General features: G+C 42.7%; 2 protein-coding genes across 2 annotated transcripts; both read left to right on the top strand.

The window, feature by feature from the left end:
- The first annotated feature begins 21,982 nt into the window (after window positions 1-21,982).
- On the top strand, window positions 21,983-43,990 carry adgre5b.1 (adhesion G protein-coupled receptor E5b, duplicate 1). The gene is made up of 17 exons (XM_080519560.1): window positions 21,983-22,036; window positions 22,153-22,313; window positions 28,090-28,164; window positions 30,002-30,145; window positions 30,229-30,366; window positions 33,209-33,252; window positions 33,492-33,602; window positions 33,792-33,954; window positions 34,046-34,165; window positions 34,236-34,435; window positions 34,511-34,678; window positions 37,189-37,383; window positions 39,255-39,472; window positions 39,629-39,787; window positions 40,636-40,804; window positions 40,986-41,087; window positions 41,629-43,990. Exons 2-17 carry the CDS (start codon window positions 22,283-22,285, stop codon window positions 41,668-41,670), a joined length of 2,079 nt encoding a protein of 692 aa, XP_080375686.1. The 5' UTR covers window positions 21,983-22,036; window positions 22,153-22,282; the 3' UTR covers window positions 41,671-43,990.
- Window positions 43,991-45,379: 1,389 nt separating this feature from the next.
- LOC308145317 (long-chain fatty acid transport protein 1-like) lies at window positions 45,380-50,676 on the top strand (the record flags this gene model as incomplete). The annotated part of the gene is made up of 13 exons (XM_080516706.1): window positions 45,380-45,543; window positions 45,632-45,770; window positions 46,475-46,730; window positions 46,836-47,003; window positions 47,530-47,599; window positions 48,128-48,219; window positions 48,742-48,851; window positions 48,996-49,205; window positions 49,281-49,407; window positions 49,484-49,621; window positions 50,028-50,192; window positions 50,278-50,424; window positions 50,519-50,676. The coding sequence occupies 13 exons, from the start codon at window positions 45,380-45,382 to the stop codon at window positions 50,674-50,676; spliced, it is 1,944 nt and encodes a 647-aa protein (XP_080372832.1).
- Window positions 50,677-60,948: the final 10,272 nt, after the last annotated feature.

Raw genomic sequence — 60,948 nt, 5'->3', positions numbered from 1 at the left:
TCTTGCCGATTACCCGAATCAAGGTTTGTATCTCATCCCCCTCCCAATCTATCTGTCTTCCCTATCCTCTCCTCTCCTCCATCCCCTCAACCCCATCCGGTCAGCAGAATGCTGCCACCTCTGAGTCTGATTTCTGCAAAGGTTTCTTCCTGTTAGAGGGAGTAGCAAATAAACTTGCTTGCTCATGTAGATTTGTTGGGTTTTTCTCTTTTCTCTGTTAAAAGCACCTAGGAATGGAGACTTCCAGTTTGAGCAGAGCCATGTGAAGACGCACGTTTTTGAGCTCCTCGCTGGTGCCGTGAATTCTGTTTTGTTAGCAACCTCCTATCAACACCCTATTGTTTATTTTTCTAGTTGTGACCGTTCTTTATTCAACCGTCTATCTGCCGCTAAGAAATGATGTCTATCCATCGGAGAAAAGGTGCCCCTACCACGGACCCGAAGGCTAAAGCTAGCTGCTCGGCTAAAGACAGTGAGGTGGAGCTCCCTCCGGCTAGTACAGCGGGAGACGGAGACTCTGTAATCCTGCAGGCCATCCACTCGCTGAGGGACGACCTGGTGAAGAAGATCGACGGTAACACCGACACACATTCAAGGGAAATTAGCCAGCTGAGAGACGAATTGAAGACATCTATTGAACAAGTTGGTGGCCGTATTAAGACCCTCGAGCACCGAGTGGGGGACCTGCATGTAGCCGCTAACGAACACTCTGACAGGATAACTAATCTGGAGCATGATATGCAACTGCTAAAGAGGGACATGAAAACTATATCCGACAAGAACGAGGACCTAGAGGCGAGGTCGAGGAGTTGTAATCTGTGGATCACCGGGATAAAGGAGAAACGGGAGATGGGGAAGAATTCATCTGACTTCATGGCTAAGCTGCTTCAGCAGACGCTAGGTCTGGAGTCGCCCCCCTGCTTGATAGAGCCCACCATGTTCTCCGTGAGTGGCCCCAGGAGGACCAGCCACCCCGCACCTTTGTGGTGAGATGTCACTATTATCGGGAGAAGGAGGCTATTCTCCACAAAGCAGCCACATCTGACGAACTGGTGACACCGCAAGGGGACAATATCAGGATTTTCCCTGACTACACGCAGGCCATTGTGAAGCGGAGAGCAGCTTTCAGGGATGTGAAAAACATGCTTAAGAACTGTGAAGGGGTCAAGTTCGGACTGTGGTATCCCGCGGTCCTTAGAATTACAACCGCAACACAGCTTCTCGGATCCGAACGAGGCCAAAGACTTCGTGAAGAAGACCACTGCGGGGGTTTCATGAAACAACCTGAGGTATTCGGTGGGCCAGCTAATAGGCTATATCCTGTGTGCTAATGTTTATGCTAGCTCGGGTTAGCGACTAAATGTTTCGACCGAGTAAATGTACGTTTTCTTTTTTGTATCTATTAGGTGGGTATATGTTTTAAGGGATTAGGTTACAGTGCGGCCCACTGTGATGTGATTTACTTGGCACATAATTATGAGACTGCTTGACGATGTTGGCGCTAACGTGTACTATGGCCTATTTAGCTGGCTAACGAGCCGCTACTATTTAGCATAATAGCCGCCTCCCACATACAAGGTGGGTAGGCAGGCATGCTTTAGTTCTGTATTACTCATGTTCCTTGTCCGCTTAAACGAAGCGGCGGATGCTCACTTTTCTTTACTTTGGGTGTTTGGTTTTAATAACACTGAATATGGCTTTTTATTTTTGGAGGTTAGCTAATGTTCTTGATAATAATTAGGATAGTGGATTATGTTTAAGGGCACCGGCGAGTCTCAGTCTCAGTCTCGCGAGGAAAGCTGTTTGTTGTAGTGTGTAAGTGTTGTCGGAGGCGGGGTGTAGTCTCTCATTTGTGGAGGGACCGGCGTGTTTTTTTGAATGCTGTTTGGAATGTTATTTCCATAATGTTTTTTTATGTTGCAGTGTTTTTTGAGTTTCTGTCATGTATGTTTTTGTTTAATGTTTAAACTCTTGTTTTGGATGGTTTATTTTTGGTTTGTTTCTAGTTCCCCTTCCCTTCCTCTCCCTCCCTCTCCCTACCTATCTACATGCAGGGCTCTTGGAATGTCTGACCTATACTGTCACAGGTAACAGGGATGCAGAGTACAGCGAGAGCTGCGACCACCTTTGTGAGCTGGAACGTCAGGGGTCTCAATCACCCGGTAAAATGTAGTAAGGTTTTCTCCACTTTACGTAAATTGAAATCAGACATCGTCTATTTACAGGAATAGACCCCCCCCCCCCTTTTCCTTCTTAGTTGCATTTTGTAACCTACTTTGAATTTTATTTTATTTATTTTTGTTTCATTTATATTTATTTATTTATTTTTTGTAAGGGTTGCTTGTTTTGTTAAGGGGGAATTGTCCCCCATTAAGCACATTGCACCACGTTCCTATACGCCCTATGCTGGATGCCTGTGTTCTGTTATGGCCACATAAATGTCTATAATGTGCAATGTGCTGTGTGTGATGCTTATGATGGATGCAAAATTAATAAAAAACAGTTGAAATAAAAGCACCTAGGAATGACTGTGTTGTATCTGGTGCTATATAAATAAAGTTGAATTGAATTGAATTGAATTGACTATTAATGGTTAATGGCCGCCACGAGACGCATCTGAGGTGGTCATTTTCTTTTCCTCTCATGCGCTCCTTCATAGATTGAGCCCTCTGCGACTGCCCACAGCGCTTGTAGCAAAATCCATCATTGTTTATACCAAATTCTCCTGATTCGCCACATTCCTGATGGATCGGTGTGAGAAAGATGATGATATCCAACGGTGCACAGCAGTGAGCAACAGAGTGGAACAATATTGGTGACATGTGCAACGACTCATGAAGATCCACCACTACTTCCTGCTAGTACTTGTAATGCATGCTAACAAGCCACGACTGTCCATGATGGTGGGCGATGCCTTGGCGCGGAATCGTAGAATTCAGGTCAAAATCGTGATAGGCCGCCAGGATTTGAGATTCGTACATTTCGTGACTTGTCCTTGTGTGTAAACACACCTTAAGCCAGGGTACCAAGGCCTCACAGGCTCAACCGGCGTGAAGCCCTCCACTGTGCCGCCTGGCCGCCCCGTCCCTGTTCTTCTCCTCTAAAGTCTATCTGGTCCATGTCTCTTGTCATCATTTCTGCCGGCAGTTCCCCCTCTGTGTGTACAATTCATCTGTCCCGGTCAGTTCATCTATTTCACTCCTGCATCTCCTGTCTGGTCCGCTGTTTAATCTTGAATTCCTGTGGAGCTCCTGCCATGTTCCCCATCCGATTTATCGTAAAGATGGTTGACTCTGGTTTCAGATACAACATTTTACAGTCAGCTTTTTGCTGTCTTCATCGCTGGTTTTCTTTTTGTTTTGGCACTCGAAGAGTCAAACAACAACTTGAGGATATTTGAGATATTTGTTGTGATTCAATTCTGTGGCATCTTTAATCTAATCTATTTGCATTAAGTCACAGCATATGTGCATGTAGGAAATTTATCATGAGATAAATACTAATAAATAGCTGTGTAATTCCAGTCATAGTCAGACTGCCTAGTTTGATTTAAATTACGTTTTTCCAACAACGAAGCTTGGGTTCTAACAGTTTAAGAGACTAAAGTGTGAGTGAAACCTAAAGACAGCCCAGCAGTGGTTGAGATCAAACCTCAGGAAGCTCCGTCACACAAGAGTTAGCTGTTGTTTATGCATGAAGACATACCGTGTCGTGATGTGCTGCAGTCACAGCCTTGGCCTCCTGTTATGTAACAGACCACCTTATCACCCACTGAGCAGCGCAGCTTTTACACCTTGACCTGCTTTCTGCTGTACAGAAATGACTCTCTCCTGAAAGCGTGGCAACATGGAGGCGAGCTGTCTTAGCCACACACCGGCGGAGGTGCATGTCTCTGTGCAGAAGGAAACCAATTGTGGTTTTGAAAAGGTTACCGCGTATTTCTGGTTTCACAAAAAAAAGAAGTACAAAGATTAACACAGTTTGGTACAATGTGTGCAGTATATCACATACTTTATATTTTAAATACTTAATGATAGGATTTAGTTTTATTGGTGAAAAAACCACAACTATTTCACTTACAAAGTATTTTTAATTTAATAAGTAAGCCAAAAATGATGACTCATTAAAACGACTATTTTCTTTGTAATCACTGCTGCTGTACCGTAATGGTTTACTATGACCTTACATTTACAATATAATTTGCCCAAAAGGGTCATTTACGGTACCTTGACAAGAAAAATGAACTGAATGTGATGTCAGTTTCACTTTGAGTTAAAAGCAGTGAAGCTTTTAACCTGATGAGCCTTCTCAACCAATAACCTCTTGGGGATGTAATGTTTTTAGTCATCCTGGTTTCATGAGGGAGTCCTTTGTTTTGTAAAATTGCATCAAACAGCAGCATCCTAAGGTCAAACAAGAGCCAAGCAAAGATAATTGAAGGTTTTACTGCAATTGTGAAGAAGTAACGATAAATTACGTTATGAAAAAGAGAAAAGACGACAGGATTTGAGAGAAAGAGGAACTGAGGTGTTGTGACAGAGGAGAGTTGAACGTTCATCAGTCTTCACAGGAGTGTCGGCTGTCCCCTCGGTGCGTCGCAAAATAAAACAATACCTCCCAAAGTTGACGTGTGTGTATCTGTGAATATAACCAGCAGCTGCTACTCTGTGATTATGACCCATCAACCCTCCTTTCTAAATGGAACGATCCTCCTCTGTGTGTGTGTGTGTGTGTGTGTGTGCATGCGTGCGTGCGTGTGTGTGGGTGTGTATGTGCATGTACGTGTGTGCCAGCGGCTCTGGGCTACTGACTGTTGGCAATATCATTTAAAATTGTTCCACACCAAACTTTCCACCAGGACTCTTGTTATTTCTGGTGGTTATGCAGCAGCCTTTGCACGCAGTGTGTGGCGGTTCTGACGGGCACAGTTTAAACAACAGCACAACTTTTTGAAATACTTTCAAATTGTGTTAAGCCTTAATCCTCTGGCGTTAAAGAGATAGAAGAGAAAATGGCCCAGTGGGGGGTTCAGTGGACAACCACAAACTTCATGTTTCCATGAAAGTGACATTTTGTTTATTAGTTTCCCTGGGCGAAGCAGAGCTTTAGTATCGCTGAGGCAACAGCTGAGAGATTAGCTTTGCACACTGTGAGGGAGGACTGCTGATCTAATGTGACAGATGAGAGATTTTTCTGATCTATCAGCAGGATTTTCTCACAAATGGAAGAGAGTTTCTTCAGACTTTCATTGTTTCGCAAGAGTCACTCTTCAAATCACTCCCATCTTATAAATTACATTTTTTTTAAAACTTTTTTTCCAGTTTTCAACATAGATATCAAATTGAATTTAAACTTTGCACCATGTAATCAAACCTCTTGTCAATAGAGGAAATGGTGGTGATTATTTATTAATTATTATGCTTTGGTTTAATAGTTCTGGTTCATAAGAGATCAAATTGGCTTATATGTGGCTCCTTAACCAACGTCAGTCTAACTCTCCAGCTAATCGTCAAGCTCATCTTCTACTGCTTCATCCAAACGTCATTCTCCATTTGAATAAAAAAAACTTATTGCACAACAAAATGTTCTGTGCTTCTTATCTGTTGACGTTGCCCTAAGAAACCAAACTGAGTTTAAAGTCAACCTGAAGAGGATCATCAAGTTGAATCTGCGTAATCTCAAGAGGTTTTTCTCATGAAACTCACCAGATGACTGCTTCATCTGAGCCTTGTTGATATGACCACAGAGGAAAACCACAGGGTGCATGTGTTTGTCATGGAGACGAGCTTGTTGATATCAGAGTTAAGGCATCGACTAAATAACATATCTAGCACTCTTTCAACATTTTTTATTTCATTGATTGCTACCATAAAAAAGCTTATTATTATTGGTCAACACCAGCAAATAGTATAAGCATGAACTGTTTTAGTTAGTTAGGGTTGAATCTCAAAAGTGTATAAAACACAGCTGGACCGAAGCAGAATGTTTTTTAAGCTTTGGGCTAAAAATTCAAACCTTACAACGAATGTTTTAGATTAAATAATAGGGCGTTAATTTTTCATTATAAAGTTGTATTTATCTTTAGAACTGACAAGATATAAAAGTGGTTTGACCTGAAAATTTAAACTGATCAAAATACAACCCAGTGGTTTGTTGTTTTTGATGCAGTTGCTTCTTGAAAGTTCACACTGCACGTTTTTAATCTGGGCTTTCTCCTGAAAATCTTTAAGTTCCAGCCAAAGAACACTCGAGAGCTTTTGGCCTGAACTAAGACTTTATTCTGCAGCTGCTTCAGAGGCTGAGCTCAAGCTTTCAGAGCAAAATTGATCGAGTGACTCATAAAAAGAGGCACTGGGGTGTTTCTCACTCTTTTTCAATATGTGCCTTTTGCACAATGTTTCTGTTCCACAGTGTTTCTAAAACTTAGTCCATCGAGAGCTAACCCATTTTTTTCTGATCCAAGACTTTTCAATACAATGATATTGTGTTATTTACTGAGCAGCAGTGCTGAGAACTGAATGTTATTGTTTCTATAATGTCAGGCCCATTACTTGTTTCTGTGTTTCATGCAAGTTCTGCTCAGAAACAACTGTTAGCATTCACATTTGCTTAAGTTAACAGTTACAACTTCTATTTCTTTTACAAATTAAAAACATCCCGATATTACATCTTCCTCTAAACAACAGATCAACGACGCTACGATAACACAGCCTTGTGCAGATTATGAGGACAGGCAAAGTGAGAGAAGGCTAAACGCACTTTATCCATTCATCCATCGACGGTAAGCGGACATACCCCGAACAAACTTCCCTCAGGACATACAAAAGGAGGAGCCTTCAAAATGAAAGAAGGGCAGTTTATCAGACTCCTCAGTAGTGTCTTATTAGGGATTTTCAAGATATGTTCAAGCATCCAAATGACCTCTGACCGCAGTCTCTATACAGGCCTGATCTACTGAAGCTTTGCCATATAAAAACTGGCTCAAATGAGATATTGTGTGCACACATGAGTGGAAGAACTGTAGATCTACTGAAGGGGTTGTTATCTGACAGATGCATCAAATAACACAAATGACCAATTTATCTCGTTTGCCTTCATGAAAATGAAATATTGGAACGTGTGCTCCTCTTCAAAATACTGGGAAACAGCAATTATTCTCAAAGCCCTAATGCATGCAAATCCCTCATTTGAATATTGAAGTTTGTCGTGGTGTGACTTATGGTGTTATTCTGAGTGAATCACCTGCAAAATGCACGAGAGTGAAACTTCCTTACCAGTACGTGAGCTTGGTTTACGACTGATCTCAGCAGTTCAGGCTCTCAGTTAGAAAGCATTGCATTACATTACTGCAGCCTCGATCACAAGATGTGCCTCAGAGCAGGTACAGACCATGAGCAGAAAGTTAAGAAAAGTTAAATGAAGTTTATAAAGAGCAGGCTTATCTGAAGGTGTTTTGGGAAATTGGATGGCTGAAATGTGGGCCAAGGAGAGATTCTGCACAATCTCAGTGAAGAGCGTTACGTTGGAGGTCACATCCTGATCAGTTAGAAAACACACTGAGGACAGACTGGAACCATAAAGCTCTCTCACAATTCCTCAGTTATCTCGTCATTCTTCCGTTTGACGAATCACATTTTTCCCACAGTTGGAAATGACTGATGGTCAGCATGGACACCAGACAACATGTGATGTGTCTATTTATCTTTTTGTTTACTCGAGATGCTGAAGAGACATGGACTTGCGCTCTCATCGTCTTCCTGCCTCCACACGAGTGTAATTGGTTCGTTTCCATCCGGCTACTCTTCGTTTCAGGATGTCTGGTCGCCTCGTCTGCAAGACAATGATGAAAAACGATGACAGGGAGTGAAGATGAGACATCAGAAAGCCCAGCCAGAGACACTTAACAGGCCAAAAGAGGTTGCATGAGCCAGTTTGTCTCACTGCAGAGGAACTGAGAACAGGAACACACAAACAGCTTATTGTTGACATTGCCACACATTTAAAAACTGCACACACTAGATCGAGATAACCTCTTATCTGCACCTCTCATGGCTATCACATTCATAATGGTTTGAAACACAGCTTGGCTTTGTGGTGGAGGTTCAGAGAAATCAAGTCAACAGAGGTGTGAAAGCAACACATCTGAATCTGCAACACTTGTGCTCACAGTCTGCTCTCTTCCTCTGTGGGGGTTTCCGCACTCTTTTCTTGCATCAGGAGAAGATCGACATTCAGCTGAAAAGTTGCTGCGCAGTTCTTCCTGGCAGGGATTTTAATTCGGTTTCAGCTATAACTGAGGGGCAATGAAGCTTTTTTTTGTTTTATTTGCCACTGCAGCCTGCGAGAGGCTGTAGCAGGATTGAACATCTAAATGAGTTAGAGCAGTGAAACTACAGCACAGAGGGCAGAGGAATTAAACAAAATATCCCACAAGAGGCTCCAAATATCTACCAATCCTCCACAAAGAAGTGCCGGCTCGCCAAGTCACCAGGTCAGCACAGAAAAAACCTCGACGAAAGTACACATAGTTACCTTTACACTTCTGGACAATACGATGTCATCCCAGCTAGACTGGGTGACACCTGTGTGGTTCTTGTGTGGTGTTTGGGAATCTGGGCATTAGGATTCAGTTTGGTCACTCACTTGTTTAATGAGTAAGCAGATTTGTTTCAGTTTGTTGTTTTGTGTGGCCTTACACCACATTTAGTTTAGTTGGGGGGTAGGGTGGTCCTTCCAGAGGGGTACATTTTCAAATTAATATTTTTTCAGCTCCAACCCCCTAAATGTGTTGGAATAGCTGGGAAAACTCTCCTGGTAAATGTTTTCCCCAATTCCCACAACATGTACCCCTCCCTCAATAAGACTGAAGTTTAGCCTTATTAAGGTATGGAAGTTCCGGAGCCAATTTAAACTCACAGCAAGAGAGGAGAAGGGCCTGCGGCAAATTGCTGTCTTTGTATGTCTGCTGTATGCGAAAGCGTGGACACTGGCACCAGATGCCACCGCCGCCCCAAGACATGACCTTCAGTTGCTGAAGAATTGGATGGCCTCCCCCTATACTCCATCCAGCCTGGACTCAGCTACGGCAGCCCTGAACAAACTCAAAGGGCATCAGTGGTATCTCTCAGAGGAGCTTGTCGCTCGAGCACTTTCTGACCCCCTCGTCACAGTGGAGGACAAGAGGCAAATCCTCACCGCACTTCATGCCACAGTGGGAGAGGAATCACCAGAGAAGCGCCCAACACTCCCAGCCCAAGCTATTTCTGAACTCCAGTTGAAAGACTTGACAACAACCAACACACGACAATTCTTCCACAAGCTGAGTTTGGAAGACGACTTCCTTGAAACTGATCCTGCCCCTTGGCAGCAGCACGAAGACTTCCAAACAGCAGCAGATAGCGGTCATCAACGACCACGCCCAGCACAGTGTCGCCTTAATCCAGGAATACGATCGAAAGCTAACTCAGAATGAGGAGCAACTGCAGTTTCTCCTCCGAGCTGTTTCTCGTCATCGCACAGAATTTCCAGACTCCAGAGAAAAGACGGTAGCTGCTGGTGTGATGCCTGAGCAGAAGACCGAGGAGAACTCAGCAGGGTGCCAATAGAGGGGCTTAGCAGCCTTAAAGGAACAGTAACAGATATTTGGGACAGAGACTGAAAGTTGGATAACGGATATGGAATATGAATATTGCTTTTTATTTAAGTATTTTGTTTTCACACTTAGATGCAAGCATACTTAGTCATATAATGATGTTTTGAACTTTTGAATGTTTACAATTTTCATCACCATTATTTGTCCTTTTTCATACATGTAAAATTAGCGATTAAATTGCTTGATATCAGTTCTGATGTTAAAACTTCAATTTTCATTCCAATTTTAATTGTTATATGTTGTATTTATTCCCAGACGATGAGCGCCCCATGGGGCCCGAGGAAAAATAATTTGTTATTGTTGTTGTGTTATTGTTTTGGTGACAGGGCAACGTTTTGTTTTAATTGTTTTATGGTTTGCAATCACCTGCAACCCTTCCCTAAAATTATGATTCTTTAAAGGAAATTTACTGCCTGTGTTGGGTCCATGCTCCTTCAAGCAGCTAAACACACCCTGTTAACTTGAGAGGTTACAGTTAGAGCAATTAGCATAGACTACAGGAGTGTAAGTCACAGGTTCAGGTCTCACCTGTGCATCAGCAGCAACCTATAGAGTTGTAAGCCACAGGTGTAACCATCACCTGTGCATTAGCAACATTTTGGCACTTTTCAAAACACAGCTATCGCGTGACTCCTACCATGAGTAGTCAGAGACACTGCGTGCTCGGAGCAGAGACTCCTCGGGAGCCACATGACCCAGCCCTGCAGACTGTGGTCCTGGTCTCCTATGCCTCTCCACACAGGAGAGAAGACTCCTCAACAGCTACAGCTTAGAGACCTGTGAAGCAGAGATCAGGCAGCTGTTAAGCTATGTGAGAAACCCGGTTGGTCATCTACAGCTCACCATTTTGGATGTGTTAGGCCACATTGCACTGCTCTACCAGCGCAAGGCTGAGCTGCAAGCTCTAGAAGCTCCAGAGCAGCTCTCCCAGCTGCAACTTTACAGTTCGCAGCTGAGGATTAAGAATGCCCAGCTGAAGCTGGTGAACTCCCGACTGCGACAGGAGATCCAGGCCAGGGATGATCAGGCTCCTTATATGGAACCTATTGGGTTACAGATCCAAACTTCTGAGAAACAAGTTAAAACAGACGCGTCCATCAGAAGATGAGTCAGGTTATGGCTCTCAGCACAATGAGCCAAACCACATTGGGGTAAAACCTGGTGCAGCTCTCAGCAGAGACGCAGCACATCTCCACAGTCTGGAAAATGTCCAGTCAGATGGACAAATTACCCCAGATGTGCGCATTCTTGAAGCTGTCCAGTCAGGTGGACAGCCTCCTCCAGGTCTCTACAGTCCTGAGGTGGTCCAGTCAGGTGGACAGCCTCCTCCAGGTCTCTACAGTCCTGAGGTGGTCCAGTCAGGTGGACAGCCTCTTCCAGGTCTCTCCAATCCTGAGGTGGTCCAGTCAGGTGGACCGCCCACCACAGGTGAGTACAGACTTGACGCTGTCCCGTCAGGGGGACAGATAGCATCAAGCTTCTCCACAGCCATGACGGGGGGGGGGGGGGGTTTGACACACAGCCAGGGGGGCGTGGCACAAGACACCTGCCCAGTGTTGTGGGAATTGACTGTATCCAACTGAACAGACACCCAGTCCCTCCAGCTTTTCACTTTGAAGACCACAGGGTCCCAGTGTGCTATGACACACATCCATCGGTGCTCAGCCACACCACAAGAACCAGGGGGGTCCAGCTCAGATGACTTGGACCATTCTGGTCCCCCAAGGGACCCGCCAACTTCAGTCCCTTGCAGAGGACATAGAGCAATTTGACCAAAACAACCCAGAGGTTAGTATAAAGGACTACCCCCAGGAGTTTGAACGCTGCCTCCTCAACCTGCCTCATCCTTCGTCGCGTGACAAGCTGAAGCTTCTCTGGAAGACGACGTCCAGGAGCGTCCATGTTTACATGGAGTCCCTGCCATCTGCCATCAGAGCCCTCTGTCATGCACTTAGGGAAGAGTATTCTCTGTACAATGATCCTGCCTCTGCCACTTTTGGTGCACTTGCAATCACTCAGAAGGGGGCGGAGCCTCCCAGAGAGTATTTTAGGTGCCTATTTCCAAGGCCACAATGCACCGGGGTTGGACGAAGACCAGACTTTAAAGTCCCTCTTCGTTAACAACCTCCACAACAGTGTGCAGTTCGATGTTGCCCTGTTCTGCAGGACCACAAACCCCACCATGAAAGACCTCCACAAACACGTGCAGATGGTGTGGGACCATTCAGGTGAAAACTATGATGGTGACGCATGTGTCCTGAGAACGCAGGTGACTGGAAACACGAACCCGCCCCCTGTAGATCATGAGGTCCCCTCCCCCGCACTTGTTGCAGATGGGGGACATGTTACATGTCCACAACCTTGGCCACGAGGTGGACAACTGCACAGAGGTAAGCGATCATGCAGACCAAGACCTCACCACTCTCAATAGACAGGTAAGTCTACAACCGAGACTGAGGTCAGACTCAAAACCACTGGGACGGAGACGTCCCACAGTGGATTAAAACCTGCATCAAAGAGGTGATGCAGGACCTGAACCTGCCTGCCCTGAGGAACCGGACTCCCATCCCCTGACCACATGACTAGGCCAGATACCCCTCCCCTCCACACACAAAGTTCACTTTGTCAGGAGGAGGAGGTGGAGATCCCGGAGGTCAAAGAGGCCCTCAGAACCAACAGAGAGGCCTCCTTTGACATTCTTGGGTGATCTTGTGCGCGATGGCGATGCCAACCACATATACACTTGAGTGATGGTAGGGGGTGTTGACACCCTCGCCCTACTTGATATTGGGTCAGAAATCACCCTAATGTGTTCAGACACCTTCACACAGGTTGCTAGAACCATGAATGCCCTAGGAAAGCCAATTCAGGTGGAAGAGTGTAGCATAAACATCTGAAGCTTCACTCAGGACTTGCACCCCGTCACTCAACGTGTCTGGGTTGATATAGCTTTCCAGGACATGTCAGTGACACATCCCATCTATGTCACTGATCTGAACACAGAGAAACTGCTTATTGGTCAGGACCTCTTAAACCGACTGGCCGTGCTGATTGACTGCCACCATCGGCACCTTCGGTCCCAAGTCACCAGCCCGACTCCCCTTGGCCCTGAACCAGGCCACCCAGCTTCCAACAGCAGAGTTGCTGCCATCCAGTCCAGAGGTTCCCTACCAATACTGGGATCTCTTCCAAAGTCCGACCCCAGCCGATCCACTTCAAGGCTCCCTGACAGTCAGCAACTGCTGCGGGAGACGAGCCAAGACCCATTCAAAACACACCACACTTACTCTTGTCACTTAAGGACTTGAGTTCTTCTTTATACATGAGTACTTCTTTGCACACCCACTACACTGTGTGGGGTGCAGACATGAATGGAACCTCAGTTCTGGAGGCACCTTTGGTCAGAGAGATCTGCCACCGACGCCGGCCTGCTCAAAGTTCCGAGTCACGGCTCACTTTCAGCAGAGTCACTTCAGACTTTAACCAAGGTCCCTGGTTCACATGCCTCCTCGACTCATCGTCCAGATGTCGACCCGGCGATCTGTGACACATCGCTTCTTGAGCTGAACAATCGTTCAGCCCACCCGCGGGTCCACAATCTGACACACGGTCAGATTAAAGTGACCGCATTTCCACCTTTAGAGATGTTAACTGACAGTTCATTTCCCGATCTTGAACTGATAGTGCCTTTCATTGACAACCTGCCTTCGTCTCTCACTAGTGACGACACACATGATACCGCTCTCCTCATTTTCACAACCAGACCCATCACCAGCGCAATATTGGCACAATAACCAAAACCACATGTGCATCTCTATTTATTACCAGTATTATTGTTTATCTACGAGTCTCACATACATTACAACTCAAAACTGCCCAAGTACAAAAGTTTAATCCTTAAAACTCTAAAAAGCATCTCTCATAATTCCAAGAATTTTCACGCAGGTCACGGACTCTGTGGATTTAAGGTTCACTGACCAAAAACTTGTTCAAATAACAGCCTCAAAACTCATAATATACTCACAAAATCAGGGAACATCATGAGAACAGGGTCCGAGACCATTTTTTTTAACAATTGGTACATTTGGGTAATCACCTCTGTGTTACCTGACGCACAACTAATCTAAACTACAAAGTCATATCATATTTATTAAATCACATGGATCAAGTGGACCCCCAGTAAATTCAATCACGAAACCCCATGGGTTTGAGGTTCCCCGACCACAAACTCTTAACAAGCAACCATCCCAACTCACGATATAATCACAAAATCATACACCAAGAGAACACAGTCCAGGACTGCATTTTTAACGGTCGTTACACTTGGATAAAGCACCTCGTCCTGATTTTGCACAAAAACTAAATATGCTTCAAAGTCAATTACATTAATCTTTGACATATCCAAGACTGTAATAACATGTAAAAAAAAAAAATCCAATGTCCGATCACATTTTATATTGAAAATTAGTCATTTTCTCTGCATTTTTTCCCCATATCAGTGCCTTAATCTTCTAAATGAGCATTTAAAGGGTTCATTTTTAATTTTTAATTTTTTTTTAATATTTGGTCGTTTTGATCAGGACTGAAGTTTATTAACAGATTTATGCAAAACATTTTTAAAGAAATATTTATCCGATATATTTTTACAGGAGTCAAAGTTAGTGGATGAAAACTGACACGAATGCCACCAAAGGGAGTAAATTTGCCGACAGTGAACATTTTGAAATCAAATTTTGAAATTATATGTAAAAGTAAGCTTCCTCAGCAAAAATAATGCCATTTGAGCCAATACAGTGAAAGTTATGGTAAAATTAAGCGGAAAAAGTGACTCTTAGTGGACGTTTTTGCCTCCAATGCCACACAAGGATTAAACAAAAACATCAACCCCCCCTGTGAGCGTCTCACCCTAAAAGGTACTGTGAACCACTCCAGAGCCTCTCACACTGTCCTGGCGTTAGTGGACTCTGGTGTCGATGAAAGTTTTATTGACTCGGATTTTGGGGACTGAAACGAGATTCCGGTTGAGCCTCTTCCTCTTCCCAAGAGAACTTCTGCACTGGATGGCAGACTACTGGCCCAGGTAACCCATCGCACTCCTCCCGTCTCCCTGACACTCTCAGGTAACCACTGTGAACTCCTTTCTCTCTACATGATCCCCTCCCCCTTGTTGCCTTTAGTTTTGGGGCTCCCTTGGTTAAAGTTACATAATCCGCAAATTGACTGGTCCACCTTTTCCATCCTGAACTGGAGTCTCATCTGTCACTCTCACTGTCTTCATTCTGTGACACCCTAGTGCCATCTCAAGTCCTCCGACCCCTGAGCCTGTTGACCTCTCCACCGTCCACTCCCGAGTATCATGGTTATGCAGACGTTTGTTTTCCTTCCCACCTCACAGGCCTTATGACAGTGCCATTGATTTGCTCCCTGGAGCAAAGTTACCAACCAGCAAGTTGTACAAGTTATCCAAGCCTGAAAAGGAGGCCATGGAATCCTACCTCTCCGAGTCCCTGGCAGCTGCGATTATTTGCCCCTCATCCTTCCCAGTGTGCGCTGGGTTTTTCTTTGTGGACAAGTCCCCATGCCCCTGCATAGACTATCGGGGTCTGAATGAGATAACTGTTTGTAATAGTTACCCCTTGCCCCTCATTGTCTCTGCTTTTGGCCCTCTCCACAAGGCAACTATCTTCTCCAAACTGGACCTACGCAATGCATATCACTTGGTGCGTATCAAGGAGAATGATGAGTGGAAAACTGCGTTCAACACCCCCACAGGACACGTTGAGTATTTGGTTATGCCGTTTGGACTCATGAATGCCCCAGCGGTTTTTCAAGCTCTGTTCAATAATGTGCTAAGGGACATTTTAAATCAATTTGTTGTTTATCTGCATGATATTTTAATCTTTTCTCAGATTCTCCAGGAACACGTGCAGCATGTGAAGCTTGTTCTTCAGAGATTATGAGAGAACCAGTTGTTTGTGAAAGCAGAGAAGTACCAGTTCCATACCTCCTCAGTGCCGTTTCTTGGCTTTGTGATTAAGATGGGGCAACTGAGTGCGGACCGGCCAAGATTCAGGCCATGGCAGAGTGGCCTGTCCCCGCTACTCATAAACAATTGCAACGATTTTTGGGTTTTGCAAACTTTTACAGGAGATTTATTAGAGACTACAGCAAGGCAGCCAGCCCTTTAAACTAGCTGACTTCAGTGGAAGTACCCTTTCATGGTCTGTTGAGGCACAAGGTTCTTTTGACAGGTTAAAGGCTCTTTTCCACTGCTCCAGTAATTTGCTCCAGTAATTTTGCATCCTGACCCGGACCGTCTGTACATCCTGAAGGTGGACGCTTCAGACACTGGGGTGGGGGCGATTCTCTCCCAATGCACGGCTCCAGATGAGATGCTCCACCCATGTGCTCTTTTCTCCTGACAACTATCACTGGCAGAGAGGAACTATGATGTGGGCAACCGACAACTGTTGGCGGTGGTGTTGGCACTCCAAGAGTGGAGGCACTGGTTAGAGGGCTCCACACATCCATTTGTAGTATGGACAGACCATAAGAACCTTGCTTACCTTCACTCTGCCCACAGACTCGACTCTCGTCAGGCCCGTTGGCCACTCTTCCTGGGAAGATTTCGGTTCACCATCACCTATCGCCCTCACTCCAGGACTATAAAGGCTGATGCACTCTCTTGCCAGTTTGCCCCCTTGGAGGAGGAGTCTATCCCCCAGGCCATTCTTCCCCCTTCCTGTGTTGTGGTTTTCCCAGTTGGAGATTGAGGAGGTGGTCCAGGAGACTCAACCCACCACAAACTCTGAAGAGGGTCCAGATGAATGTCCAATTTGTTTCCCTGGCTCTTCAGACACAAATTCTACAGTGGGGCCATGATTCCAAGCTGGCCTGCCACCCTGGGTACTACCATATCCTGGCCCTCCATCTCAGCTGATACCAGAGACTATGTTGCTGCCTGCTCAGTCTGCACCTGAAGCAAGGCCAGCCACAAAGTCAGAAGGTAACACGGTGATCCTCACTATTGTGGACAGATTCTCCACTTTGTCCCCTTGCCTAAACAACTCTCGGCTCTGGAAACTACTTCTCTCCTGGTTCACCATGTTTTTCACCTCCATGTAATCCCCAGGATATAGTCTCTGATTGTAGTTCTCAGTTTTCCTCCCATGTCTGGAAAGCATTCTATTAGACTATGGGTGTCTCTGCTAGTTTGTCCTCAGGTTACCATCCACAGACTAATGGTCAGACGGAGCAAACTAATCAGGATTTGGAATTGACCCTCCATTGTGTCACCGCTCAATACCCAGCCCCCTGGTCCCTAATCTGCCCTGGGTTAAATATGCCCACAACTCTCTTGTTTGCTCCTCCAATGGTATGTCCTCTTTTAGGGGAGATCATGGTTTCCAGCCCTCTCTCTTCCCTGAACAGGACTTGCACAGTGCTGTCCCCTCTGTCCAAGATCACTTGGGTCGTGCACGCAGAGTGTGGCGAGAGGCTCACGCAGCGCTTCTTTGCTCCTCAGCCCGAAATCAAAGGTTGGCAAACAGACACAGATCCCACGCACCAAATTACCAACCAGGTCAAAGGGTGTGGCTTTCCACCACGTACCTTCCCCTTCAGGTGGTGTCACAAACGTTAGCTCCCAGGTTCATCTGGCCCTGTGAAATTGAGAAGATTGTAAATCCATGTGCGGTCAGATTGAAGATCCCTGCCTCTCTTAAAGTGCACCCTACTTTTCATGTGTCAATACTCAAGCCTGTTTCCACGAGTGCACAGAGCCTGCCTTCCTATCCCCCTCCCCCGGGTCGTGGATGACCACCCCGCATTTAAAGTCCATCCCCTCCTGGATGTTTGCTGTCTTGGCCCTGGGTTCCAGTACTTGGAACCTCCCTCATCAGTTCCTCATGTCCATATATGGACATGAGGAACAGTCCCACATCTCACGGTCCCTGATTTTGGACAATACATTGCTCAGACTTTTACACCGAATACCCAGACAAGCCTGGTAGGACGCCAGGTGGCATCCATTGGGGGAGGGGGGGGGCGGTCCTGTGATGTTCTGTGTTTCTGTGTGTTGGAGCCGAAGTCCAGTGGCCACTCAACCTCATGGAAGGGGGGAGAGGGGACCACATTTTAAGAACAAAGAGACCAAATGCTCAGGCCTGGAAAAATTTGCCATTGGCCACGTGACCCTCCCCCCGGATCCCTCCCCCCAGCACGATGCAGCACTGCAAGTCAACGGCAGGGGGATCCAAAACCTCCCTCATCAGCTGGAACCTCCGGGGTGGGCCTCGTCAGGATTGGCCCACGTCGCCCTGAGGACAGCGGGAACCCGCAATCTCCGGGGTGGGCAGCGTCAGGATTGGTCCACGTCGCCCTTACCACAGTGGAACCCGGAACACAACGCTGAGGTAGAAAATCCAGCCGTGAAGGCAAAACACGTCTTTCCAAGTTGAACGTGCTTCTGGACACGGCGTAGCTCTTCGCACGGAGACAAGGGACCATGTATTAAGCATGCTGATTGGGTCCCGGAGTTCCTTAACCTCGTTTGGATGAGCAGAGAACCTGTATCCTGAGTGTGTGCTGCGACCGCGCACTCCTCCGCATGCCGACCTAAACCCCGCTTCCCCCCCCCCCCCCCCCTTCGTAAGAAGCGCTTGATCACCTGTGGACCTTTCCCTGTGTTCACAGACCAGTTCAGGTTATTTCTCTGGGACGCGAGAGAAACCCGCCCACGGCCGTAAATCAACGGATTTTAACCAGCCAGGGAAGCACGTTCACCCTCGTCCAACCAAGTAAGGCTTAGAGTCTGGGAAGTCAGTTAGAATAACCTGACTTTAATATTGTTGTGTGTTTTCAATGCTTGAACTCTGGATGCTGATCCCGTGTTCCCAAGCAGTCTGTGTCTGCGCATTGGATTCACATCCACACAAACCTCCACACCGTGCAGCCCTCTCTCTCTCTCTCTCTCTCTCTCTCTCTCTCTCTCTCTCTCTCTCTCTCTCTCTCTCTCTCTCTCTCTCTCTCTCAGCTTACACCTCTGCTCCTGGAGTCTAATCCTGCCTAACTCGTATATCTGGACTCTGTGTACAAGTTGAACACACTGCACGGGCTTTAGAGCACTCTCTCTCTCTCCCCCCTCTTTGCTTCCTCTCTCTCTTTTCTCCTCTCCTCACGAACCCGCTGCGTGGCTCAGCAACAGCTGTTCCCTGTTCCTCCACTCCACTTCTGAGACCGTGTGGAGTTCACTGTCCCTGGGATTTCTCGGCCACGAGACACCAGGCGCGCTCCAGGCGGGCTCACAAGCTGTGTACGAGTCCAGTGATGTCAGTCTGTCCAGAAAGAGTGCGCCGAGCGCCTGTGGTGGCCACGTGGGTGACTGCAATCTCTTGAAAGGCCGCCATTTGGTGGATGCATCGAGTCATTGCATTGTCCCTCCGTGCGCCACCGCAAACCCCAAGTGGTCGTCACGGTTACTGCCCTGAACCAGATGCCAGCCTCCCTCTGGCATCCGTTTGATATCATTACACCAACTCACACTGACCCTCCAAGGTCCGCCGCCACCTTTCTCTTTCTTTGTACATAGTGTTTGCTGTTTAGTAGATTAGATTTCCGTGTTAGATGACGTTTGTTACTTGATTGTGTTGGTTTAATAAATAATTACTGAATTATTTACAATTAATGCATTTTTGTTAATAAACACCTTTTAGCTGAATCGACCGATTCCTGGTAATTATTGTGTATTTATTGTTGACAATTCACTGGTTTGTTGTTACAAACCAGTGGTTTGCTCAAACCTCACACTTGATATTTAAGATTGTTATATTTTGCACAGGAATATTAACTAACTAAAATAACCTTTTGACAAACAAGACTGATATTTGGTATGAGCAATTTCCAGTTTAGCTGGTGGTGCCCCAGTTTCATTATTATTTGATAAATAATCAATGTATTCAAATTGATAATTTTTCATTAATAAATTATTTTTGATAATTTATTAACTTTTGAGTAATTACTCAATTACTCTAGGAGTTATTAATGAGTAAATGACCGTTTACTTCCATTAATAATTTACATTTTTTATAAATTACTTCCAGTAATCTATTACTTGCAGTAATCAATTACTTCCAGTAATTTTCAAAGCTAATAATCCATAAATCCCAACATGTGTGTTGCATTCTCTCCTCCCTTCTCCCCTTCTTCTAGTGACACTCTCGCCAGGGACAACTACACGCACCTGAGGCTGATCTTAATCAGCGTGGTTCATAAACTGCTGGATTATTGTCGATCATTCCTGATCTCCCAGAGTCGTCTCCTGTTCCTGTAGTTTCGACGCTGCTGCGTGTGTTCCAGTTTTTGTTTTTCCAGCCAAGTTTAGGCTCACCTTGTGTTTTTTGGAGCAATAAACTATTTCAATTTTCCTCCGCAGGGAACCTGCAAATCTCCCACAGAAGAGCACAGAGGATCGGTCCTTTTTTTAGAAAAGCATAAAGTCGAGACTGGATCCAAGATGAAAGGCTCTTTAATGGATTGTGGGAAGTTAAACCTCACCTCTGGTTGTGTGAATGGAATTCACTTATATAGTGACGTTTTACAGCTGCAGTTAATCCACTCTATCAGTCACATCTACCGACATACACACATGCACACACACACACACACACCAAAGGCAAGGCCTGCAAGATTCCTGCAGAGTATCGGGCGCAACCTGGGAAACAGGACTAGTAGTTTGTATTAGAATGTCTTCTGCTTTCTTTTGAGTATGAGGACCACACAGTTTAGGTCCAGGTTGGGCTCAGGGGCCTTTCTGTGTGGAGTCTGCATGTTCTCCTTGTGGGCATGGGTCTTGTTCCTCACACTGTTAAAAAAACAATGACTCCAGTTTGAATATGTGAGTTTTCCTTGTGATGAACTGATCTGTCCAGGAAGCTTGTCTTCACCACACAATCTGCCAACAAGACACAAACGGACGATAATCAACCAAATGAACCCCAACTGCTCACTTATAGCCGTGAATTTCAGCAAGATGGTCACTAATGTAAATGTTTAGGTTTTTATATAGTGTAGTTCACTTCAGGTTCATCATCTATAATTATACATTTTGTCTCCAAAACTTCATTTTGATAGTAACTTAACAGAAACAATGCAGATCTGTCCACCTCATTTTACTTCATGAACCAGATGCAGCCCAATTTGATTTCATTTGGACTGCAGTCTGAATATATTATTTGGTTTTAGTGTAGAGAAGTATATTCTGGAAAGGAATACTTTTTTTACTGGTCTACCTGATGAGTTCTACTTTATTTCCACTATAGAAGAAGTAAAGTAGAACTCACAGCAAACAAATCTGAAACATCAATGTATATTTGTAACTTTTAAAACTCGCATAAAGACTCCTGAAGCCAGACTGAACCCTCTGAATGTTGGACTCCTAGCTCTGCTTCATTCAAGGTGGCTTCACTTATTTCCTGCATCGAGACATTTTTTAATGTGGGAGCGCTGAAGCTTGAGCACGTCATTAGTTGCTTTTAATGATATGCCTCCATGCTGTTCACTCTCTGAATCGGGCCATTGTGGCTTTCCTATAGTGGTTTTCACTTAAATAGAGGGCGTCCTGCATCTGCCTCCAGCTTGTTTTCCTGCTGTCTGGGGGGGTTGAGAAAACCCAGAAGGTTTGTTGCTGAAAAAAAGTGGGTGAAGGGCTGAACAGTGAGGAGGGAGGGAGGGATGGAGGGAGGGGAAAAAAAGTGGGAGGAGATGCAGAAGGGGAGTTGGGGGAGAATGGAAACGGATATTATATTACTTACTGCAAAACTCAAGTACGGCAGCAGCTGTTTAGATGTCGTGTTAGTCATCAGGCTCTCGAAAAGCCCCGTACCCCCCCCTGTATCCCCCCAGACCCCCTCTGGCCCCCCCCCCACCCCCCCACCCCCCCACCCCTTCCTCTCCTGGTCTGACTCTCATGAGAGTGTTGTGAATAGCTCCTGAAATAGAGGCTGCTGAAGCGTAGAGAGAAATGGGAAAGCTGGTGTGGACAGAGGGGGGGATTGTGTGTGTGTGTGTGTGTGTGTGTGTGTGTGTGTGTGTGTGTGTGTGTGTGTGTGTGTGTGTGTGTGTAAGCAATGTGATACGGGGCCTGTGTGAGAAAGTGTTCACATAGGAGTGAAAGAAAAGAGCAAGAAATGGTGGTGGGAGGCAGGCAAGGCCACATAGATAAGTGAGCGAGAGAGAGAGAGAGAGAGAGAGAGAGAGAGAGAGAGAGAGAGAGAGAGAGAGAGAGAGAGAGAGAGAGAGAGAGAGAGAGAGAGAATGGGAGGAGTGTTGAGAGGAGTGCAGGCATGCTCATACTGAGAGTCTAACTCTGACAGAGGAAGAAAGCTGGTGAGGGAGGACTGTTATTTTCCTGCCACACATACAAATATCCTCCACTAAAAGTGACAGATCCTATTGAACGTTTATTGTTCTCTTTACTCATTTTCATTCTGGATTTTCCACAGACTTTTTCACGCAGCTGAAATTTTCTCTCCTGAACTGAGAGGACTTACTTTTTCCCCCCCTTTGTGGACATATTTGCCATTAATTGACAGCTGTGAAGTCATCTGTGTGGTTCTACTGTTGCCTTTTGAAATGGGGATTTGGAAGAAGCTGCTGATTCTCGGTAAGTAAGTCTCTCAACAGGAGTATCATGTGTGTGAGTGTGTGACTGGAAGGGTGTGTAAAGACGGACAAGAAGGAAAAAAAACTAGAGGGAAGTTTAGAGATGTTGCGGCACACATACTCATTTCCTTAGTTATATTTGGTGAAAATTCAAAAGCCATAAAGAAAAGGTTTCAGTAGATCCATTTGCTTTAATATGTATTAAAGACTAAAACAGTAGAAAGTCACATGTTGTGAATCTGGTTGTTCCACACCCTGTCACTGATGCTGACCTCCTGCTGACATAGGTCAGAGTGGCTTCTGTGTGTTAAAAACCTCCGTCGCCACACTAACCAGGTCAGTCTGAGCTTTTCCTCAGAGGGAAACTTCAATACAGAAAGCTTGAAGACGCTGCAGCATCGTGATCAGGTCTCATGGCACAACGAGTCACAGCAGGAAGTCTCTTTCCCCCCAATGAATCAAGACACCAGAGGCGGCACACGACTGGTGATGCTGCTGGTTTATCATGCAATTATTCCCAGACAGAACTGTTTATCATTTTAGCAGAATATCCACATTTATTTACCAAACAATTTGTCATTGAATTGTTTTCTATACTTCAGTGTTCATCTGGGAAAAGTGATTTACAGTAACATGGATGTAAAATCAATGGAATGCCTGCTATTGAAGGTGCAATTTGATGCTGTTGAAGGTGCAATTTTGAAAGGTACCGGTAACTAATATTGTGACTAAACAGTACTTGGATAATCCCAGAGGGAATTTCTTTGAAGAGTACTTTGTCGCAATACTTTATAGCATGATTAAAGCAATGTCGCAATAGCTATGGTTGATTACCCAGGTCCAGGACTCGTTCCACCACTTTTGGTTATTGAGGCAAAAAAAAAAGAATGATATGATTCATTATAAAATAATAAGGAAAAAAATATTCTTGTGTAACTTTGTTTCTGGTAAAAATACCTTTCAGAGTATTTCAATACTTTTTATCACAATAAGTACTTGTAAATGAATACTATGTCAAGAAAAAACTGCTTTATCAAATGTTTCAGACATAATTTCTCCAAGACAACATTAAAAATGATTTAATAAATAATTCTAAATAAATTATGGGAAAATAGCAAATCATTGTTTTTTCTTTCCGTGTGACATTTTTTGAACGCGTTGGCAGATTACATACATTTTGTATGTAATAAAGAAACAAAACAAAACAAAAAAAAAGCAAAAACAAAAACAGAAAGCCTTCAAACACTGCAGAGTATTTCAGCCATTTTCTAGTTTCTAGCCTAAAGTGTCTCAATTTAAATAACTCCAGCTCTTCACCAAACTGTTTTCCACCACAATCAAAGCTCACAAAAATACAGTGTTTTCTCTGAAAAGCACAAAAATGTCCCAATTCATCCATCTTCTACATGTAGTGTGAGTAGTGTGATTACACCCTGCACACACACACACACAGGAAGAACATGCTAACAACAGAGTTGACCGCTATACCACTGGGCTGCACAGAAGCACAATCAGGAAGACAAATACTTTCTTCAGAAACCAGAACACTGTACTTGAGGATCTTGATCCTCCTCTGCTAAATCTCTGTGGCCAGTTCATCTGACAAGCTGGATCATTTGAAAATTGAATTTGGCCTGACTCCCCAAACACAACGGATAATTCTTGGAAAATAAACCCGCTGACAAGGAAAATTTAACTTGAACAAAATGTTTAGTCTGTAAACTCCTTAAAGTGCCTCATCCTACCAACCTAAGCTCTTATCTTAAAAGTGAAGAACTGAAATATACATGTAAAAAAACAGTTTAAGGCAGAGGCATGAAACAACAGTGGAAACACTAACATGTAAAACTTTCACTGACAGTGACCGCTCATGCCAATTTGTCTACTTTTCGAACTTTCATGAACATTTTCAGAAAAGCAACAGCAACTTGGAGTTATTTGTAGATCGGAGCGCTTTCTTCCTTTTTTTTTTACTGAGAATGCGTGTGGCCGTCGCACTAAGATGTATTTGACCCGCTCTAAAACAAAGTTCAACCGCCCTCCCTAAAATATATAGAAACATAAAGAGTGAATATTGGCCAGCAAAATTCAAGCAGTGCGGCTCGTCGTTCGATAAGAACGACAAAGAAACCTTTTTTTTGATTAGATCAGGAATCAACTGTTGTCTGTACGAAACGCAGTCCAGGTGGAAAAAGAGAAGCTACAGAGTCAATAATTAATCTATCATCCAAACGTCAAAAATAGTTCCACCCTGAACTAACTAAAAGGTGGACCAGTCACCCTGAGTATCTTTTAGGACAAACACACTGTCAGGAACAGGAGATTATTATTCTACACAAAGTGAGCTCAATGGGAAGAAAACCGGAGTCTTGTCCCGTCAGGATGTGAAAGAAGAAACTTGTCAAAATTATCTGCAGAAGTTAGAGACATTTTATTAGTATTTATTATTGAAGAAAACAACTGTGCATCACAGGTTACTGTGTGGGAGAGAAAAACAAAGCTCTCACATGACGTCAGACCAGTGTATTTTGGACAGCTGTTGCTTTTTTGGTCTCATGCAGATGCTCAATTTCCTTTCATACACAGTATCAGTATCATACACACTTAACCTTTTATTATTATCTATATATGTTGAGACAGAATTTTTCTTGGGTGCTGTTAAAGGCTTAATCAATATTTTTTTTTTAGTACTTCATACGCAATATAAATAAACACCAATGAATGTGTATGAAAGTGATCAAAGTGACTCTGCAAGCCTTCGGCTTCACAGCGAGCCCAGGGTCTGCTTGTGGCGTTTGCATGTTCTCCCTGTGCATGCATGGGTTTTATCCCACAGTCCTGCAACTTGCTTCTGAGGCTAATTGCTAATTCTAAATGGCCCAATAGAGTTTGTCTGGCTCGCTGAGTTAACCTATATGTGCACTGCCTCCACCCACACTGTAGGTTGATGTATTTCACACTATTTCTTTGGAAAGCCTTCACAGAGGCGTCTCGCTCTTGTACACTAACTAAAAGAATGTTCCTTAAAAAAATCTGATGTGCTCAAAACGGATGCATTACTGTTTTTGGCTGAAAATTATGACTTTTGAAGAAATAAAAGAGGAACAGACTCCAATGTTTTCAAGAAGGAAGCCAATGGAGAAGCAATGACAGCATTGACTGTCTGCAAAGGCTCATGCAGGAGTTTAGCAACAGGAAGAGAAAAGACAAAGACATCTGCTTGCAAAAGCCAGAGCCAAATACAGTGAGAGCAGCGATGGAGACACAGCCCTGTCAGCTGAGAGCGCGGCATAATGTTACTCTCTAATAGGGTCAGGCCGTGTGTCCGTCCAGTTATTTCATCGGATAATTGGAGCCCACACTATCTCACACTGTCTGCTCTTGTTGAGTATCTGCTGTGAGAACCGCCATCTCGTCACACGGGCACAGAAGCCTCGTTGCGACAGCGGTGATACGGATGTGGGAACACTAAAGGCCACAGTGTTCGGCTGCTGTTTCCAGGCTTGTCGTGACTCATTGACTCTCAAAAATGTGACTGACGTGTGTCTGTCGTGGTGTGTGACAGGACGAAGAGTCACGCTGGGGAGGAACGGAAAAGAGTAAAGAAAAGCACAGTAATTGTGGATTTATAGTTTGTAGATGGATAAGAAAGCCAGTACAGCTGGGGCAGATGGGAATGTCTTTTGTGTGGCTATTCATCTGAACCGTCAGTCTTCTGGGACATCAGACGAATCCACATTCGTTGATCGATCTTCAATATGATAAATGAGTTTTCTGAGCATGGGGAGAGAGATGAAGGATGGTAATATGATGTAGGAGGATTTGTGAAAGTTCTTCTGAGAGTTTGGTTACTTTAACAGGATAACTGAATCATTAAAATGTGTCATGCCTTGAAGCAGAAAACACCACTCTGTGATGTTTCGTAGATTTATAGTTCAACTGTTTGATTGTTCATTTGAGCTGAGGTCCTTAAAAAGTGCAGAAAGAAACTGAGTGACTTTTAAGGCGAGAAGAAAAGGTACGACTGTTGAGGATGGCCCAGAAGCAAAACACGTTCACATTTTATTACTCATGGCAAGTGGCAATTTCCTACAAGGAGGTCAGGGTGGGATTTGTGAAGGAAGCAGAAGAGGGGAAGTTATGAATAGATTTATTACACATAGCTTCCAGGACTAAATCAAGAAAAACTGAAAGAGGAAAATATTAATACCTTTTTTTTTTTAAACTGTAAAACATGTTCAAGTGAAAAAGTATTTAATTAATTTGATTTTAGCCGGGGCAGAGGTCTGTAACATTCATGACCAAAAGAGCCATTTTTCTCACTTCATATTGAATAAAATTTGTCTGGAGCCTCAAAACACATTTAACCTTTAAATGAGGATAATGAAGCTGATGTAAAGCTGCCATGCCTGCAAAAATGTATTTTATGTGACCCCTAATACATATTTGTAATTATATTGATAGTAGTGGCCATCATAAATAGTAACTTTTCAGATGATTTTAGTCTATTTCAAGCCATTTTAGTTGTTTTGGCAATCTGTTGCCTTTTTTCACCTGGAAAACCCAGAAAGAAAATACATTTCATTCTGTAGAGCTACAGGTTAGGGTAAAGATTGCATGCTCTACCTGTGCTTCAGGTAAACAAACATCCCAGTGATGTGTGTGAGGTGACGTGTTGTGGATCCTGTCTGTGCCTGTGATCAGCTCCAGCACGACCCAGGGGGATGAAGCCTTACAGAGGCTGGAGCTGGATGAATCACTCTTTATCTAGATAGCAATATTCATTCTGATTGGTTAAATTACAAGTGCTTCCCAGGAACGCCGGGACAGCGATGAGAGCACCAAATAGTGATGTGCAAATGAACTGTGGATACAAGAACGGGAACAAGTGATTCAAGAAGTCAACTTGTCGTAATGAGTACGGCAGCCCGGAAGTGCAAAACACCATAAACTGATGACTTGAAATGGAAATTACAAAATGAAACACAGGAAAAACTAAAGGGATCGACGAAGCAGGATGAAGGAAGCAGGACAGACACATGGAAGCAATGTTGACCATCCATGGAATTAATTGGAATAAATTCCCTGTTGCTGTTAGAAATAAGATCTTGACGACTGACAGTTTTGCTTGGATTCCAGTTAATTCTGATTTTTGGTGTCGCTGAAGTGTCGCTTCACCAATATCTTAAAATACGTCTGGTAATGTAACATGAATCACTCTGAAGGGTTAAAAGATTGTATCCTCAAGTGTTTGAAAAGGATTGTGCAAAAGAGGCAATACTTCGGCCATATATGGCAAAAATCCGACTTTTCCCTGCAAACTGCAGCGAGAGTGTGGAGCCCTGAGGAGAAAATTATTGACATTTTGAGGAATTGCTCTCCTCGTGCATATTAGTGAGGGAACTCAATCTCACAAATGCTTCTGGCTTCAGAATTTATTATGGTGCCGAATCAATATCTCTATAAAGCCAGGTTAAATTTCAGCAGGTTAGTGAAATATACGTCAGTCCTGTAGCATTAGAGACATCTGTCATGCACTGGGAATCAAGCTGTTTAAATGGATGATTTAGAGGTATTTTGCCATTTCAAATCAAGGTGTTCATGGTTCGTTCAAATTCCCCTTCAGAAATAGTTCAAGGCAAAAATCCATAAATGTCCCATTAGTCTTTAATCAGCTCAGGGAAGTTCCTGTTTTCTTTGCTTCACTCTGGAAATGTTCTTGTGAGCAATGTCAGACTGATCGTGACGTGACACTAACTTTCTCTCTTTCTCCACAGGATTAACGTGTCTGCTGGGAAAATGTCAAGAAAATTGTGGCATTGGCTTCACTAAAGATGAAAAAAAATGCGTTGGTAAATCCTCCTTTTTCATACATTATTCAAACTCCCTGCACTCCATCGTCTTTCTGTCCATGATGATCAAAGATAGACACACTCTGAGATAAATCACTTGGGCGTTGTCAGGGTTTGTGAACTCAATTGCACGGCAGACAAGAAGCTCAGTTCAAAAGTGTTTATCAAAAACCACAGCAGAAGCCAAGCCAGGCAGTCCAAGACCAAAACCAGTCCAGGCAATGGAGGAGGAAATCCAGGAGGCAAAGTCGGGCAGGCAGGAGGTCGAAAAACACAAAGGCAACACGAGGAAAAAATGGCGGGTACGAATGGTGTGAGAACTCAGACGAACTGGCAACCAGAGCTACAAGAGAGGGGAACGAAATCCACACACTAATGACAATTACAAACAGCTGTGACCAGGAGGAGGAAGCAGTATTTTATTTGACCTTTTTAGGTATTTAGTTGATATCCAGAGCAGATTGCAAAGAAAACAACCGTTGAAAAGAGGTTTAAATTCTGAGGTCACCTCATTAATAATGAGCAGCTGAAGAGAGCAGAGCTTCAGACTGAGAAAAAGAGTTTGTTTACAATTAAAGTCAATTCAGCATTTACAAAACCGTAGCACAGTACATATTGTCTTTTATGTTCCTGCAGCTTCTAAAAGTCAAAGCTTTGTTTCTGAAGAAACTTTCCTAAAATGTGTTACTCATGATTATTTTCACTTCTTAGATTATATATCAGTAACACTGGCCTCTGATAACAACACTTTTTTCTGAGTAAATACAAATAAAAGTGCAGTTATGATCACCATTTTAAATGGATCTTGTGAAAAATTAACATTTCAGTCATAGATTTTGTGATAAAATTATATTTCAAGACTTTAATGTGTGAATAAAAATCATTATATCCTATTTGCAGGGAAATCTGTTGGAAAGTTTTAAACTGACCACTAAATATAGCATCAGAAATAAACGGTTGAAATTAGATATATTTCTGACTGGATTTCCATGATGATTAATAACATTCTATTAAAGCTGATGGTCACTGCTGGCAGTGTTGTTTCATTGGATGGGTACTTCAGTAGAACAACAACAAAAAAATGTATTCCACAATAAACTGTAAATATTATACAGCAATATAAATCTGTAGTCACAATTCCACAAAAAAAGAACAATTTCTTCTTTTTCTGCCAAATTATTTTGATTATGTGGGAAACAATATAGAGTAACCAAAATGAAATGCACTGACTGGCTTAAAGCTTGACTGAAGTAATCAATATTTTTTTTAATTAATAATTTGGAGGCAATAGAAGGAACAAGGAATTTAACAAAGATGATCATTCATACATGTAAATGGCCGTAGAGCTGCAGAGTGTCCGTCTGTCCCGCTCTATGTCCAGATTATTATTATCCACACAAGGTGTCATCTGAGGAGCAGCTCATATACAACTCATCTAAACTTATTGACTCTGTTCACTTCAGCATTAAACTGCACTGAAAGTGCCAGTGTTGCATTAGCAGCCTACATTAGCTATGAGCTTTCCTTTATGAGACTCGTCTGCTGCTGTCTGCAGATTTAACAGTTTTAAACTACTTCTTTTTATCATATGAAAATATTTCCTCCATCCAAATGTTCTAGATTACAACGCATCTTTTTCTAACTGACGTGACGCGCTCTGGAATTGAGGCCGACAATAACATCTAACTAGTTTACGTTACTTTGTAAATACTGACATTATTGCAAAGTGCAACTTAAACAATAGACAAAGTTCATGACTCAATTTACTGGACTGGCAGCAATGTGTATAGCCATTAGTTCTGATTGCGTGCTGAAGTTTCTGGGTTTAAATCCACAGACCTCAATGAGTGTGAAGAAAACCCATGTGGGAATAACTCCACCTGCTTCAACACGAACGGCAGCCACTACTGTCAGTGCAACGCCGGGTTCAGACACGTCAGCGGGAAGGTTAACTTCACCGCAACTAATGGGCAGTGCCAGGGTGAGTGTGTGTGTGTGTGTGTGTGTGTGTGTGTGTGCGCACGACCACTGACCTCATTCTGTTTCCACCTGCTCTACCTTCAGACGTCAACGAGTGTCGAGAAAATCAGAGTGTTTGTGGTGGTTGGGCTCATTGTACGAACCTGATCGGGAACTACAGCTGCACCTGCAAAGTCGGCTACGTCAGCATCAGTCCCAGCAGTTCAAGTGAGCGGTGCAAAGGTGAGACATGTATTTTTAGTCCACGTTTACACATAGCCCATAGTTCTTACATTTATATATGAACCATCTACGAGTCTCCGCTAAGGATGATTCCTGAAAACTTCGCAGTGGAGATTTAGAAAAATACTGTCTCTTGTTGTATCTAAACAGGGGAGACGGAGATTTAAATCACAAGTTGTGACGTGTTGTTTTTTCCAGGACTCTGATTTACTATTGTGGCTTCATGCTTCATGTTACACTGCCCCCTACAGGTCTGGCGGCTCATAGTAGCTCTGAACCACATCAATGAAGAGTTTTTGTAAATGTCGAGGCAAAAATAGCCCTTTTAAAAAAAAGGAGGAAAAGAAAAAAAACCCAGGTATGTGTAAAGGTGGCCTCAGTCTTCTTCAGCCGGGGCCTTCTTCCTGGTAGACCAGGGGTGTAAAACCTGTGGCCAGAGCCAGCCCGCCAGACTCCAATCCAGCCTCATAGATCAAATCTTGTGCATTTCATATATATTAATATTTGCACTAAAACAGAGATTTAGAGTTCAACTGGAATTGATAAATGGTTTTCTCTTATATCGAACTTTTCAACTGCCTGAGCGGTCCCGTAGCACTGTACATCATCACATTCATCCATCCTTTGACAGCAACTTTGGGGTTCAGTGTCTTGCTCAAGGACACATCAACAGGCAGAAATGGGAATTGAACCTGCAGCATTATGATTGCTCTTCTAACCGAATCACAGCCACTCAACTTGTGCTCAATGTGTATGTGGCCACTCAAGTAAAATCGGTTTCGACACCTCAGAGTTAACTGACAAGAATAATTGACAAAATGTGTGAAGGCCATGAAAAAAAAAGAAATTAAACTTGTCGACTTCTATCTTTTTTTTAAATGTATTTTCTGTTTGTGTCACTGTGTGCAACCAAGCTCAACTTCCTGAGTGCACTAGAGGAGAGAGCAGCGAACAACAGAAGTTAAATTCTTGAAGTGGGAGCTCACAGTGTCAGTCCACCGCAGCCATGAGGAGGAAATTAAAGTTAAGCGAAGTGCCTCCACTGTTTGCTGCTTATCGCCTCATAGGGATTCATCATCCTGTTTTCCACAGGCTGTCTGGTCTTGATTTAAACTCAGGAAAGTCTGCCTCCGCCAATACACAGCAATGCCAAGCATGTATAAACACTTTGAATTGAAGAAACCCTCTCATGATGTTTATTTGAAATACACAGACCTTCATGATAAATGCTAAAACACGGCACAGCGATGAAACAAGCAGAAGGTACTTACAGAAATAATGCCAGCAGGCTCTGTTGTGCATGTAAATCTAACAGGGGTTGGCAAACAGTGCCTTGTTCAGACCAAGTAAGGCTGCAGCGGCAGTACTGATGTAATTACATTACTAATAGTATCAGACAGGAATGGGAGAATGTTATTTTTCCTCGTTCTGACCACATCATTTGGAGCCATCATTAACAAATAAATCCCACAATTGTTACATAATTCTGACATCATAATCGAATCGTGCCCATCCAAAACAAACTGGATGATTATGAAAGAATGAAGAGCTGCACTGTGTCTTGTTCAGCAAAATGTATTTAAATTTGTTCTTAAAAGGTAGTAAATGTTCTTGTGTCCCTAATATATCACAGTGTACTCTGAATTAAACTACAAAGCTATCTAGTGCATCCTGCTCCTTTGATTTACAGCATTTAACTTTTCTGAAAGAGCAAAATGACCCCCCACAACACGGCGTGCCAGTAAATATAAGAACTGTCATTAAGATCATTTTGCTTTAATAATCACACGTCTGTGTAACTTCATAGTAACATCGTCCACTGCAGAAACACACTTGCCACTGCTCTCCAGGATTCTCAGTCATTCCCGACGCCTCTGCTCTCACCCACATGTAAACGAATGCAATGAGGCAGAAGTGAACCGTGAAGAAATCTGTGGAAAGGAAGGAACGTGTAGGAACGTCTTCAGAAGCTACTGGTGCAAATGTCCAAAGGGTTTCACCAATATCGACAACGAAAGGACACCATGTTTTCTGGATTATAAGACACATTCTTATCCCCAGTTGTGGCAGGTCATCTATATTAAATGTTACTTGTATATATTATTATATACCCTCTAGGACCAGTAGATGGCACTGGATGACAATAGAATGCTGCTACAGTTTTGCCTTAATAACCTCCATTACTACTGTACTTGACTGAAACGTCACCAAAATGAAAAAAAAAACCTACACGCCAGAACTTTTTACAAAATGAAAAAATGAATCATGAAATATGCTACAATGAAAGGAAACTAAGCAGCAAAAAGAGTTCCATTATATATGTTGTGTTTCCTCTTCATCTTGTCTTTTGTGACTCACGTGCCTTAAACTCAGTTATGACTGGAAAAAAAATCCATCCATTTTGTTGCTTTCAATGTTTTCATCTCTCCGTACTGATTAGTCAGAACAATACAGTGAAACCAAACACAGGAGACCTTTACTACTTTCTCAAAAATATCACAATCTTTACAAATGAAATCTATGGGCAGTTTTCTAGTTATGCTTTAAATCCGAATGAATGTCTAATTACAAGTTTCTTTGACATGTGCAAATTTAATTTTGGTCTCTTCAGAGGAGAGTCTTGGACCTCCTGACTTACATGTGTATCTTTTGCTTCATTATGTTGGAGTATATCAACTTCTGGGCTGTATTTTTATTTCATTATTAATTAATGCTGAGTGTGGCAGTTCAGTACTGATAAGTTGCACTGATCTTCTCACAGTCCTGTTTTCATCACTAAGTGGAGTATCAGAGCTGACGAGCATGACGATAACTTCAGGGTTTGCTTTTTTTTTTCATCCAGAGCTCGACTGTGACAGCTTCAGTGCCAACAGCAGCCCTGCTGAGGTGAGTTAGAAATACCCCCCAAAAAATAGAATAATGAGTTTTCCTAATGTATTTTGACTCAAAAAGTCTCCGTTCAGACACTTTTGTGTTCAGACCTCAGGCCAAGTATCCTGCTAAAGAACATCTCAGCCCGACCATCCTATGGTCCCTGTAGGCTTTCGTATCAATGAACTTCATTATAGAGGAAGATGAATAGTCTCATTATTCTGCCTTTCTCTCTTTGTGTCTCTCTTCTCCAGACCATTGCAGGCCTGGCAGACATTTTGTCCATGATGAGAAACAGCTGTTTGGCTCTGTCCCACTCCAGCCTCGCTGGTGAAGGGAAGGTTGACGGAGAAGCGCTACTGGAGGTCAGAAAACGCACACACACACACACACACACACACACACACACACACACACACACACACACACACACACACACACACACACACACACACACACACACACACACACACACACACACACACACACACACACACACACACACACACACACACGTGTTCTCAACCCCTCCCGGTCTCTTGCACCTGGTGCAGAAACTTTTCACAGCGACTCAAACGATCCTGGAACCTGCAAACTTTGTGAAGATGAACGCCAGCGAGGATGTGAGCGAGCTGCTCAGCACGGTGGAGAACTCCATCCTGCTCATTGGCCCTCAGCTCAAACACAACCGGACCAAGCTGGCAACCACAGAGACGGGTAACATTAAAGGAGCCTTCGCCTCGGGGGAGGATGGTGAAGGTTTTGACTGCAGGAATCATGCAGTGAAATGTTTCGTTTGCTTGAAAAGATGCAGAGATTGCTGTTCACAAGGGGAAAGCGCCACCGACTGGACCGATTCTTCTGACCAATGAGAACGCTCAACTCGACACGGACTGGACGACAGCCACCGGGACAGGAGCGTATCCTGGTAAAGCCTTGGCTCGTCTCTCATCTCGTTTCATCAGCCAGATGTTGATCCACTGCGTGTCATGCCGCAGGCTTCGCTTTGGTTGCCTTGTTGAGCTACAAGAACCTGGACGCATCATTGAACGGCTACTTCGACGGGCTCGGAGGATTTGACAAAAACGGCGTGGATCCCTCCTTCCAAGTGTCCTCCAGAGTTGTGTCCGTTGTGGTGTCCAACCCCTCCACCCAGTCTCTGAGCCGACCCGTCAACATCACGCTCAGACACCGGGAGGTAGGTTTTCGTTTCTTTTTGGAAGACAAAACATGCAGGCGGTTGTTGATATGTTGACTTGGTCGTGTGTCTCAGGAGAGAAACGAGTCAGCCGAGGTGAACTACATCTGTGCGTACTGGAACGAGCGGGGAGCCTGGGCCACAGACGGCTGCGATAAGGACTCTTCCAACGCCACCCACACCTCCTGTATATGTAAACATCTGAGCAGCTTCGCTGTGCTCATGGCCCTTTATCCCATGGAGGTAAGGAATACGTAAAAACCTGGGTAGCGATAGAAACACTTGGTCCTTCAGTATTCCTCCTGCAGTTGTCCTGGAGGTGTCCCACAGCGATCAGTCCTTGGGCTCTAATTATTTTCACTATACATAAATAACCTCCCAGACGTATGTCCAGACCTCAATGTTCAAATGTATGCGGATGACGCAGTAATTTATACTCATGGTTCAACAACTGACAGAATGTCATCCAAACGTACGGATGTCTTAACAAAAGTCCAGCTCTGGCTCAAAGATCACCGTTGAGCTCTCAATACTAAAAAAAATGTGTAGGACATTCTCCAAAAGACCAACAAAGCAGAACAACCTTTCAGTCTCTATAGATGGAGAGGTACGGAACTAGTCTCTCAGTTTAAGTACCTTGGAGTTGTACTGGACTCAAACTTTACCTTCAAGAAACATAAAAATTGTCAACACTATAAAATTCAACCTCCAAAATCTTAAACAAATCAGGCCTTTTGTCTCCACCACTGCTGCCCCCTCCTCCCACCATTGTGTAATTTTAGAGAAACATTGTCTTTTGAGTTTAGAAAACTTCAGAATTTTTAAACGTACTTGTCTCGTCTACAAATCGATTTGGCCCCACCCCCTTTGGAGGAATTATTTTTTTTGAAGAAAAGACAGTAATTTTAGAGCGAGATCAGGCACTAGAGGAGACTGTGAGGTTCCATTGGACAAAACACCACTGGACAAAACACCACTGGACAAAACACCACTTAACTGAAACCCACTAACCCTAACTTAAGGGATAACAAGCTGGAATAGTTATTACTGTTACTATTAGAGAGTCTTTCACTTCTTCAGCTTTTAATAAAGAGCTGAAACTATGGTTAAAGGCTAACCAATCTTGTGATCACTCGTAAGACCTGATAAAAGGTTATAGATTAGGGCATTTGTTTAGTGTTTTTTTTTTGTTTTTTTTTGCAGGGGTGGTTGTAAATAGTGTATATACTCTATGTCCGTGCTTGTTTGTTTTTAAATAATTGTTGTCGTCGTAAATGTAGGACTATGCATGGAAAGTAGCTCATGGCTAAATCTGGCGTATTTACACAAGGTGGTTGTACCATTGAGTGTCCATTAATGTGAAATCACCTCTGCAAATAAACTAAGAAAGAAAGAAAGTCAAGGACAGTTTCAAACTAGCAATGATCGCTGTGATTCAGTGGAAGTAGAGTTCAAGTCCTCAGAGATGTACGGATGAACAAAACAAGGAAGACGTGAGGAAGACATCAGATGGAGAGAAATGTCCAGTTACAGACACTGACTGATAGCTGGTCAGATGATTTCAGGATTTCACCCACAAGAGCAGCAACATTTGAAATCGCTCATTGTTCGTTGTGAGGGTTTTTAAAAGGTTGAATTTCAGTTTTGGCTCCTGGACAATCAATGCTGTGTATTCTCTTCTTCCTTGTGCTTTTTGAAATTTCTAATCATTGTTTATTTGATTCGATTTGGTAAGTTTATTTTGGACATGTGGGAACAACAACAAAACTGCAAAATTTTTATAAAGACACAAACAAACAAACATAACAGAGCAAAGCAAAGCAAATATGAGTTTAATGTAAATATTTACCAACAAAATATAAAGATTCATATTTACAAGAAAAAAATTGTAAATAGAAATATAAGTAAATGTTAAATTGTCCTTACACCATGTTCACAGACGGTCCTCTCTGTACTTTGTGAAAACCATAGTTTTGTTCAGTTTTTGGACCTGGGTTGTTATTGGACGCTTCCTGAGCTCCGCCTCCAGACTGTTCCACAAATTCACTCCACATATAGAAAGACTAAAAGACTTCAGTGTTGTGTGAAACCTAGTATTCTTTTATCTTTAAATCCTCTCTCCAGTTAAACCCCCATCTCTGCAAAAAAGAGTTTTGAATATTTGTAGGAAGTTGGTAGTCTATTGCTTTATACATTATCTGTGTTGTTTGAAAATTTACCAGGTCAGTGAAATTGGGGCATAAACGGCCTAAATCAGCAGCGGCTGTAACTGCATGACCGTATCGTGGCGGGTCGGCGTGTTTTCAACAGTGCAGAGTGAAAGTGAACAAACCACATGACTGCAAAAGTCAATCAAACTGAGTATCTTGGTGTGAAAGTCGAGGTTTACTTTGCGATGCACTGATATTTAGAACTAACATTACATCTCTTTTAACAGGCAGAAACACACGTGTCAGCAAGGGAAAAAGTTATAAGAGATTTTCAACTGTTTAATGTTTAAAATGAAAATATCCATGTTTATTGCAACAAACCAAACATGTTGGATAAATCCAGTTACAGTATTAGTGGATTAGCTTGTGAACATTTGGATTTTGCCTTGTATAAATCCAAATCTTTCTACGACACAAGCTGATCTGACAAAGATGCTTCACTGAATGAAAAATGTTTGATGAACATCTGCAACAACCTTCTGCAGGAAACGCAACTTCAGTTTCAGTACTCACATGAGTGTTTCGTCCGTCTTCCTCTTCCAGCCAGACTTTGGGCTCCTGCTGGTGACGAGGATCGGCCTCACCCTCTCCCTGCTGTGCCTGATTGTCTGCATCCTGACCTTCAGGTTCTGCCGCTCCATACAGGGAACCCGCACCACCATCCACCTGCACCTCTGTGTCTGCCTCTTCATGGCTGACCTCATCTTCCTGGTCGGCATTTCACAAACTGAACCTGAGGTGAATTAAAAAAAAAAAAAAAAAATGTCTTAGCAACCTCTATCAGACAGGAAGGAAGTAGTGTAGGGATTGCAGTTAACTGTATAGCCGACACTCAATAAAATAAAAGGAAAGTGCAAATTTCAAACTCATGTCCTGCAAGGTGTTGTAACACCTTAATACCACAATAAATGATCAAAAAAAAATCAGACATGTCATTCAACAACACGATGTGGGATTTATAGAAAATAAGCACAAAATATGACTTACTAGGCTTATTGGGTTAATGTTTAAGAATACATAGTGATTTGCAGTACTTTGTGTATAGTACTTCCAGCAAAAATGTTCTTTATTTTAAACAAATGAATCAAACGGGTGTAAATACAAGATTGTTTGGGTAAAGCAAGTTTGGCTGCACCTTCTGGCTCTGGTCTGAAACCCCTGGCCCCACGGGACATAAGACAAGAAAACATAACATTAGAAAACTGTAATGCAATTCTATTACTTTTCAGGTAAATTTTATACCTACACAATTAGAAAGGAAATTTAATGTTCCAATTAAAATGATGAACAACTCTATAACAGAAGAGTAAACAGGAGTGTGAGAAAGTATAGTTGCAGTAGTTGTGAAAAAGATATGCAAGTATGAGGTTTCCTGTCTGGTCAGAAGAGATTCTCATTTTTTTTCTTTTTTTTAAATTTGTCAGTGTATTGAAAGACATCAATTAGGCATTTAAGTGTGATACAAAAAATCTTCCTGTACTGCTTTTAGTTCTGCGTTACAAGACTTCAAATAGAATAAAACACATTGCTTTGAATACACTGCCTGAAAAATACAAACAAACAAACCACACCAATCTCCATATTTCATATTGGGATAGTCAGAGGAGTTTGGAGTGATGAATGATGGTTGACTCATGTAATTATTTCACAGGACTCTTTATTTTTTATGCTTCAAGCTGAGTGCATTATTAAGTCAGAGAGGCTCTTTCTATGTTAACATCAGTGCATTCCTGCAGCCATGTGGCTTTCCTGAGGCAACAGCACAGAAAACATGGACGTTTCCGCACATTGCTGTATTGACATTGATTACAGTCAAACACACAAGATTCATGTTAGGGAAGTTGGTTTGTACATACAAGTGATGAACAGCCCAAAATTAGTCAAAATTGCAAAGCACTGTGACTCAATAGTAAAATTGGGAAAATGTACTGATAGTTATTATTTTTTTATGATCATTATTGCAGAATGTGAAGCAATATGAGGTTGCCTTGACCCACAGCAGTACTAAACCCGTTCTCAAAATCTTCAAACAAACATGAGTCATTAAATATTTACTACTTTCACTAAAGTGAAGGATGTGACAACTTATTTAACTCATTAAACATTTTCTTTATTATATGACAATCACAAATATCTATACTATACCAGAACCTATTCAACACATTTTTAAAAAACTAGTTTTCCTGTCAAATATTATAATTCTCTTTATTTAAGAAGAGGAACCATCCATATTAATGAACATTCATATATCCATCTACTACAGTACTTTACCCAGTTCTGGATTGTGAGACAATCTGCTGATCATCACCCGGAGAGAGAGACAGATTGACCTCACAAATTGGCCTCCAGGCAATTTAGGGTCACCAATTAATCTCATGTTCCCGGGCTGTGAGAGGAATCCAGATTCCTCAGAGAACATCCACAGGTGTAAACAAACTTTGCACAAATAAGCCCAGAGGTCAGAAAGACACGGCAGGTTTGAGACCCAAGTCACCACAGTGCGTCCCTGAGCAAGACCTTTGACCCCTGTCGTCCCCCAGTTGCCACACAGCGGCAACTTTTCCTTCTTCTTCATGTGTCTTCCCTCCACATCTTGTGTTGCGCTCCAGGGCGGCTGCAGGCTCGTGGCAGGGTTGCTTCATTTCTTCTTCCTGGGCATGTTCACCTGGATGCTGCTAGAAGGAGTGCAGCTGTACCGGATGGTGGTCCTGGTGTTCAACGCCACAATTCGTCCCCTCTACCTTTACGTGACCGGCTACGGGATTCCTCTGATCGTCGTCATTCTGTCGGCCAGCATCAGACCGAAGGGCTACGGCACCAAGCAGCAGTAAGTGTGTGAAGGGTCAGGTGGGAAAGTTACAGTAAAAGCCTGTTTGTAGGAGTTTCAATGACGTCAGTGCATTACATCGTTTTTCAGTAATTATCTCAGTGACGGAGGGGAACACCCTCATATGAACATGTGCTTCCCTTCATACGAACGCAGCTGCTGGCTGTCCCTGAAAGACGGCCTCATCTGGAGCTTCTTCGGCCCGGTGTGCATCATCATCATCCTCAATGTCTTCTTCTTCATCGTCACCGTCTGGAAACTGGCCCAGAAGTTCACCAGCCTGAACCCGGATCTCTCCAAGCTGCACAAAATTAGGTGAGTCAGTGTTTATTTGAGAGTGTGTCACATGTATTGTGCTGAGTGATGACGTCTCCACTGCACAAACAAACAAAGGTGTCTGGATCCAAAATCTGCTTCCTGATGGAAAGAATGTGAGAGTTTGAGCGGGAAAGAAATGTTGGTAACGTTTACATAGTACTGACCCCGTGCTCTGATCTGAGCATCCCCCCAGGTGCAGCCCACTAAACCCCGGTCCTCCACAATATGCATATTGTTTGCACTCGTTTGCAAAAATCTGCAACTGCAAAACACATCTGACCTCAAAAGGAAAAATGCACGAGTCAATCAGTGGTGTTTAAGTTAGTCAGAGAAGAGCAGAACTTGAGCTTCTTGTGGTAAAAGCTTACAAGCAAATAAGTTTTTCCTTGAAAACAATATTTGGTGGAGTTTCAGTGAGAGGAAAGATGTGGGTCATGTCCACATTTCATATTTGAATGGTGCATATTGTAAAGGTCACTCACACTTTCTGCAGAATTTGATGAAAATTTGATCTAATTTTACAGAGGAACATAAAGAAGACGTCAATGGAAATCAAATTTTCAAAAGGGCCCAGGCAGTATACACGGCCTGAAATCGACAAACAACCTTGGACTTAATCTTTTTTATTTATCTGCTGCTCTTGGCCGGTTTCCTCCTGCGTGTTTCTTTAGAAAAAAAAAATGTAATTGTCTTTTCTTTTGCTGCATTGCCAAACTCCCCCAGTGTTTTCTCCTCTGGGTTATTTTCCCAGACAGTAGGCACCGAGTCATTGCATGTTTTGGTTTTATCATCCACTATTTTTTTTTACTGACCTTCATATCCTGTCCTGTGTTTCCCCTCTGCAGAGCTTTCACAGTGACAGCAGTGGCCCAGATGTGTATCCTGGGTCTGATGTGGGTTTTTGGGGCCTTCTTGTTTCAGAAGGATGCCAAAGTGGTTGCATATATTTTCACTATCCTCAACAGCCTGCAGGGTGCGCTGGTCTTCATCATGCACTGCCTGCTGTCTAAACAGGTAAGAACACAGAGGCTTCGTGTGAGTCTGAGGCGTCGGGTGAGAATTACCGCGACCCAAATAGACCTGGAGAGACAAAACAAACAGAAACATTCACAAGAGACTCAACAAATCCTGCCCCAATAAAAAAGAATGGCAGTGGTGTGCTTGACTTTTCCTGATATTTTGCTGCCCTCTGCAGGTGAGAGAGGAGTACGCACATTTCCTCTCGTGCGTCTGCACACCACAGAAGAAGAGATACTCAGACTTCAGCAGCACCAATCCCTCCAGCACGCAGTCACAAGTGAGAAAACACACCGATGCCACTCACTGCTTCCTCCAATCTGTCCTCAAGCTACACAAATAAACTCAGCATAGACACATATGGTAAATAATTCCTCTGAATAAGTGACATAAATAACGGCCTGTTGACGAGGATCCAGCCCGACAGGAACTTCACCGTCTGAGAGGAGAGAAAGAAGAAAGTCCTGCAGCCCAAATCTATTTACAAACCAATATTTAATTTCCTGTGGATATTCAATAACTGTACAGTGATCTGTCCTGGGTGATTTTCTCATAGCCAAGTAAAGTTTTCATTTTTAATAACCAGTCTTTTCAGGTTAACAATGTTTTGGGTTTTTTTCTTTCTTTCCCCGGTTGGCTCCATTTCTGATTGTAGATCATGTTTGTAGCCATAACTGTCAAATAAAATGAAAATAACTAGAACAGCCTAAATTAAAATTCTGACATTCTCTCATTTGTTGTATGGCATTTTCAAAACTGTGCACTGCCAGTTTGATCTAAATATTTGTGTTGTTGCTGATAATAAGTTTTTGTTTGCTCAGGGCTCTCGGAGCGGGCAGCTCACGGGAGAATCCCACATCTGAAGAGCTTCAACGTTGGTCGTCCCCCAAAGTCTCACTCTCACCTTCAGTTGACCGTAGGTCAGTTCTTCCAGCTTTCAGAGGTTTCAATCCCTTTATGTTTTCCTGGTGCATTTTTTTTTGTTTGTGATTGGATCCCAAAGGTCACAGGTTTAAAAAAACCCCCACTTAAAATCAGATTTGCACGAAAATGAAAGCAGGCCTCAGAGGCTGGCCATTGCTTTTGTACGTGTGTGTGCGTGCGTGCGGGCGTGTGTGTGTGTGTGTGTGTGTGCCAGCATTTAGCTTCACTGTAATGTTTTAATCAGAGAGGCGATTTTAGGCTCTTAAGAAGACGATACAGTTGTGGACCACTGCACGAGGTGATTGTAAATAAATTCCTTAAATGTTTTAGATGACTTTCTAATTGGGAAAGAAGTAAAAATACATCTCTCTCTCTCTTTCACACACACAGCTATTCTACTCTTTAGATCTTCTCAGTAAAACAACATTCACTTTTTTAAGCCTGTAAACTTAAATATCACTTTTTTGGTACTGAAGGGGTGCAAGTTTAAACTTTTGTTCCCGTTTGTTTGTGACGTATTTAATATTTAGCACCAGCAATGGTATCAGGCCTTTTATAGCCCAATAAAGTGACTTGGACCAAAATTTTCTGCAGCTTAAAAAACCCATAAAATAAATTCTAATCAACCCCAGTGCATTATGGGTCATAAAGTCAATGGCTTTTACCTCATTTCTTCTTTGTTGTACCACATCAACATTGTCTGTACATTAAGTTGTATAAGCATTGATTTTTACAGCAGGCAGGAAGAAGCCCACTGTTCAAAATGGGCATTCAGGTACTCGGTAAGTGAACATGATCAATCTGAGTGATCAATTAGAGAAGCTCATCAGGTCATCCAGAACATATCACAATTACAATATAAGCTGTATTCCCTCAAGAGTGACATCGATGTATTTATTCATGTTGGCTGCAAATCTATGAGCATGGGGAAAGTGTTTGCACTGTATTTTATGTAAAGGTTTAATGTAGAAATAAATCTTCTATGAAAGTTTTCATACTGTATTTAACAGTATACCCTAGAGGGGAAAGAAACAAAAACAAACTGAGTGAAAATTGTAATTATCCATGAAGTGCCTCCGAGTTTCCTTGTGTTCCCGCGTCGGCTCCTTCAAGGTTTTTACTTCTGTTCGTTTTATTCCAAACAAAATAAGTGATTTCTTTTTCAACGTCACTTGTGGCTGTTTTTGAAGAATTTACCTTGTCGTACTGTTCAGCTCTGCCTTTGTTTTTACTGGTGTCTGTGAAGGTTTTTGGTTCTTCTTCTTTAATTCTTAAGAACAATCAACCAAAAAAACAAACAAAAAAACCCCCAAATCATGTTCAAAATGACCTCGTGGGCAATTCAGACAAACAGACCCACCCGTCTGATAAGTCTGCAGCTTCCAGCCTCTGTTTATGGAGCAGATTTCCATTTTGTTTTGTTTCTGTTAAAACTGAGCTTCACACATTCGCTGTAGAGTTGAAGCCACATGGCGGAAGAATGAGGAAGAAGAGAAGGATCCATTTCTCTTTTTGTGTACAGGCTGTGAACAGTGAGATTTATCAGAGGTCAAATGTTCACTTTCTTCAGTAGCACAGGGATTCGAACCGGTATCCTTCTGACTACCAGCTGCCGTCACTCGCTCCGCCTGAGATGAGAACCTCTGCAGTAATGAGATCCTTGCAGACATGAAATTATTTTCTATTTTATTGCACTTTTCTGTTGTATAGATGAAGATCCAGCAGGTCTTCTGTCACACGGTGCATGGAGTAACGATGAAAACCTGCGAGTGAGTCTCACTTACAGAACAAGAACAGTTGTCATATTTTTATTTTTATATATATTTTTGGGGGAAAAACTTGTAAGCTGTATAACCAATAGAACATTTGTGTAACATGTTTTTGATGAAACGAGAGAAAATGTTGTGATTATAAGTCAAATAACTGTGAATTGATCTGAGTTTGTTTGGATTGAAATTGATTCTCTTAAAAAAAATAAATAAAAAAACTTAAATCCACCGTTATTTTGAATTTAATAAGAAAACTGTTCTCTTCTCGTAAGTGCGACTACGACCAGAAAAACCTTTTATTCTGTTCAATCGGTGAAAAATGTGTTTTTTATGTGTATAAAAAAGGTGACTTTTGTGAATGTACGAAGAATCAATGTTAGAATATACTATAGTTTTATAAACTATTTCTTTTCTGAATATGTTTTGTTGTATGTTACTCGGTACTGTTTCCTTCAAAGAATATGCAGCACAACATGCTATTAAAGTTCCTACTTCAAGAAAACCATCAAGTCTTAAGCGTGGTCTTTACACAGAAAAATGGAAATATACTTTGAACATTTCCAATCACTTTTTATTTGCTATTTTTCCCGCACCTGAACGATGACTCAAACTGTCTGTAAAGAACAGACACCAAAAAGTGAAGAAAGACCTGCCGCGTCATGGGTTGTTCACAAATGACTGCCTCCAGTCATGTTTCAGCTGAGAGATGAGTAAATCTTCTCCACATTACTTCACTTAATTATTAGTTGGGAAAGAGAGAGATCCCAGGAAGGAAGAAACCCAGAATGACTTAGAGTCGACTTACATGAGAACCTTATAGGCTGGATTATTCTGTGTTTTGAAAATCATAAAGGATTTCTGTTACTTGTAATCGTTGCCAAATGTAGGATAATAAAGTATTTCTGGGCCTGAGCTCCCTCATGTGTTTGGACATGGTTTCTCTTCACTCCTTCATTTACTCCACTGGTGCTGAAAACCTATTTTTGCACAAAGATGCGTTTTGTACAGAACATCTTGCAAGCGGTGAATTTTGAGAATTCATATGCTACACAGGTAAAATTGCAAGACGTTATTTGTGAATGTATATTGATCTGTGTAATATTAAATGTTCAGTTTCTATCAAATTGCAGTAGATCTTAAAGGGAAAGAAATTAAGGCGGACTTATTCTGTTTATATGTGAAAGATGATCCTTTGCTTTAAAGTGATATGTCATATGGACAAAAGTAAAATACATTTTTAAAACATTCTAATGTATTGTTTTCAGCAGTGTTTTGATACATGCAATCAAATTCACTGCTTCAATTTTGAATATTCAGTGTTGAGTTGCTCAAAAACAATAAGAGCAACTGAGAATTCAGTATCTCGTCCATCAACAGCAGCAGGTTTGGGACTGGAGAAAAACTTCCTCTATCAGCTTATCTTACCTGTTCTGCTCAATGTGCTTGAGTAATGTAATTCCAATGGAACCACAAGTATCTTCTCTCCTCACGAAATCCAGCATTAATGCCCAGATTTTGTAAAGCTGGCTCTCTTTGGCATCCAGCCTCTGAGGAAATGAATCCCAGTCAGCCAACAGTGACGCTGCAGCTATGAGTTGTGACCTGCGCTGCTCTCTGTTGGGTGCTGCCACTCATTTCACCTCTGACAGCTGCTCAGCAAACATTTGGCGGCTCTCCTGACCTGCGGCTGACACAGTCTACCTGCTTTTGGACGGTTTTTTGAAGGATCTTCTTGTGCATGCGGCTGCTTCGAACTCATTTTGTGATCGTGGGAACTATCCAAAATGCTTTCACGGGTAAGATAACTTACATTGAATCACAAAACATGATGATTCTGATGGTTTTTGTTCAGTGAGATGGTGATTCTCCCCAGGTAAGCATGCATCTGATCAGTGGTGCCATCCTGGGTGTGATGGGTGCCGTGTGGTGGGTGTGTGGGTCCTGGCTCTGCAGCCTGTCGGTGGGGATGGGGCTCTGCATGACCTGGAGGGGGTCCTGGAGGAGCGTTCCTGTAGCTCTATGCACCATCAGAAGAGATCTCATGTAAGCCAGCAGTTCCATACTTGCTTATTTCCTGATGTCCTTAGCTTTCCCTCATGTCTTTAATCCCTGCTTCTCTCTTTTCTCAAAGGTGTCTGATTGTTATATTGAAGGTGAGGATTTCCATGTACCGACATACACGAAATAAAAGCACCATTCCTACCCTGTTTGCTCAGATGGTGGCACTGAATCCAGACAAGCCTGCCTTGATCTATGAGGCCACAGGAGAGGTGAGCGCTCATCCAGGATTTCAAATAAAAGCTTTCTTATCGAGACAGAAAATGATAAGAACAGTGGCTGTGGCTCAGTTGGTGTGGGATTATGGACATGTCCTCCACTAACAAACTCCTCCTGGCTGCCGTTCCCTTTGAGAGCCAAAAAGCAAGAGGTGCTATATAATTGAATTCTCAACCGCTCCTGGGGGGGTTAGAGGGTGGCTGTCCTCCGGTCAGGCCTTGCTCTTCCTGGTCTGGGGGGGGGGGGGGGGGGGGGGGGGCTGATCTGGGGCTCGGCAGCTGGGGCCTTCTCCGTCCCACCGGGTTGGGGGGGGGGTGGGGGGCCGCCAGGTGCCAGAGTGACGGCATCTGGCCTCTGGCCCCGGGTTGGTACTGCAGCCCCCCCCCACAACAGTTCTAGCCACACCCAGTAGACAAACCGCACGCACGCACGCACACGCACACACACACACACACACACACACACACACACACACACACACACACACACACACGGTCGTGTACGTCAGCCATGCCAACTTGTAATAAAGCAGCAACATGAGGAGACTCTTAGTCTCTTCTTGTTGCAAGAGCAAAACCTGTTCTGACATCAGAAGCTCTCAACCACATCGTATTGTCTGCCCATGCTGCTGAACAGGACAAGGGCAACATTTAAAAAAAATAATAATAATAATAATTGAATTTTGTTTCCATTGCAGGTTTGGAGCTTTAGGGAGCTGCAGGAGAAGAGCCACGCTGTGGCTCACTGGGCCCAGGACCAGGGCTGGACTGAAGGTGATGTTGTGGCCTTGTTCTTGGAGAGCCGCCCCGTGCTGGTGGCTCTGTGGCTGGGACTGGCCATGGTGGGAGTGGAGGCGGCATTCATCAACCACAACCTTCGACAGCACTCACTGTCGCACTGCATCAGCGTGTCTGGAGCTGGAGCGCTGGTGTTTGGGATGGAGATGACGACAGGTAACAGCAACGTGGGCCTGGCGTAATGTGGTGTAATAATAATTGTTGCTGGTTTTCCTGGTTTTCATTAGTCACAAATGGCTTGATCGCCTTATTTTCTTCCAGCGGTTTCGAAGGTGATTGACTCTTTGCAGCCTGGCCTAGTTTTGTTCAGCGTCGGAGGGCAGAAGGATGAGGGCACTCTCTCCGACAAACTAGTTCAGAGTTTGGACACTCTGCTACCTCGTTTGCCAACGCACCCACCATCCTACAAACTCAAGAAGGAGTTCCACGGTGAGGCACTGCTGTGTTTGTTGTGTGTGTAGAATTTTAAAAAAAAAACGTGTTGCTATATAACAGTTGCAACATCGCCTTGTTCATAGCAAGTCTTTGCCTGCCGGATGTCACTGTCTCTGGTGTTAAATCTCTCTCTCTCTCTCTCTCTCTCTCTCTCTCTCGCTCTCTCTCTTACTCTCACTCTCCCACACATACGGTTAAATGCATTAAAATCATTGCTTTATCATTTTTGTCTTTGTTGAAGATGTTATGTTATGTAGAAACCTTTCTAACATTGATTTGCTCAGTTGCAATGTTTTCATCAACCTCGTTGTCACATGACACTCATTCCTCGGTTGATGCTCTTCAAGTCGTTGCTTGCTCAGCTGTCAAACACCGAGGGAATGGATGGAGACACAGAAACATGTTAAGGAATGATGGGGGAGACCGAGCCGCATACCATACATGTTAAAGGCTGTCAGATGAGCAAACATTCAGAAACACTCACAGACTAAAATATTCCACTCTCTTTGTGTTTCTGCAGACAGACTCTTCTACATTTACACTTCGGGTACTACTGGAATGCCAAAGGCAGCAATAGTGGTTCACAGTCGGTGAGTTCATCTGTGATCTTACCTGATACGGTTAATGGAGACAACTCCAAGGAATAAAAATAACTTGGAGGCAGAGTTTCAGTGATTTCATAAAAAACCTGTCGATGCAGGATGCAGAAAATGTTTCCAAGTGATACAGTTCTGTTGTGAATCCACTTTGCCTTATTTATTCAGTACAACACAGCCACCTCACAACCATCCACACATGATGGTCATGATCTGAATACAAATTTAAGGGAGAAAAAGTCTTATACAAGTAAGTGTGCAAGAGAGGAAAAACTTCCTTTTGAAAAGAAGAAATCTCCAGAACCTAATTGAGAGGTGGGCGGCCTCCGCCTCCTCTCTCCATTCCAATGTTCAGACGTTAGTTAGGAGAAAAGACACCGGATGGCGAAAAGCAAACAGGAAACAATTACCCTGCAATAGATAACGAACAGGACCTCCGTTGACACATTTCAATGTCTTACAGTTCAACGATTGAGGAAAACCCATGAAGTAGTGAGTGTTTATTTCCGTGGTGCTCGGCAGGTATTATCGCATCGCTGCTTTTGGTTTTCACTCCTTTGGCTTGTGTCCTGAAGATGTCGTCTACAGCTGCCTGCCCTTGTACCATTCTGCAGGTAGGAGTGTTGAGTTTGGTCTTCCTCATGCAAACACATCTATAATCAAGACAGAGAGTACGTACTTACTTACTTACTTACTTACTGGCTTATTCCCAAAACTGTGCATAAAATTATAAAAGAAAAAAGAGAAACAAGGAGAAAATATGAAAAACAAAAAAGAGACACTCCTCCAAATAAGTAATCCAGAGATCACTCGACAGACAGTCTAATTTCATAGTATGTGTGTTACATGTTTGAGAGGGAGGTAGGAAGAAGTAATAACAAAAACAGATACATATACAGACAAAAACATTTGATATTTATAATTTCTAAAGTTCTGAAAAACTGTGAAGCTGAAGGAAAAACCAATACAGTGGGCTGCTGTGTGTGTGTGTGTGTGTGTGTGTGTGTGTGTGTGTGTGTGTGTGTGTGTGTGTGTGTGTGTGTGTGTGTGTGTGTGTGTGTGTGTGTGTGTGTGTGTGTGTGTGTGTGTGTGTGCATGTGTGCGTGTGGGTGTGTGTGCACGCGTGTTGTTTGCAGGCACCATCATGGGTGTCGGTCAGTGTTTGCTCTTTGGTTTGACTGTTGTGATCAAAAGGAAATTCTCAGCCAGTCGCTTCTGGGATGACTGTGTCAAACACAACTGCACTGTGAGTACAAACGCCTAGAAAACAAAGTGTGCTGGTTCAAAACCTCCAGGTTCTATCGACTATAAACTAACGCTGCTCAAGTCAGTTACTACATTGTTTTGTGTGTGTGTGTGTGTGTGTGTGTGTGTGTGTGTGTGCATTCAGGTAATCCAGTATATAGGTGAGATCTGTCGTTATCTGTTGGCTCAGCCTGTTGGTCCATCAGAGGCGCGTCACAGAGTTCGTGTCGCAGTAGGAAACGGCCTCCGTCCTGCGGTGTGGGAAGAGTTTGTTCAGAGGTTTCAAATCCAAAGAATTGGTGAATTTTATGGAGCCACTGAGTGTAACTGCAGCCTGATCAACATCGATGGAAAAGTATGACTTCTTGCAAGTTATTCTAACAGGGATTTGAATATGATTGTCGTTGATTGACTTTGTTCGCACGTTCAGGTCGGAGCGTGTGGCTTCAATAGTCGCCTGCTGCCCAGCTTTTACCCCATCAAGTTGGTCCGGGTACAGCAGGACAATACAGCCCTGCTCAGAGACGCCCAGGGACTCTGTGTACCCTGTCAGCCTGGTAACGTCACAGAAACAACAGCTCACGGAGGAAGAGAAAGTGATAAATGAATCAATAAAATCCTTCGGCTTCACAGGAGAGCCGGGGATGTTGGTGGGACACATTGACCACAAAGATCCACTGAGGAGGTTTGATGGCTACGCCGACCAAGACGCCAGCAACCAGAAGATAGCACACAACGTGTTCAAGATGGGGGACTCTGCTTATGTCTCAGGTATTTTCTTCAGTCTCCTCAACATTAGCTGGAATAAACGATGACAGACCGTCAGAGTCTGATTTCCTTCCTTTATGTGTTCAAACACGTTTTGACAGACAGTGAATCAAAAGCATAAAAAAACTTTGATTCACTGTCTGTGAATATGACAAAGGAGAGGTTTTTCCACTCTTACCTTGATTAGTTCATGACTGCACAGGCTTAAATTCCCCATGAAAATATATATAGACTCGCAGTGTCAAAGGGAAGCACAGAGGAATAAAGGATCAGTAATTGCCTGCATGTTTACAAAGCATCATTAGACATTATAAATAGATGAGTGTGAGTCAGAGTGGAGTCATAATTACTTGACTGCAGTGATCACAGTGATAATGATGATGACTCCATTCTCCCGTCTGCCCGTCAGGTGACATGCTGGTAATGGATGAATATGGCTACTTGTATTTCCGGGATCGCAGCGGCGATACGTTTCGCTGGCGAGGGGAAAACGTTTCCACCACAGAGGTGGAGGGAGTCCTGAGTGGCCTGCTGGGACACACTGACGTGGCCGTGTACGGAGTCTCTGTCCCGGGTACCGAGGAGATGACATAGACAACAAAAACACACAAATAAAACCCCACTGCATGTGTGTAAAAGTGTGTGCTTGTTGCGTGTAGGTGTGGAGGGAAAGGCTGGCATGGCGGCGATCGCTCCTGCAGGAGGGCAGATAGACCTTGATGCGTTCTTGAGTGCCGTACAAAAAGCCCTGCCTTCCTACGCGCGTCCTGTATTCCTTCGACTCCTGCCATCTGTTGACACGACGGGTGAGACGACAAAGCAAGGACAATCCAACGTCACCCAACGGGAAAAAAAAGAAAATCACATGCAAACTTTTTTTTTTTTTCACTTTGCTTGCAGGTACTTTTAAAATTCAGAAGACAAGGCCGCAGAGTGAAGGATTCAAGCCACAAGAAATCAGCGACAAGATTTATTTTCTCAACAGTCGTGCCGGTGGTTATGAAGCTGTTACCGATGAACTATTTAGTTCCATTGTGGAGGGGAAGGTGAGTCTATGAGACCAGAAGAGGCTGATGGAGCCATTCTGGTTCTAAACAGACTTTTATTCCTCACAGAGAAAACAACTATATCCAAAATGTACAAGATTGTATTCAGTTTTCCATTAAATTTCTCATAATATGGAGAGCATTTCTTCAGTCCCACCTTTCATATCTTTAAGTATAAAAACCTCATAGAAAGGGTAATTAGAAGAAAACACCAATTCAGGATACTAGGAACCACAATTAAATAAGGAAGTATCTAACTCTAATTTCACTTAGAAGAAAAACTGACATTACTGTTGTCAGATAATAAGCTCACAACAAAAAACCCCATTTTGTGTCATTTTATAGAAACTTTAATGTATTTCCTCACTCACACACGGTAAAAACAACACTCGTTTGTTCAACAATGTCATTTAAATTATGTTTAAAGTTTTGACTGATTTGAAATATCTGATGCAAAGTAATCTGCTCGAGATTACACTGCTAATACATTCATTTCAAAACATTTTGAGCTGAAACTTCATTGCATGACAAGTTCTGTGTTATGACCATATTTTAGTATTCATGCAACTGGTTCACAAACAGATCAGCCATAAAAATCCCCAGAGAACAGCTAAGAGCTGAAACCACAGATGAATTTATAATTTCTTGTTTAGCGTGGCTCCAGACTCTCTGGAGTTATGTAAACATATTCAATTCTACAGAGAAAGAGTGAGGTGATCTGCATTATTTTTCAGTTTGCTCGTGGTTGTCGGGCTGATCTTTCACGTCATTCAGAGCTCTGTTCAGCGATACGTGATAAGTCACATTGAATCTGCTCTTGCTGCTTTGTTTTTTTACAAATGTTTTATTGTTCGAGGGCTTTTTGTTTCCTGGTTTCGGTTTAGTTGTCTTCACCTCTTTCACGATGCGATTTGGGGATTTCTTGTCTTCAGCTAAATTCCCGTTGACTGTTTCACCGTCGCGGGCATTTGATGAAGTGACCAAGTCCTTCACGGGCGTTGATTCCATTTTTAAACTGTCTTCCTCACTGATGATGAGAAGGTCTTCACCCGGGACACAATCCAGCCCCACGCTGAGGTTTACTCTTTGTCCCAACAAGGCCAGGCTTCCCCCTGGAGTTATAGTTTCAAAGTAAGGGTACACTACCTCACTGAAGCAATGTGTGAATGTATAGAGATGAGCATTGGTGTCTGCATTGATGAACGTCAGCGTCCCTGCCTCCCAGTCGAACGTCAGGCGGACCTTGTGAAGGTGGCCTGGGCTGCTGACGTGCAGGATCTTGGACGGGGTGGTGAGAGCTTGATAGGTCCCGTCGATCAGGCTGATGCACCACAGTTCTGATCCAGGACGTGCCTCAAACGCCGCCATCCTGCAAACCCACTGACTGGCCACACCCAGCGTCCAGTTATCAGTGTCTCCCACCTGTTGAAAGAAACAAAAGATTCAACTTTTGAATAGATGAGCAAAGAAAGTAACACTTTGCTGCAGGGGTGTCAAGCATGAAGCCCGTGTGCAACAACCAGCCCAGAGGAGGCTCCAGTATGGAGGAGTTACTCCAAACTGCTCCGCCGAAGCCACAAAACAAACTGTAAAACTTATAAAAGGAGACATTCATTTTGTAAAACAGATTTCACAAGAGTAAGAACCCAACGCAACTCAACACAGACCCAAGAGGAGATATCACTGATGCTGCCAACATAAACTCGTGTTAGTCTCAAAGTCATGCTGCCAGGGTGAGTTTATAAAAACACCCATAATGCATCAGTCATAGAGGATCTTTGGACATTTCAATGTGTTTTGCATCAGAAGGTTTCAAAGTTGGCTTTGTGTTGAGATTGTAGTAATTTTCTGTGTTAACTGTAAGATTTAGCAAAGTTATAGACATTTCCATCATGTATACAACAAAGAAAATCTTTTGATTTAAAGGTGGATATTATGAGTATTTTACCAGTCCGACCTCTGAGGTTCCTGAACTAACTGACTACTGAACTTACTGACTCCTGAACTAACTGACTACTGAACTTACTGACTCCTGAACTAACTGACTCCTGAACTTACTGACTCCTGAACTAACTGACTCCTGAACTAACTGACTCCTGAACTTACTGACTACTGAACTAACTGACTCGTGAACTAACTGACTACTGAACTAACTTACCCCTGAACTAACTGACTCCTGAACTTACTGACTCCTGAACTAACTGACTACTGAACTTACTGACTCCTGAACTAACTGACTCCTGAACTTACTGACTCGTGAACTAACTGACTACTGAACTAACTGACTCCTGAACTTACTGACTCGTGAACTAACTGACTACTGAACTAACTTACCCCTGAAATGAATGACTCCTGAACTAACTGACTCCTGAACTTACTGACTCGTGAACTAACTGACTACTGAACTAACTTACCCCTGAAATGAATGACTCCTGAACTTACTGACTCCTGAACTAACTGACTACTGAACTAACTTACCCCTGAACTGACTCACTCGTTGAACCGACTGACTCTCGGAACTAGCTTGCTCATGAACCGACTCGCTCCTGAACCAACTTGCTCTAGAAGACAGAGAGCTGAAAGATGTTTGATTGTAAGTAACTGTCGTCTGCATGTTTCTAGTTTGCATCAGTTGTTGCGTTGCTGTTTCTTGTCATTGTGATCACTTCATGAATCACACAGGTACGGTGAGTTCTGTATCACTGCTGACACCCCCTCATGGGAGAGGGCAGAAGAACATTAACTCAAACAGACCGTGTAAGTTCAGAAGAAATGACTCAGTAAATCAATCATTAGCCCAGACTGCGGCCACTTCTGGTCCTGCATGTTATCAATGTCCTGCTTCAACATTCCTGGATTTAATGACTGTGTCACCATGCAGCTCAGCAAAAACCCTGTGCGTGACCTGCTCATTACAACCAGGGGTCGGGAGGCAGGACGGTGTCTAAAACATTCAGGAAGTGCCCACCTCTGTGGTCAACTGACCCACAGCAACACTAATAATACAACGACATGCAAATTATTAGAACACACAATACACACAAGGTTGTTTTCCCAAGTAAACAATTACTTTATATTTGCATTAACTAATTTGTGAAGTCGTATGGTAAATATCTAATCTTATTATAAATACAAGACAAGACAAGACAATTCTTTAGTGGACAGTAATAAAAGAGTTGCTAGACAACATGACCAATAATAAATATTACCACAATGTACCAGGATTAAGCACAAAAACATGACAGACAAGCAGTGATGTCAATACATTAGTACACTTGAGTATATTTCCAAATTTTATAAAACTATTTTATTCCGACAAAGATGTTTCAATAACATTTAGTTAAAATAGGTAATAGTCTTTATTTTGTACACTGTAGCTGAAACACGAAGACATGGACACCTACAGTCAGTCTAATTGGGATTCATCCACACCTAAACACACAGGTCTCTGAGTACCTGGATAGTCCAGCTGTGTACTCCTGAGGAGAAACCTTCTCCACCCACAATGCAGGAAATTGGGTGGAGGCATTCAGGGTTTTCCGGAGCAGCTGCGACCTCCCCTCGGTTCTGTGAGGCTCCAGCAGTGACGTGGATGCTGCTGTGTCCAGCAGACACCTGTAAAGCCAGCCCAGCTGTCCTGGAGTCAAAGGTCACCGGAGCTGGAAGATACACCGAAGCTTTTAAAGACTGAGAAATGAAAGAAACGAACACATGTGCAGAGTGACACTGACTGAACGGAGTGATATGTTTCATCTTCGCCCACACGGCATAGTGAAGGTTACCCAGGTGTTTAGCCACATTTATTAGAGGTCTGCAAAGATTCTGTGGCTTCCAGCCGGCGATCCACGAGCTGCAGTGAAAAATAAACAGTCACACAGCAGCAGATCTCCACTGCTCAGTTCAAAAGCAAAAATCAATAGAAAAGCAAAATACCTATTCATAGTATCTTTGTAGTTCTATTAAAATACAGAAGAAGAGAAAAAACTGTTAACTTGCTTTTAAATGAACACTAGTCCTCATTCATTTACTGATTTGATTAATGTTACCTGTAGAAATTCTCCTCCATCCCCTCCTGCATCGATCTCGTCTTCAGCCAGCTGTATTTTCTCCTCCAGAGATTTTATCACCTGATTTATTTCGCCTCTCCGTTCCTCAGCCCTTCTCATCTTCTCATCCTGTTCCTCCCTCAGCGCCTGAAGCCTGGATGCTTCTTCCTGCCTCAAGAACTGGTGAAGTGTCTGAAATTCTTGCTTCATGTGTTCCTCTGCCAGTTTGGCCTCAGCCTCGAACAAAAGGATTGTAGTGTCAAACAAGGGAGGGATTTTTGTGTGTAAGAACAGTTGTGTAGGTGCAGTTTTACCTGGTTGTATCTCGATGTATGTTGGCAGGTTTGTGAGATCTCCCTGTAGTGAATCATCTTCATGTTTAGTCCTTTCAAAGATGTTCTGAGCTCCTCCTAGTGGCCAGAAAGAGAATCACTCTGAAACGACTCTCCAGTCTGCAATTGTGCAGTTCAATCGGCACTAACTATATGCAATTACAAAGATTACAATTAGTTCTGAAAGGAAGTAAACAAAACGGTGGCTGCAGTACAATAGGCAACCCAAACATTATCTGTATAATAGCAGCTTTGATGTAACTTTGTGCAAGTGAAAGTGCTTCACAGAAAATGAGGAACGTGTGAGAGAAGAAAATTGGATTTATGAGAAAAAGGTGAAAAATGCAATTCAAGTGCACTCAAAGTGATTATTAGATAAGTGCAATTAGTCTTGATTTGATTTGAAATAGCACTAATGTCATAAATTAATGCCATGAAGTAAAATAATAACTGCTTAAAAAGTCTTCAACTGATTGAACATGATGCCTGACAGGAACCAGCAGGAAAGCTCACACCACTCCAATAATAACTTGTCTTCATTGGCTTCCTGTTAAATCTAGAACATAATTTAAAACACTTCTTTTAACTTACAAAAAAATAAAACAACTCTTTACCATCAAGCTCTATTGTATCTTAAAGAACCACATCTCCCTGGTAGAACACTTGGTTCTTAATGCTGCAATTCTTGTGTTTTCTAAAAGCAGCATGGAGGCAGAGCTTATAGCTCTCAGGCTCCTCTCATGAGGAACCACCTCCACTGCAGTGAGGTGAGGTGAGGTGAGGTGAGGTGAGGCTCCTGGCTGGTGAGGCACCGACTCTCTGGACTCAGATTTATCATGGAAGAAGTGAAAAGAGCTTCTTATTTCACTCTTCATCCAACAGCATCAACTGGTAAAACTGTATATCATCAACATTCCTCTTTCAGTCACACTGATATGGAAGTAAAACTGTGCCATCAGATTCTGAATTCGAATTTCTAACTCTGAATTTTTTTACCATCGAAATCAGACTTTGAATTTGAAAAGCTGTCTAAAACATCTAAAAATATTCAGTGTGTAAAAATTCAATGTGTCTAAAAATTCATCTGCAAAAAAAAAATTCGGCTGCAAAAAAAAATTCGGCTGCAAAAAAAATTCGGCTGCAAAACAGCCAGAATATCTGTGCCATCAGGACGATGCAATCGATACCTGTCTCATTCACCCAACATCCAATCAAGGGAAGCTTTGTTGGTCACGTGACCAGTGCAACACTGGGCAGGAGGCCCAGGGTTTTCAATCAGCCATGGAGGCCAGCGGGAGTGACGGCGCTTCGGTGAGTATTTGCCATTTATGTCTGTAAATCACACATTGCAAATCACCAGAAGTTATGAAGCAACATATGTGGTGAACTTTTAATGATGTGTGAAAATGTTTTCAAAGAAATTACATTTACTGTATGCAATGTTTTACATGCAGAAAATAGTTAAATTGTCTCCTGTTTGATTTTTTTTAATGTCCATTGAATACTCTAATCTGCGCAGTGCTTGTTCTGGCAAAAACATTTTTTAACAAACATAACGTGAGCTGCTCCCCCCCACCCACCCAGCGAAAATCAGTGAAAATAGTCAAGTGGTTTGTGCTGCGTTGGTCCTGGTTTGTGCTGACTAAAAGTATCGTTTGTGCAGTTTTACTTTGTAAGATATAATAAAATGATTATGAACAAAAATTGTGTCAATCTGCATTGGTGGTGGGTTGTACTGCCTTTGTTTTTAAGATATTAAATAAATAATTTTAGGAAATACAAAACCTGAACAAAAAATGATATCTTAAAGGCATATTGAATGAGCATATCTGAATTTATGTTTGCTGATGGAAATGTTTTATTTAGTTGTTAGGTCTTGATAATGTATGTATACACCACAGTTTAAGTGTCATCTTTTCTGCTAATCAAACTATGTCACTTCAATTAAAGTCCAGTAATATTCAGTTGTTTAAAACTATCTTTGAAGTTCTAGTTTCTAGATAAATGATCAGTTATTATCATGCTATTTTTTCAATGCAGGTTCTTCTTCAGCGGATCACATGGCCTCAAGACGACAGTGATGATGAGGACGATTGCTCAATTCAAGCAAAATGCTGCACGTCGAGCTATGTAGGACAGTTCATAGCCAATGGTAGGTTTAAGGCCTCCTCATGCTACCAATGTGTGAGTGTGCGCAGAGTACACGTGATCATTATCTATTGTACTCTACTCTATAGCAGCTGCAAGTGAATTAAATGACCTGGTCAAGCTCTGGACTGGATGGGAGGTTCTGCCACAAAGTCTCACCATCCAAATCATCAGTGGCAGACACCCCACGGCCTCCACCTGCTCTGAGACCTTGTGCATCCCAGGACATTATACGGACTACAACTCTTTTAAAAACGACATCCTGGCATGCATTGCCACTTGCCATACGGGATTTGGTCTTGTGTGAGTTACTATATTGGGCCTGTATTTAGGTAAAGTGAAAAGTTCATGTTTCCAAGCCTAAATTACATGTTGGAGAGCTCTGGATGTCTGGATAAGTTTTTCATTTATACAATCCAAATTTAAGAAATGAGAACGGTTGAATTTCTTGTTTGTCCAAAGTAACTAGTGTTGATGTTTGTTAATTGTTCAAATAAATTTGACTGCATAGATCCCACTTCCAAGACTTGACTGAATTGTTGCATTTGTTGAACAGCAACCCACCGATTCTCTGAACCATGCACTGTGAGATTCCTTGCCCTTCTTACTCTAGTTTGACGTATGCAATGTTCCAAGTATTCAACTTATAAAGTGGACACTGATTTTATTTCCATATTACACAATTGAAAGTCTTTGTTACATTGTTACAACACTCAAGCTACAACATACAAAACTCAGAGCTGATTCTCTGATGAATTCCTTCAGACATGAAGGAATTGCTCACAAAATTGAACAGCAGCAATGTAAATGTCACTGCCAAAGCACTGGAGCAGCTCTTGGGTGAACTGCAGCTCTTAAAGCTGCCATTTGTCCATCAGTCAGTGGGCATCCTGTGTGTGGAACAACCATGCTGGAGTGGTCATCATAAGGAAGTCCACTGTTTTCCCAGTCAATGTCAGGAATATCCAGGCCCTACAAATGGAGACAATTTTAATTGAAATATGTAATAAAGTAACATGAAACAAGCAGTATACAAAAATGTTTCATTCTGCATACTAATAACTCCATGCTTTGAAAACAATATTATCCAAAACATTACTGAAGACGTTACCGAAGAGCCACATGCCTCCGGAGCACGGGTTCCCTCCCCCTGCAATAGTGTTTCTAGCACCACCGTCAATGACCTGGTTATGTTTGTTAAAAAATGTTTTTGCCAGAACAAGCACTGCGCAGATTAGAGTATTCAATGGACATTAAAAAAAATCAAACAGGAGACAATTTAACTATTTTCTGCATGTAAAACATTGCATACAGTAAATGTAATTTCTTTGAAAACATTTTCACACATCATTAAAAGTTCACCACATATGTTGCTTCATAACTTCTGGTGATTTGCAATGTGTGATTTACAGACATAAATGGCAAATACTCACCGAAGCGCCGTCACTACCGCTGGCCTCCATGGCTGATTGAAAATCCTGGGCTCCTGCCCAGTGTTGCACTGGTCACGTGACCAACAAAGCTTCCCTTGATTGGATGTTGGGTGAATGAGACAGGTATCGATTGCATCGTCCTGATGGCACAGATATTCTGGCTGTTTTGCAGCCGAATTTTTTTTTGCAGCCGAATTTTTTTTTGCAGATGAATTTTTAGACACATTGAATATTTTTAGATGTTTTAGACAGCTTTTCAAATTCAAAGTCTGATTTCGATGGTAAAAAAATTCAGAGTTAGAAATTCGAATTCAGAATCTGATGGCACAGTTTTACTTCCATACACTGACACCAACACAAGCATAAACACAAACATAAACACTGGAACAAGTTTGTCCTACAAAGAAAGGTTCTTTCATAGAGATGTTAGAGCTCCTTCTTGTGTCCAAGCAATTCATATTTACTGTAAACTCATTAAAGTCTAGAGATTTAATATGGACCTTCAGTAAACATTTCTGTTAATTTTCACACTATAAATTCTGGTGCTTTAATCAGTTTTAATAAAGCTTGTCTGTCACAATGCGCTAGAAAGCAGCTGTCAGTTCAGGTCCGCCCCCTTGAGGTGAGGCTGGGTACTGCGTGCCTCACTGGCTTGACTTTTCTCTGCTTCTTTGTGGATCAGCAGGGAGGATTGTCTCACACAGACATTAAAGACACGACACAGACTGTAGAGTCCTGCTGGAGAACAAATAGTAGAGTAAAGTTCATCTAGTTGATGTGCTGAGGAACAGTTTGTATTGATCACAGTCACACATGAGGCTCAGCTCTCCACTGCCTCACCAGGTTTCTGCCTGGAATCCATCCACTCATACTCAAACTCTAGGATTTATACTCAGGGAAATGTAAAAAATATGTAGAGTCAAACTGAAAATCCATCTTTAACACAAATCACTGGAAAATATTAATATTTATTTGTTATGTACTTTTTTCATTTTTTATCATGAGGGCAGGTGCCTCCCCTGCTCCACTGTTAGGTTCAGTTGCTGACACAGTCTCAACTTTTAAGGTTTGGCTCAGGACTTTATTTTAAAGAGGTTTACAGTTCGATCTGGTTCAGTCCACACGAGACCATTTTCTAGTGAAACTGCTGTAAGTTTGGACTGCTGAGAGACCTCTGATGCACTGGACTCTCGCTCTCTCTCTCTCTCTCTCTCTCTCTCTCTCTTTCTCTCACTCACTCTCTCTGACTGCCTCCCCACAGTCTGTCTGTTTGTCTGTCCAATTCTCTGAGTTTGGTTCTGCAGGTTTCCTCCTGTTCAAAGGGAGTTTTTTCTTTCCACTGTCTCCTCTGCCCACATGGAGTTGCTTGTTTTTTTGTCTCAGCAAAAGTGCAAAGGACTGACTGTGTTGCAGTTGGTGCTGCAGAAATTAAATTTACCTGAAATTTGATTCAAATAAATATGATCATATTAAATGCTACAATTCATAATTTCAAAATCGACAGTGGAAACTCAAACAGCAGTGTAGCAGTGTGTGTGTGTAAGTGTGTGTGTGCGTGTGTGTGTGTGCGTGTGTGTGTGTGTGTGTGTGTGTGTAACTTAAATGTCATGTCTCACAAGCTTCACATATGGAAACAATAATAGGAACCGTTATTACCAGCTTAGATTTCAGCCTGATGCCGATTTTAAACTCGCTCTGGCTTTGGTGTGAATTGATTACATTTGGATGGGCACAAGGCGGCATCTGTTTGAGAAGGAACATTTATATTTACAGTGGGTTTGGAAAAAAAAAGTTTGTCTGCTTCTTTGCTTAAATATCCACTTGCTGTGGTTGCAGGAAGCCTCCAAATGAAAAAGTATTGAGCGGCCTTCCTTAATCTGGGTAAAAAAACAAAAAACAGGGTTCAGATCTTGTAAGGCTCTGTGCTATTGAGAGCTCTGCTGTTATTTGATGTCTTTGTGTTTGTGTTTGGTTTAGCTTTGCAGGATCAGAGTGACTGTAACTAGAATACCAGCATTCCAAGTCTCTTGTTGGCAATTATGTACCCTGGTGAAGTGTCCTTGAGGAAACAGTACATTTCTGCCAGCTGCTCTCTATCCGATGCTTCAGGATGCTGCTTTCTTGCTTTCATCCAGAAACTCAAAGTATTCCTTTTCATGCCATTCAATTTTTGTGATTCCATCAAAAAAAGTTGTGAGATTAATCTGAAAAAAAAAAAAGCATTCTTGTACACAAAAGTATGTTAATTGGTCTGCAGTAATTCATGTTCTTGGAAACGAGTGAATGGTTTTAGTGTGGGCCCTGTAAACATATTCAAATGAGGCA

The sequence above is a fragment of the Blennius ocellaris genome (genome assembly GCF_963422515.1).
Source record: "Blennius ocellaris genome assembly, chromosome: 3".
In the NCBI taxonomy this organism is placed as follows: Eukaryota; Metazoa; Chordata; class Actinopteri; order Blenniiformes; family Blenniidae; genus Blennius; species Blennius ocellaris.
The sequence above is the reverse complement of the archived record's forward strand: the minus strand, read 5'-3'. Positions and strand labels throughout refer to the sequence as shown.

Bases quoted from the DNA above. Each gene is read 5' to 3' on its own strand.
- adgre5b.1 (XM_080519560.1), top strand. From the start codon at position 22,283: ATGGGGATTTGGAAGAAGCTGCTGATTCTCG. The intron at 33,603-33,791 runs GTCAGAAAACGC...CACCTGGTGCAG, and splicing joins ACGGAGAAGCGCTACTGGAG to AAACTTTTCACAGCGACTCA. The intron at 34,679-37,188 runs GTAAGGAATACG...TTCCTCTTCCAG, and splicing joins TGGCCCTTTATCCCATGGAG to CCAGACTTTGGGCTCCTGCT.